Raw genomic sequence first — 72,089 nt, forward strand, 5'->3', positions numbered from 1 at the left:
AGGTGTGAACAAACCGGGCTTGTTAAAATAATAAATTGGCTCGAAACAAAAACAGCACAAGCTAATCAAGTGGTTAATTTGGCATGTCGCTATTGATTTCGCTTGGCGGGCAAATTAAGTGAGCAGGTTTTTGCACTAACCGCATTCATACGATACATTGATATTAAAGCGACTGTGACGTGACATCAACAGTAGTATTTTTCATGATAGAAAATTTAAACACTAAATACAATTTGTAGACTTCCAAATGCAGAACAAGTTTTAAAGATGTTGTAAACAGATTTCAACAGAATTGTCATCCGAGTTTTCTGTGCGTTGTGTACGGTTTTAATAAAAATAAGTAAAAAAAAATCTGCTGGGAAATCATTATGGCGCTCTGTTGAGAGATAAAATGGAGCAAGTGTTGTGATATTTTATTGTGATAATTTAGCCATAAAAAAGAGTTTCCAAAATCCAAACAAATGAGCGATTGCAAATTTATGGTGAAAGATTCCATGCTACTTCCATAACATTCACTCGCTTAGTAAAGATCGTTTAATAAGTTTAATAAGTTAAAGATAGACATGATTTCTTTTTCCAATTATCTGGAAACGTAAAATTGGCTTTGTAAAAAATAAATTGTAAGTTTTGTTTAAGCATAGCCCCTATAATTTTCTGCCTTATAAGTATTTGTATTTGTATTTATTATTAGTCCATCTGACTTTAAAGCCTTAATGAAACACTTAAAGCTAAAAGTGGTCATACATTAAAATTGCCCGACATTAAGCGATTACGAAATCTGGATGAAGTGATGCCAAAATCGAATTGGTCGGATATCACGTTGAATTGACGAACCATGGCGACAAGAGAGCTGTTAGCTGCATAATTGGTATTGTGCGCTTCCTCGTGTAGCAAAGCTCTCGGACGGAGTGTATGGACAGGTGCATATACATTAATCTTAGCCAGTAACTCCGGCACATCATATTCAGCAAGCAAAACTTTGGCAACGAAGACAGCCTGCGATGCGTTTCTCCGCTCAACAAGAGTATCCAAGCGATCAGCATACGGTGGTAGATTAAGCGGGTCGCTCCAAGGAAGATAACGCAATGCGTATCTGACGAATCTACGTTGGACAGCTTCGAATCGTGCAATCCATACTGCCTGGTAGGGACTCCAGACAACACACGCAAACTCAAGCAATGAGCGCAGCAATGAGCAGTAAAGAGCTTTAAAACACAAAAAATCCCGGAATTCGTTTAAGATTTTGAACATGAATCCTAGTTGACGGTTCGCTTTGTCGATTGTGGCTGAGAAGTGCCGAGTGTAAGTAAGCCTATCATCCAACACGACACCAAGGTCTTTAACGTGATCAACACGTTGGAGTACAGTGTCAGCAACATTATAATCGAACAAAATAACATTTCTAGTTCGGTGGAAGCTAATCACACAACACTTTGAGACGCACAGGAGCATAAAATTACGCACACACCAATCATGAAAGATCTCCAGAAGCTTTTGTAATTCTAAGCAATCAGCTTGGTTGCGAACAACAATGTAAATTTTCAGGTCATCAGCAAAAAACAATTTACCTCCGCTAGGCAGGATAAACGTTGCATCGTTCACAAATAGAGAGAAGAGCAGTGGTCCCAGTATGCTTCGCTGTGGAACTCCAGAACTGTTCGAGAAGCAGTAAGATGAGTAGTTTCCAATGCAGACAGTAACTTGCCGTTGTACGATCTCAGCCAACTGCAGAAGGGAGCAGAACATCCAATTTTGTCCAGTTTTGCTAGTAGAATGACGCGCACAACTTTATCAAACGCAGCTTTAAGATCTGTGTAGATGGCATCCACTTGGAGTTTCTTAGATACATTTTCCATGCAGCTGACGAGATTCGTTTCGACGGAGCGGCCAGGAAAGAAGCCATGTTGGCAGGTGCCTAATGTAGTTTTTGCAGGAACCAAACAGCGACTCGAACACTTTAGATTCAACCCCGCGCGAGGTAATCCCACGGTAGTTTTCCACATTGCATTTGTCTCCTTTCTTGAAAACAGGGAACATAGTAGAGCATTTCCAAAGCGTGGGAAACTTACGCTGTTGGAACGATAGATTAAAAAGCAGGCTAAGATATCACAGCATTTAGTTTAGTTTTCCTTATCGCAGAGAGAACCATTTCAACATCCACAGTAAAAACATCCATGTTTACGACATCGGTTGGCACATCGCGGACTGCTAGATTGATTTCAGCTTGCGATGGTGAGTCGTTCGAGAAAACGCTCGAGAAGTGCCTTGCAGAAAGCCTGCATTTATCCTCAGTTGTCAATGCTACGTCGTTGCCCAGAAACACCTTCGACGGGAGACCAGTTTCCTTTCTTTTATAGCGAATTCGTTTATTATCGGGGTTGGAACCAGTTCCAACCCAGTGCGAAACCGAACTTTTTGCCAGTGCGAACCTCAACCTGAGCTAGGTTTTAAAAACAAACGAACAAACTGACGTTTGTCAGAAAACAAGCAGACCCAATCTTGATACCCGATCCAGGTTGGAACTGAATAATAAACGAATTCGCTATTAGTATTTACGAACGACCAGAATCCCCTAGGATTGCTTCGCAGATTGCGTTCAGTGCGAATTACATACCGCTGATAGAGAAGCTTGTTGTAGCGGCGATAGTTGTTACTGGCAATTGAAAAACTCCGTTTGGTCAAGAAACACCGTCGATGAATAAGGGCACGAAGTGTTCTAGCACTTGCTCTTTTCAGGTTGCGGAGAGTAGCGTTAGTCCATGGCGGTTTTCTAGGAGGTAGGCATTTTGGCACTGAAGCAGAAATACAGTCGCGCAGAAAGCAATTATAGCGATCGACAGCTATGTCGATCTCCAGGTCATTCAACACGTTCCAGTCTATCTCGGACAAGGAACGTCGCAGCAAACGTAAATCAGTCTTCCAGAAGTTGAGACGATAGACAATCGAAGTTTCATCAAAGTGAAGTTGAGATCTATTTGCGATAGAAATATCCAAAGCAGGATGGAAGTTGTCAAGAGGAACGTACAGTCAAGAAGTGAATTTTCACTAACGAACACCAAGTCTAGGAAATGAGACAGAAAGTTGGGAACTAGATTTATCTGCCTCAATCCATGAAAACCAGTACCGTCCACAAGCAAGCGGCTGGCCGGAGTAGTAACAGATGCTATTGGATCTGGATATGCAAATCCCTGACCTGAGTGCGACCAGATAAGCCCAGGCTGATTGAAATCACCGAGCATAAAAATCATGTCCGAATAATTAGCCATAAAAGAAGCAAATTCTACAGCATCCATATGAAGTTGCATTATGCTACAGTCGAGACGTCGTTCAGGGGGAACGTACAGCGCTCCAATAAAAATGCTCCGTGAAGCGAGGAGCTCAATCGAAGTAAATTGTTCATAGGCGATCTGGCAAGAGGCAAATGCGTTGGAAACAGCTACGAGAACACCACCTTCACGAATACGAACACTGTTGGCAAGATTACGGTCCAATCGGTAGACACTAAAGAAGTCGCCGAACAGTTGCACAGAATTGATCCTCCCATCAAGCCATGTCTCCGTGAAGACATAAACGTCGAACTCCTCGTCAAGCGCAGCAAGATAAACATCGTCCAATTTAGTCTTGAGTCCTCTGGTGTTTTGATAGTACACACGTAAACCGCGTTGAGATACAGCGTGTGTCCCGCAAGAAGGTAAACTGCAACTCGAAGAGGTATCAGAACTTGACAAATATTCATCTATGCAACTGTACTTGCCTGTAGTCACAGGTTGGAAGACCCCGTCTCCGTTTCCGAACTCAGGACCGGGACGACTATGACGGCGGGATCCAGCAAGCTCGACTGAGTCGGAGGGATTAGGGGCTTCCAATGTTCTGAGTGCAGTGCGGCCCGGTGAAGAAGTAAACGATGATGAAGGAAGATAACGTTGAGGTACTCGTTGCTGCTCTAGGTGAGCCATCCTGGTGTTTGGTTCGGAATTGAGAAGTTTGTTTTCGGTAGAGTCAGGCCGTAACGATGTCCTGGAAGCCAAAGAACTATCAACCAACGAATTGCTGATACGTGAGGAATAATTGTCTGTAAGAGGGTTCTGGAAGACCCCGACACCAACCTCGACCACAGGTTCAGAACTACTGTGAAGGCAGGAACAAACAGCAAGCACGACTGGGTCGGGAGGACTAGGGGCTTCCACAATGCTACAGGCAGTGCGTTCTGGGTTGATTTCAGCAAGCAGCGGTGAATTGATTGATTCCAATGTAGAATACTATTGGCCACCGGTATCCGCTGGTTGTTTCGCACAAATACTGATGACTTGACGGTTTTTTGAGCGATTATCAAATTCACGGAAATACACGTTCTCAGGCCATGTTTCTTCTGACAATGCAACGTCCTTCAGATCCTTACTAACGCCCACTTTGAAAGTCACAAAGCTAAGTGTGGCAGGGTCTTTGTCCTTAGGCACCAACCTGATAACCTTAGGTTTCACATCGGGGCCCAGATTCATGCAGGTAATGGCTAGTGATGCGATGTCATCATCTGGAATGTTGGGATCAAAAGCTGACAGATAAATCCATAGCAGATCCTCACGCTGTGGCACTGTTTTCAACGTATTAAAGGCCGATTTAGTCCCACGAGTGACCGGAGCTTTCGCCGACGACAGGTTCTCATCACGCTTCCGTTTCGGAGTGTTGGGAACAGGATTCGACCCAAAGATTTTCGGCCATGAAGGATTCAAAACGGGAGCTGGAGGTTTGGCATCCACCTTTGCAGAAAGAACATTTACCATGTCCTTCAGCCCAGCTATGTCGTCCTTTAGCGAATTCACTGAAGCTTCATCAGGTAAATTTTCAGCAGTGCACCGTGACGTAATTTTCCTAAAGTGGTCGCTGGAAAACACATCTACGCAACCATCGCACATCCAGAAAAGATTCCGGAAATGGGTTCCCAACGCCTCGGGTAGCGAATAATCCACCTTTGCACAGATCAAGTGAAACAAATGACCGCAGTAGCCGCGGCAAAAAATTTTCTCCGAATCCGATACAACTGGTGCATGCCATCCTTACTGATGATCGATCGAAAGTGATATCGCCAGCAAATATGCTTCACGACCGACAGCACTGGTTCCTTTTTATTTCAGGAGATGCCGCTTAACGCGAAAAAAAATTGCGTTGGTAGGTGGTTGCTAATCAGTGACAACACAATACCAAACAAAGCACAGCACTCGCGACACGTTTTACACGGTTGGCACTAGAAATGCTCTGAACTTTACCGATGAAGGGTGGAGAATGAAATAAACAAACGGACACGCAACATAAAACGAATTAAAAAGCACTAAGGATCACGAAAATTAGTCTTAGAAAATCGTAATGAATACAGTTAACACAACAACAGACAGTGCTGCCTATTTACTTATACTTATACTTTATTGCATGAAGAAACCACTAATCATGTGAATTTTTATTCTATATTTGGTTAATATTTAACGATCATATTTATTTTAGCGATTGAAAACCCCATCACACTACCTAGAATAACATGTGGGAATATAACAAAATAACGTTGTATAAATTGGGACTGCATAATTTTTAATAGCATAAAATTACGCTGTCTAATCACTCTCTCAGGTGCGTTATCAAAAAGCTGCCGAAGTAATTCGGGAGAATCAATCTCGCTGGTAATGCTTGAGCGTTTCGACTTCTTTGTCCCAAGGTGTCAATTCCAAGCAGACGACAGCGACCCACGTAAGACGGCAAGTTAGCCGTGTCACGCCAAGGCAGACGACGAAGCGCGTAGCGAACAAACTTTCTCTGTACACTCTCAAATCTGGCTATCCAGCATGCTTGGTATGGGCACCAGACGACAGCACTATACTCTAAGATTGAACGTACTAACGAACAATACAGCGCCCGCAGACAAAGCGGATCGCGAAAGTCTTCAGATATTTTGAACATAAATCCAAGCTGCCTGTTAGCTTTAGTCAGGATATCATTGTAGTGCGGTTTGAAGGTCAATTCACAGTCGAGTGTTACTCCCAAATCTTTGACCTGGCTAATCCTCTCTAATGGTTGCCCGGAAATGGAATAATCAAATATTATCGGGTTTTGTTTGCGGTGAAATTATATCACATTGCACTTGTTGATGCTGAGCGTCAAGAAATTACAGGAGCACCAACTCTGCATACGATCCACAATCTGCTGCAACTCCTCACAATCAGCGATGCATTTGATAACCACATACATTTTGACATCGTCAGCGTAGAAAAGCCGGCATCCAGGTGGCAGTAGACACGAAAAGTCGTTGACGAAAACAAAAAGGGTCCCAGATTACTTCCCTGGGGAACGCCGGAGCGTTCGTGAACACTTCAGTACGAGAAGCTAAAATCTTAACGCAAAGCGAAGGTAAGATATGAACCAAAAGATGAAGGATCCAGACAGAGTTTCTCAACCTTGCTCAAAAGAATCAGTGTAAACCGCTTCGATTTGTCCGCCAGAGTCCATTGTCCGAACGCAGAGCGACACGAATCCCATATCAAGATAGAGCTGGAATTAGGGTGCAACAGCTTTTGTAAACAATGACTTATTTCAATGATGTCTTGAAAGTCAAGCCCCGCCCACGCAAATCAACATACCATAGGGTAAGACTAAAGTTGGTTTGCGGGGGCGTGCCTCGAATTCACAAAAATCATCGAGAGAAATCATTGTTTACAAAAGCTGTTGCACCTTAATTCCAGCTCTATCTTGATATGGGAACTGACATCCGATTGATGACTGAGTAATGCTGAGCTATTAGGTTGTTAAACACTTAAGGCTAGTGAGCTTTATGTTTGGAATGAGGGTGACGCGCTTGACATAGATGGCCCAAAGCGACTCACGAAGAGCGACTGATTCCGATCAATAGCGGTGCGGCTTCTTCGTCCTTCTATGGATGCTCACGTGGGCTACAGCTCGCTGCTTGCAGGCAACCTTTCGTTTTGAACTGGAGAACAATGTTCAACGCCACGCGCCGAAAGCACTGCTGCTGCTGCTGATGCCGACGACCGGACACTACCACACACGGTGATTGGAACTGAATCCGATCAGCGATTAAAGCCAGCTTTGGCAGCTAGCTGCTTGCGGGGAGCCTTTCGTTAAGTACTGGAGAACACCACCACTCACTACGCGGTGATTGACTAAACACCATCTGGTGAGACCGTATGGAATTCAACTTTGAAATCTGTGTTCGGGAAATCGCGTTTTGCAGGCAAACGGTGATAATTTTAAGTATCAAAGCAACAGTTGCACATTCTTGCAATTTTCAATAGTAACATTTTGAAAAATGATAAAGTCTTAAATTTAACAGATGCATAGAAATATTTCTAATCGATTAACGATAAAATTATTGAAATTGGTCCAGGGCAGCTGAGTTATTAACGTTCAAAATCTTTCATGATTTGTTACATGTTCCATTTTCGGTTTTCACAAAGTGTACCCGCATATAGAAATTACATTACGTCAAAACATTAAATTTGCAACAAAAACACGCATAATGCTTAAATTGCTCAGTGTTGCTATTTTTGAGATATTCATAACTTAAAAATTGCTAATCATGTAATTTGGGAAATTAACGAGATAACAAATTATGAATAAGAGGCCGTATGGGAAAAGTGCATTTTATTTTTGGGCGCAAATGACTAGCTAGTACCAAAATGAACCCACACTGGACTAAAAACCATCATAAGAAGTGCTTTATAACCTTATTGTATTATTTCAACCATATAGAATATGATTTAACCGTTTGTAATATCGTTCACAGTACTATATTCATTGTTAGGGCATTCATTTTATAAATAAAAATGTATTCAATAAAGCAGTGTTATACTAGGTGTTAAATTGATCAATGTTACATAATTATTTTAGAAATATAGCAATCATTTCTTAATCCTTCTTAAAATCTATCTCAACAGACAAAAAACCTTTGCATCAGGATCTGGATAGTTTGAGAACTATTTTGTTTCATTTTATTTTCCAATACAGGAATACATAAATGAATGAAATTTTTGCGTTCCATGAATTGATTCTTCAGATGTTACAAAGCAAGTTGATCGTCTTGTCAATTTTTTCTCCTTTCGGTTATTTGCCCAGTTATAATGTTCATTAGCATTTCTAAAAGGATGTTCGCGTTCTCTTGCTCGTGTGGCTTTGTGTTTTATCGTACCTCCAATAGCATCACATGGTCCTTTGCCATAGGACGTTGCAAAGAAATGCCATTCTGCTGCAATTTCATTCTAATACTTGAATTGGCAGCGGCTAGAAAAATTCTTACCGTTTTTGTATTGTGATGCAGCTCCATCTGACATAACATAAATCTTCTTAACGGTTCTTAACGTAAAAAATATATCATTTTAGAAATAATCAAGAAACTAAAATGAAACACTTACGAGCATTCTTCATATGATATAATGAATGATAGTAGCCTGTTGTACATTCCAATGATGATTTTGTACTTCATCCTGCAGTACAAAGGAATAATTTTCAGAAAAATCACAAATCACTAAAAATTCACCGCCTTTCAAATTGTTTCTCATTGTTTTAAACATTTGGATTGTTTTGTTTTACTGAAGTCATGTGGTATCAATTTGAGTACTTTTCAATGAAACAAAATCTTAAGGTTCTGGTATCGAAATAGCTGAAAATAATGAAAGTAACGATTTGATTAATCCAAGATGTTAGGTACATCCAGTGTTCGGAAAATCGATTCAATTACAATCTTATTGTGCTCTCATATGCGCAAAACTCATGCATTAATTTTAACACCAAAACTCCTATGAATATTGTATTCCATCTACAAATGAATCTGTGAGCTGAAACAGGTAGTGTAAATCTCACAATTGGTTTTGGTGAACCATTATTCCACCAACTCTCTCACGAATGAGAGAGAAAGAAAACGGTTTGGTTCATTATGGAGGTGAGTTAAGTTCATAAGCGAAGCAGATTGTTCAGTTTCATCCTCACTTTGATTATTCATTGAATTTGGACAAAACGTTGTCAAACATATAACTATTTTAGTAGTAGCTGCATTTCCTAAAATGGATCAGAACACGCAGAAAGAAAAGGTAGAAATAGTGATGCAGGCAACTACAAATGGTCAGTTTAAGTACATCGTGGAATTTAACTGTAGAAATGTTCAGATCGGAAAAGTGAATCATGGTAACTTTCTCAGGCATGTTAAATCCAAACATTCACAGAAGCTGGAAGCTATTGGCCTACCTTCCACTCAGATTAAAATTGCGGAAGCTGATGAACCTCACAGTCCACCGGCGAAAAACAAACCTGAAAAATTATTGGTGAATACGAACCGAGAGACGGCAATTCTTGCGACCATGCAGCTAGCGACGGTAAACTCACTACTCACTATTCAGAATGGCTAGGTTTTCAAACATATATTAAACCTCTGTGGGATGCTCTCAACTTAAACGTGTGCAAAAAAAAACTGTCGGAGGTTTTGTCATAAGCAGCGGCTCTTGCGCGGCAAGCGATACCATGTCATATGTGGGAAAAATTATAAATGTAAAATTGGACAGTACTTCTCGTTGAAATCATCATTCCTTCGGGGTAACAGCGCAATATTACCACAAGAAAAGATTGTTTGTCGTTGTCTAGGTAGGCCACAAAGTTTTTGTTTAAAATACTTTTATACCTATATATTTTACTACGTATCGCAGGTTGAATCTAGCAGAAACTTATGAAGTGTTGAACGATACAGACGATGAAGAAGACGAGGTCTGTATCTGCGAGGAATTTGAAGGAGAACCCGAGGATACTGAATCTGACCATGAAGACGAAACTGAAGGTGAGCTGCAGGAGCTCACTTTTAAAGGGACACGATGTGCGATATCACAGGTACAAAAGCACAGTTCTTTACTTGATATTTGATTACTTACCATACGCAATGTCTTCACAGTTTGATGAATTATTTTCTTTAGCGGCAGACCAGATTCTTTCAGCGTTAGTTATTACACAGTCGGTAATCGAAAATTTATGACAGCAATGAAAAGTATGATTCCACTGCGTCCTAGCAAGAAGTACGGTCGACTTAGTTCGCGCTCCGCTATTTTGGAAGTTTTCTCGCTATTCGCTTGATTTAAATTGTCAGTTTTTTCTCGTTTAGAGTTCCCAGCTAAATAATTAACTAAAAGTGAGTTTTTTTCTGAGAAGAAAGTGTGTTTTCGGCATCATCGGAAGGAAAATTGTTTTTACGATTGCCAATTCGCCAACCATTTTGCGCACCATCGGTGCGTGGTAACGCATACCTGCACACGGATCATCGTCATCGAGTGTCAGCATCTGCCTCCGCATTTACACCGCTCATCTATCATCGTGTGTTCAGCTGAGTGCCGACCCTCACATAAGCACACACCAACGAAGACCGCCCGCACACGCTGATCGAAAATCATCCACGCTGCGCGTCGCTCCGCTGCTGCCGTTTAAACGCTCGGTGGTAGTAGTATAGGATTATCAGATAAGTTTTTGTTCTTGTTTCTCTCTTTCGCCAACAGTTAAATTTTAAGTTTGTGTTCTGTGTTTGTAGTTTTTTTTTTTTTGTGTATTGTGTCCGAGTGATTATCGTTTCAGTGGTAGAGCGTTTTTCGGTCCCACTAGTACGGCAAAATGGACATTTTGTCGCAAGACGAAATGGACGTTTTGTCGGAAGATGACACCACTTTGCCACGCGATGGCAAGAAGGGTCGAAAACGTACGTCATCTCAAAAGAAAGATGATGTCATCCCTGGTTCATCGTCTCAGTCTGGCAAAGGACAGGCTCAGATAAACCCCCGATCGCGAGCCTATCCAGATGACTCGACTGGCCCATGGGTTGTCTACTTTCAGCCCAGAAACAAACCTTTGAATGTAATGCAAATTACTAATGATCTGACGAAGCGATACTCGGCCGTGACTGAAATCACGAAGGTTAGGCACAGCTCTTCACGCTCGAGTACAGAGTTTACATCCCAGCTCGTGATGTGGAGATCGAAGGTGTGGTCACCGAAGCGAGTCTGACCCCCGAGATCTTGGAGAAGCAGGCGGTTGGCCGTTTCAAGAACCGTTTGCTTCCTCCGGTGAAGATACTGGATGTCCAAAAACTGGGCTCAGTATCTATCAGCGAGGGTAAAAAGAGTTTTACCCCCACAGACTCGTTCCGTGTGACCTTTTCTGGTTCAGCCCTTCCTCACTACATCGAGCTGGGAAAACTTCGACTACCTGTGCGTTTGTTCGTTCCCCGGGTCATGAACTGCCAAAACTGTAAGCAGTTGGGACATACGGCCTCCCACTGTGGCAGCAAGACACGCTGTTCCAAATGCGGAGAGAAGCATGGGGATGACACCTGTGCAGCTACCGCACCAAAATGCGTGTACTGTAAGGGAACTCCTCATGCTATCTCGTCATGCCCGGTGTACAAACAACGCGGGGAGAAATTACAACGCTCACTTAAGGAACGTTCCCGGCAGTCTTTTGCAGAAATGCTTAAGACGGCCACGCCATCGACCAACGACAAAAATCGGGGATTTGATCACTATTCTACAGTGGAATTGTCGAAGTCTTATTCCTAAATTAGACTCTTTTAAGTTTTTAGTTCACAATAATGATTGTGATGCATTTTCTCTTTGTGAAACTTGGCTCTCTTCAGATATAGATCTTCCCTTTTATGATTTTAACATTATTCGACTGGATCGTGAGGATTCGCGTGGAGGAGGGGTACTTTTGGGGATCAAAAAGTGCCATTCTTTCTATAGAGTGAATCTTCCACAATTTACAGGTATTGAAGTTGTCGCATGTCAGGCTATTATTAAAGGTAAGAGCCTTTGTATTGCTTCTGTTTATATTCCTCCTAGAGCCGTTGTTAATCGAAAACAACTTTCAGATATATGTTCAGTACTTCCTGCTCCACGGTTGATTATGGGAGATTTTAATTCCCACGGTACAGGCTGGGGGGAACTGTATGATGACAACCGTTCTACTTTTATATATGACCTCTGTGATAACTTCAATATGACAATTCTTAACAATGGAGAAGTAACACGTTTGGCTGGACCATCTTTGAATGGAAGTAAATTAGACCTCACACTTTGCTCTAACTCATTATCGTTGGATTACACGTGGAATGTGATCCAGGATCCCCACGGTAGTGATCACTTGCCGATCAAAATTTCGATTGCCAGTGGGTTCAATCCGTCAGAATCCGTTAACGTCGCGTACGACCTCACCCGTAATATCGATTGGACAACGTTCAAGACCGCGATAGAGGAAGCCGTGTCGTCGGTAGAAGGGCTTCCACCGTTGGAGGAATATAACTTCCTCTCCAATCTGATCTTGGACAGCGCGCTTCGAGCTCAAACTCGGCCGGTTCCAGGAACGTCTTTGCGTAGGAAACCTCCTTCCCCTTGGTGGGACCACCAATGCACTGAGGTTTATCGTAAAAAGTCCGACGCGCTTAAGCTTTTCCGGAAACGTGGAACACCCGTGTATTTCGAAGCGTACTCGGCTCTTGAACGCAAACTCAAGAGCCTCATCAAAGCCAAGAAACGCGGATACTGGCGGCAATTCGTGGACGGATTATCGCGCGAAACGACGATGAATACGCTTTGGAACGCGGCGCGAAGGATGCGTAACCGGTCTTCGAACAACGAGAGCGAGGAGTACTCAGATCGTTGGATTCTTAAGTTCGCGCGAAAAGTATGTCCTGATTCCGTCCCGGCACAGATGATTCCTCGCGAAACGACGAATTCTGTAGACGAGATCAGCCAGCCTTTTTCAATGCTGGAACTCTCACTCGCGCTCCTTTCGTGTGGCAATTCGGCTCCGGGGGCTGATAGAATCAAGTTCAACTTGTTGAAGAACCTCCCAGACGTCGCTAAGAGGCGCATGTTGAACTTGTTTTGTCAGTTCCTGGAGCTCAATATTGTTCCGGATGATTGGAGGCAAGTGAGAGTTATAGCCATTAAAAAGCCTGGAAAACCCGCTTCAGATCATAACCCGTATCGTCCCATCGCGATGTTATCGTGCATTCGAAAATTGTTGGAGAAAATGATCCTTTTTCGCTTGGACAAATGGGTTGAGACGAACCACCTACTCTCAGATACTGCGTTGCTTTCCACAGAAATTCAGTTGGCTTTTGCTAAAAAAGAGCAAATGGCTTCTGTATTCTTGGATATCAAGGGGGCTTTTGATTCAGTATCCGTTGAAGTCCTTTCAGACAAACTCCACGCTTGTGGCCTTTCTCCATTAATAAATAACTTTTTGTACAATTTGCTGTCAGAGAAACATATGAGCTTTTCTCATGGAAACTCTACAGCTTCTCGATTTAGTTACATGGGTCTCCCCCAGGACTCATGTTTAAGCCCCCTTTTGTATAATTTCTACGTCAGAGAAATTGACAATTGTCTAAGTGACAACTGCACGTTGAGACAACTTGCAGATGACGGCGTAGTGTCTATGACAGGGCCCAAAGGGGTCGACCTGCAAGGACCCTTACAGGATACCTTAGACAATTTGTCTACTTGGGCTATTCAGCTAGGTATCGAATTCTCCACGGAGAAAACTGAGTTGGTCGTTTTTTCTAGGAAGCATAGCCCAGCACAACCAAAGCTTCAACTTCTGGGTAAACCGATCACTCATTCTATGTCCTTCAAATATCTTGGGGTCTGGTTCGATTCAAAATGCACCTGGAGATCCCACATTGAGTATCTGAGACGAAAATGCCAACAAAGGATCAATTTTCTCCGAACAATTACCGGAACGTGGTGGGGAGCCCATCCGCAAGATCTTCTAACGTTGTACCGGACAACGATTTTATCGGTTTTAGAATACGGTAGTTTTTGTTTCCAGTCGGCGGCTAAAACTCACATCATCAAACTGGAACGTATCCAGTATCGTTGTCTTCGTATCGCGTTAGGATGCATGCACTCGACTCATACGATGAGTCTAGAAGTGTTGGCGGGCATGTTGCCACTATCGGATCGGTTCTCGGAATTGTCCCTCAGGCTCCTCACCCGTTGCGAAGTTATGAACCCACTGGTAATCGAAAACTTTGAAAAGCTTCTTGAGATGAACCCTCAAACTCGTTTTATGTCATTGTACTACGTGTACATAACACAGGATGTCAGCCCTTCACAGCATAATCCTCATCGTGTATGCTTCTCCGACTTCGGCAATTCAGTTAGTTTTGATTTATCTATGACGCGGGAGATTCGTGGAATCCCAGAACATCATCGTTCCATGATTGTTCCGTCAATTTACGCTGCAAAGTTTGGCCAAGTTGATTCCGCAAGATCGTTCTTCACAGATGGATCACTAATAGAGTCGTCCGCTGGTTTTGGTATTTTTAACGAATTTCATAGCGCCTCTCGAATGCTTCAAGCTCCTTGTTCCGTATATGCTGAGCTAGCGGCAATACATTATACGCTAGAAACGATCGCCTCACTTGCACCAGATCATTATTTTATTTTTACGGATAGTCTCAGTTCTGTCGAGGCTATTCGCTCTATGAGGCCGGTAAAGCACTCCTCGTATTTTCTCATGAAAATACGAGAGTTTTTAAGTGCTTTATCTTTAAGATCTTTTGTCATCACCTTTGCATGGGTCCCATCTCATTGCTCGATTCCGGGCAATGAGATGGCTGACTCACTTGCTAAGGTGGGCGCTATGGAAGGCGATATTTACGATCGACAAATCGCCTACGATGAATTTTTCTTCATTTATCGTCAACAGTCACTCGTCAGCTGGCAGAATAAGTGGAGTGAAGGAAGTTTGGGACGATGGCTATATTCGATCATCCCTAAGGTGTCGAAGAGTTCTTGGTTCAAGGGGTTGGATGTGGGTCGAGACTTCATTCGTATGATGTCTCGCCTCATGTCCAATCACTATTCGTTAAACGCTCACTTGTTCCGTGTTGGGCTGAAGGACAGCAATCTCTGTGAATGTGGACAAGGTTACCAGGACGCAGATCACATTATTTGGTCTTGTGCTGAGCATCGCGGAGTCAGATCTGAACTGTACGATTCCCTTCGGGCTCGAGGTAGACAACCTAATGTTCCAGTTCGGGATATTTTGGCTAGACGCGATCTGGAGTTTATGAAACTCATATATGTTTACTTTAAGAATATTAACATTAGATTGTAAGTTTTATTAACCTTGTGTTTAGTTTGTATTTTGTACGTGTGGGTTTTTTTTTTATGTTTGTTTTCAAGATGAATAGAAATTAGTTCATGTTTTAGGATTAATTAAATATTTGTATCGTAAACCACATTTCAAACCTCCCTCTCCCTTTTCCCATCCAAAAAAATTGTAAATCCCCACTAACCTCGAGACAACCGCGAGTATCCGGTCCAGCTCCTTTAACTTTAAATATAAGAAATCAATAATGTATAACAAAAATGATAACTCGGCTCTGTAAAGTTTATTCGATTGAGCCTGTACAAATAAAGTAATTAATAAAAAAAAAAATGAAAAGTATATTTGCGTGGGTTCCATGTTTAGTCCAACAGGGATGTACGATCGAAATATGTCGTCTCTTTCACTTCATGCTTTTCAAATCAATAATTAGTTTTATTTCACTACGGTTGCTACGTATAAAGAATGATAGAAAGAAAAAGATGAAAAATTCGCATTATCAAACCTGCGTTTAACACTGTATATATTGACACTTTATGTTGAGGAGAAAAGGCACTTTGTTCTCATGTTCATTCTGCATTTATTTACGAATGAATTCATTGCATTTCAACAATTGCAAGCAAACTATCTACTAACGAGTGTTCGTCATAGAGGAAAGTGAGAATGATTTCAGTAATGAATAAATGCGAGGTTGGAAAACAAGTGGAATGAGTTTTGCTCATCTCACTTTAGAGGAAAAAAAAATCACATGTGAGTTTCGCTGCATGTTATTTTGGACAGCGAAACTCGTGCACTCCTAAACTCATGCATGAGTTTTGAGATTTTGATTTTTTCTCATCACTGGGTACATCCTGCACCTTTCGACTCGATAGCTTTAATGGCATATTTTTTTTTAATAGTATTTATTGTTATCATTACTCCATGAATTGTAGTGTGGAAAGCATAACCATCAGGCGTGAACCTTTCATATGTAATAGAGAAAGAACATAGATAAAGCCTAAATGTATGCTCCGGTGGCTTTTTTTTTTTTTTTTATAATCCATTTATTTGTCAAGGCTCAAATGCGTTAGCTTTGCGGAGCCGAATATTTTACATAATTGTGTGTGAATATCATTTTCTTACAACTAATGTTAGTAGAACGGGGGCCGATTACTCGCGGTTTACTCGAGATTAGGGATTACATTTATTTATCATTTGGAGGGAGGACAAGGGAAAGCATTTTGAACTAATTTAAAACTTAAACGTAAAGGATGACTAAAACACAAAACACTAAACACATAAATCAACAGCTTTAAGAAAGTCGTAAATAAGCTTCATAAAGTCGATATCACGGCAAGCCAAGACGTCTCTAATTGGCTTAAAGGGTTGTTTTCCTCGGACCCTAAGGGAATCACACAGAACGGATCTCGCCTCATGATGCAAGGAGCAGGACCAAACAACATGCTCGATGTCGTGATAACCGTTTCCACAGGTACATAGGTTGCTATCGGCGAGCGTAATACGGAAGAGGTGGGCGTTTAACGAACAGTGATTGGACATGAGCCTGGACATTACACGAATAAAATCACGACTCATATCCAACCCTTTGAACCAGGGTTTGATCGACACCTGTGGGACAATAGAATGTAGCCATCTTCCCAGATCACCATCATTCCACTTTTGTTGCCAGTTGGCGAGGACTTGCTGACGAGAAATCGTGAAAAATTCGTGGTAGGCGATTTGTCGCTCGTAAATATCGCCTTCCATAGCGCCCACCTTGGCCAGCGAGTCCGCTTTCTCATTGCCCGGGATAGAGCAATGAGAAGGGACCCATACCAAGGTGATGACATGTGAGCTGTTTGATAAAGCACTCAATGACGATCGTATTTCCTGGAGGAAATACGCCGAGTGCTTCATCGGCCTCATTGAACGCATAGCCTCCAGGGAGCTTAGGCTATCCGTAAAAATGAAATATTGGTCAGGTGGAAGTGAGACAATACGCTCTAACGTGTACAATATAGCTGCTAGTTCAGCAACGTATACCGAACACGGCTTTTGAAGCTTGTATGAGGCGCTATGAAGATCGTGGAATACTCCAAAACCAGTGGACGCATTTATCACCGACCCATCTGTGAAAAATCTCTTCTCGGTGGGGACGTGGCGGTATTTGTTCGCAAAAATAGTTGGGACAATCAGGGCACGGTGAGGCTCTGGAATTCCTTGAATCTCCTGCCTCATTGTGAGATCGAATCTCACGGAAGAACCACTGAAATGATGGGAGACAGCGCGATTGGGGTTGAACGAGGAGGGGCCGATGTCCAGAGTCATGTACTCGTAGTACAAGCTCATGAATCGCGTTTGAGGATTCCGCTCTAGCAGCTTCTCAAAGTTTTCGATCACCAGCGGGTTCATGACTTCACAGCGGATGAGGAACCGGAACGATAAATCCGCAAAACGATTTGTTAAGGGGAGGACGCCCGCAAGAACTTCAAGACTCATGGTATGCGTCGATTGCATACAACCTAGCGCGATTCGAATGCAACGATATTGAATCCTTTGGAGCTTCAATATGTGCGTCCCCGCCGCCGATTGAAAGCAAAAGCTACCGTACTCCAAAATCGAGAGAATGGTGGTCTTGTAGAGTCTTATCAGATCTTCCGGATGGGCTCCCCATGAAGTGCCGGTAATGGAACGAAGGAAATTGATTCGCTGTTGGCATCTCTGCCTCAGATACGCTATGTGTTTTCCCCAAGTGCACTTGGAATCGAACCAGACACCTAAATACTTAAACGACATGCTGTGAGTGATTGTTCTACCCATAAGTTGAAGCTGAAACTGTGCTGGATAAAGCTTCCTAGAAAAAACAACCATCTCTGTTTTCTCCGGAGAGAATTCGATACCCAGATTCATTGCCCAAGTAGACAAATTATCCAAGGTATCTTGCAATGGTCCTTGCAGGTCCGGTGCTGTTGGTCCAACCATGGAAACCACGCCGTCATCTGCAAGCTGCCTTAGCGTGCAATTTTCGGCCAGACATTCATCAATGTCTTTGACATAGAAGTTGTACAGGAGGGGACTTAAACATGAGCCTTGTGGAAGACCCATGTAGCTGATTCGTGCAATTTCCGTGTTGCCATGAGAGAAGCTCATTCGTTTCTCGGACAACAAATTAAACAGGAAATTGTTGATAATCGGAGAAAGCCCACTCGCATGGAGTTTGTCCGAAAGGATGTCGATGCAAACAGAATCAAACGCCCCTTTAATGTCCAAGAAAACTGAACCCATCTGCTGTTTTTCAGCATAGGCTAATTGGATTTCAGTTGAAAGCAACGCAATGCAGTCGTTCGTCCCTTTGCCCCTACGGAATCCAAATTGCGTATCTGAGAGTAAGCCATTCGCCTCGACCCACTTGTCCAGACGAAGAAGAATCATTTTTTCTAACAGCTTCCGAATACACGACAGCATCGCGATGGGACGGTACGAATTATGATCCGAAGCGGGTTTACCGGGCTTCTGGATGGCGATAACTCTCACTTGTCTCCAATCATCCGGAACAACGTTGAGCTCAAGGAATCGATTGAACAAGTTCAACAATCGCCTCTTTGTGACTTCTGGGAGGTTCTTGAGCAGGTTGAACTTGATTCGATCAATTCCCGGAGCTGAGTTATTGCATGAAAGAAGAGCAATTGAGAATTCTACCATCGAAAACGGGGAGTCCATGTCATCGTTTTCCAGCGGCGGATCGCGAGTGTTGCATCGGACCGGAACCGAATCGGGACAAACCTTACGCGCGAAGTCGAAAATCCACTTGTTAGAGTACTCCTTGCCCTCGTTGACCGACGATGCCGCGTTACGCATTCTCCTGCCGACATTCCAGAGCGTTTGCATGGAAGTCTCTCGCGATAGCCCTTCGACGAACCGACGCCAGTAACCGCGTTTTTTGGCCCTGACCAAGCTCTTAAACTTTTCCTCTAGCTCCGTATACCGCTCAAAGTATTCGCGGGAACCGTATTTACGAAACTGTTTAAACGCGGTAGACTTCTCTTTATTCACGTCGGTGCATTCCTGGTCCCACCACACAGTGGGAGGACGTTTGCGAATGGTAGTGCCAGGAACAGGCTTCGTTTGTGCTTGAAGCGCGCAATCCACTATGAGCCGCGATAGGAAGGAGTACTCATCCAACGGAGAGAGAACGTCGACCGATTCTGAACCGTCACGGACCGCGTTCGCGTATTCTTCCCAATTGATGTTTCTCGTGAGATCGTACGCGATGTTGATTGGACACTGTGAAGATGAACCGTTGGAAATCGAAATTTTGATGGGCAAATGATCACTACCATAGGGGTCTTGGATTACCTCCCACATGCAATCCAATGATAGTGAGTTCGAACAGAGTGACAAGTCTAGTCTGCTCTCTCTTGCTGGAGGTTTGGCTATTCGAGTTACTTCACCGGTGTTTAGAATGGTCATATTGAAATCGTCGCATAGGTCATAGATGATGGTTGAGCGGTTGTCATCGTACAGCTCTCCCCAGCCTGTACCGTGGGAATTAAAATCCCCTAAGATCAACCGCGGCTCAGGTAGCACTGAGCAGATGTCAGATAGCGCTCGCCGAGAAACAGCCGTTCTCGGAGGGATGTATAACGAGGTAATACTGAAGGTTTTACCTCTAATATTCACCTGACATGCGACAATTTCAATACCTGACACTGGAGGAAGGTCGATTCTGTAGAATGAGTGTTGTTTGTTGACCCCTAGGAGCACCCCACCGTACGAATCTGCACGATCGAGACGGATAATGTTGTAGTCGTGAAGAGAAAGGTTAACATCTGGAGAGAGCCATGTTTCGCAGAGAGCAAACGCATCACAGTGTATGTTATGCAGTAAAAATTTGAATATGTCTAGTTTTGGTAAAATGCTTCTACAATTCCATTGAAGGAGAGATACCTTATCATTTTTTGGAAAATTATCCATCGAAGGATACGAATGAAGCAAGGAGGGGCCACTTGGAAGCAAATTGCTTCAGAAAAGGTTTCACGATTGGAAGCATCATGTTAATGATGCTCCGAAGAGGGTCAGTGATGTTGAACAGATCGAGAATGCTGTCCACAATTCCAGAAAGCGTGAACATGGCGTTCTGCTGTTCTGGTTGCAAAACTGGGACATCTGGGGTTTTAGATGTTCCCGGAAGCCCCGGAAATTCTTTGTCATAATCGACAGGCTTAAAACCCGGTGGATTGGGTTTCGGTTTATTTCCGTGACCTCTTGATTTATCCAAGTGGGCTTGGGAGTCAGTTTTTTTAGTTTTCTGCGAGTCATTCTTGGATCGCTTCCTTGAAGGACCTTTGAAAACAAAAGGACTTCCGTCATTGCCCTCTGAGTCAGTGTCGTCCTCGTCAACTGGGAGAAGATTGAACGGATTATTGTTTTCTTTTTCCGGAGTGATTTTGGGAGGAGGATTGAAAGTCTTCAAGATCTCCGCAAAGGAACGCTGAGAGCGCGCCTTCAGAGACCGTTCAAGTTTTTTTCCTTGCTGTTTATACTTCGGGCAATCTGCGAGAGGATGCGGAGGTGCCAAACAATAAACACATTTAGGAGGAGCACCACAAGCACCCTCCGCATGCTTCTCGCCGCACTGATCGCATCGTGGCTTGTTGCCGCAGAAGGCGGCGGTGTGGCCTAATTGTTTGCACTTGGTGCAGTTCATCACCCTTGGTATAAACAACCGCACAGGAAGTCGAACCCTCCCAATTCGGACGTAATCTGGCAGAGTCGATCCGGAGAAAGTCACTCGAAACGAGTCAGTCAGCGAATAGATTTTTTTTTGTCCCGTCGAGGGATGCTGACTGCATTTGGGTGCAGTCAAGAATCTTGACTTCTGGAAGAACGGGGTTCTTGAAGACACCAACCCCCCTCTTCAAGAAGTCATCGCAGGTCAAACTCGCTTCGGTGACCACTCCTTCGATTTCCACGTCACGACTGGGAATGTAAACGCGGTACTCTAACGTAAAAAGCTCGCAGGCAACAATCTCATTCGCCTGCTTGCGGTTACCAACAGTGACGCGCAGTTTGTCTGGCCTCACCTTCAAAATGTCGGTCACTGACGAGAAACGTTTGAATAGATCTTTTTCGATCTGGTTAACGTTAAGCGGTTTTTGTTTGGGTCGGAAAAAAACAACCCATGGGCCTGTCGAGGCGTCTGGGTATGACTTATGGCGGGGGGCAGTTTTTGTTTTCTTGGCGGGGTTAGGCGGAGTAGGGGGAGACGGTTTTGGCGGTGTGGGGGGAGAGGGATTAGGTGGGGTAGGGGGAAACGGGTTTGGTGGTGCGGGGGGTGACGGTGCTGGTGGTGTTGGTGGCGATGGATTAGGCGGGGTAGGAGGAGATGGGGTAGGCGGTACGGGCTCCGGTGCTCGTTTTCGCCTGGGCCGCTTCGGGATGGTTCCGGTGTACTTCTTCACCGTGGCTGACGTTTCCACGTCGGACAGTTCGTCTTCAGTGGGAAGGGCAGGAAGGGTATTCCCCCCGCCATCACTATTACCATCCATTGCGGGGCAACTGCCACCGCAATAGATACAAAACAACTACACACAGGGAACACACAGGGACAAGAGAAAAAAGAAGAAGAAGAAGAAAATATTTGCGTGGGATGGGAGAAAGGGGAAACTTAAACAAAGGGGCAATAAATAAAACTTATTCGCTACTTAACTACACCGCCACAAAGCGTGTGTGTGGAAACGCTGTTATCACGTGGTGCGTTGGTGTTGGTCCACGCTGCTATCCGGTGGTGATGGTTGGTGTTGGTGGGTTGGCAAGCTGGTGATACGACACGCTTCACTATCACTTGCACACCCTCGCGACGGCGTGAAAAAATGATGGACTTGACGACGCCGTTAACTCCGGTGATGGATTACCGGGATGAATTAAAGCTGGATGGTAACTCCAAGGGGCTCGGCCGATGGAATTCCACTTCCTCTGTTGGACACTGGTCACTTGGGGGCACCCAATGGGGGGTGAAAAAAACCGCTCGGGCGGAAAAAACACCGAAAAAAACTAGATGCCGCGCAACTGAAACCGGGACGTTGTTAACCGACTGAATGCTCAACTAGGAATGCTCCGGTGGCTTGAAATCAGTATGCGCATTTTACCCCGCAGTATTTCGATTTTATTGGCCTTTTTCAAATTTACAAATTAAAACAAGAATTTGGCAATTTTCTTTAAGCATATCAATTGTAATTTCTTGCCAATTGCCTAATCCAACATATAGATAGCATTACACTTAAATATTTCACTTTGTGGATTAAACCCCATCTCACCTCCTGAATTATTGTCTTGTGTTTTTCTTAGACCCTTATGTGAACTGTTTTTAAATATGTTTGCATACGTGTAAGATGTACTGCTTAAATTTAGATTCCCATACACCGACACATCTAATGCAATTAAATTTGTATTACCAGCAACTCATGTTGCAATATGTGAGCAAGTTGTAGTAGATATTTAAGCTGCAACACGCAATCAGAGCGGTAGGCCTGTTTATGTCGAGAAGGCGGTCCCCACGAGAGGCTGGTTAGCGCATCCAACAACATGACAGCTGTTTAAAACGTTTGACAGGTTTCTCTTCTACTGGAGCAGTCCTACGCTAGGAGTGCGTGTGCGTTGCGTCTAGCATGATAACTTGAGGCAAAATTGTAACACGTTGTAAGGACAGTGCTACTCACATCTGAGCCATGAAATGGAGAAATGCCTCTTCATAAAGAAGTAATAATTGATAGCATGCTATTAACACTTTGGTGCAATAAATTGATTGATGGGTTTCGGACTGTACAACTGACCGCGAAAGGGAATGGATGGAAGGAAAATCTGCGCAACGAGAACATTAGCATTTTGATTTGCGCGTCTTTCTCCGTTTGGTACACATGTTTGCTCTGTGAACCTGAGGGAGGTACAGTAATTTTAGGTCCAATGAGATGAAAATGAAACCGTTCCGTTGAATATTTGCTCATTATCAGCTGTGCACGTTTCACTTTTTCTTCTCTGATGTTTTCATGAGATAGCTTTGCAATTATCTCATTATTTGGTTTAATCAACCAAAACGTTCATTTTTTAAAGCTGTTATCACTGTTATCTAGATGGAGGAGAATACGAAATATGTTCATAAAAGAATAGTCATGCTGGTAGTCAAACAAAATTTAGCAAATGTCAACTGCTATTCTAATCTATTTAGTTTCAAGCAACAACGTACATTTTCAATGCGAACAATTTTCAATTTACTTTCTCTAGTCCAGATTCCCTAGTAGTAATTTCAAGCAGTCGTTGTCAGGCGTGAAAGCTATTTGCAAGAATTTTTCTACATCGTCATTCAATTTAGCAACCTCTTGGCGAAATGTGGTGACTACTGCGGCACAGCGTGGCAAATGTACCAGGTTGCTCCTATTTCCCTACGCCACTATGCAACGAATGGTTCCTATGGTGCCATGGTACCTGTAAAACAGCGTCACTCGACATACGGTGGCAGAAGGAACCAATTTTCTCCTGTACAACCACCACCGGGCTCATGATTGCAGCTTGGTGGCAAATTAGAAAATGCTGCATTCACCATTCATTCCATGCATCGGTATGGTCTTCGATAAGGAAAATTGAGGCTAAATGTAGAGCAGTCAGTAATGAAAGTCTACAAATAAGTGCCAAATAAGGTAAGCAAATTAACTGTGCATAGTTTGCACCTTGTTGCTGGAATTATTTGCCAAGTGGGTGCAATGGTGGCCTATGCCTGGCATGAACGCTACCATGCAGAGGCGATCGAATGCTCTGTGTAGACACGTGACAGGGTCTAGTTAAGGAGGCAGTTTATGAAACGCTCTCTTTCCCCCAGGAGTAAACTATCCCTGGTCCATAAAAACTTGAGATAAAATGGATAGCTCAGAGCACGGGTCAAATTTAAGAAGCAGAAACGCGAGTTGTCATCATCTGGTGACAGAAAATAAAACGATACGCTACGGACGTTAGGTATGAAGGATTGAGGCGAAAAGTCTCGTGTAGCATGTGAAATGGTCCTTGCTTCGTCGATTACTTCTCTTTTTATTAGCAAGGCAATATTAGTTTTGAGTGGAAGCAGATTAGAAAACCAAATTTGGACCGTGGCAAATATATTACTCTTTTTTTTTTTTTTTTAATTAATTTATTTGATAAGGCTCAACCGAATTAACTTTACAGAGCCAAGGATTCTTGTTCACTATACAATACATCTTAAAACTATAGTCAAAAGGTACAACACAATAAACATTTTATCTTCCGCTGTCCAATAAGCCTCCTCCACCAGAACGGGAGCCGCTTCCAGTGGTTTCATTCTATGGCAGATTCGCCAACGAGGGTCAAAGCGCTTCCATTGTAGCAATGGACGCAAAACGTGGTCAGCACTCACACACTCAACACGAAACGGTTGCTTTCCAAAGTCGACGACGCATCGACTGAAATAACTGCCGATGAAGAACAATGAGGATGACCACACAATGGTTGTTGCCGAGTAAACAGGCGATCGCATGACACACATTGAGAGTGATCTGCTTCTGTCGACAGCCGAGTGAACACTCAAATATATTACTCTTATTTCATCGCTAATGAAATGTTTTCATGGTTTGATGATGTACAAGCTAACATTCAATACATTACTTTTCGCAACCAGAAAACATACACATACACATGCAAATATCTCCACTCAACCGGAAAATGTGAGATTGTATTACGGATTTAAATAACAGGAATGCAGACCATGAAATGTTTCACCACATGAACAGATTCCGTAATGTAGTCGTTGAAAGGTTTTTCAAATAATTTTGTAATTTACATGTTAGCTAAATTTTCGAATAAAGTTCATTTCCCCAAATAAACTACGGGTGGGAAATCATCTTGTGAAAGATTTACACTAAAATATTTAAACAGCTACAAAAACCTTTCCATCACACACAACTCAGCACATCACCGCCATCAGCAACAGAAGCAACAAAAATATTAACGGACTCCTTAGAAGACAAGTTTACAGGTCCGTACGTAATTCAGTTTGTGTATTGTACGGATAAGGCATAATATGAGCATTTTGCCCGTTAACAGGCAATACGAATATTTTGATAAATTTACATAAAATATGTTTTATCTTCGAAACCCATTTTTACGAAATTAGTGTACAAGCATTACGAAACATTATTACTACCATTTAATCTTTCTTCACCGATGTTGATGGAACAACATACAATCGATTAGCATTGCATTCTAGTTTTGATCTCTGCAAAAAAAAATAATTCATAAAAATGGTATACATATTAAAAACATTAAAATAGTATACATGGAGCGTTTTCATGACAGTGCAAGTTAGCGCAACTGAAACCACCTCCTAAAGTTGCAACTATGTTTAGACTTTATTACTTTATAAATAGTTTAGAGGAACTAAGAGCACCTTTTTATTTACGAATACTTTAGCGAAAACAATTCACAATTTCTATGTTCATTCTCATGTGACATCAAGTATACAGTGGTATGTATGTCTGTATGTATGTATATACAATCCAACTTCAACTGTCCGGTAGTGTTTTTATATTGGTATATATTGGTACTGCGTGTACACTTCCCTCATCAAAGCAATTCCTGCTTTGTAGATGGCATGTATTTAGTAAGATGCATTTCATATTTTTATATCTAGTTGTAATCAGTTAGATCTCACCGCTTATGTATTTTGTCCTTGCTGCTGAATCTTTGTCATCTCGATTCTCGTTGAGTCCTGCTGAATAATCGGCATCTGTAGTGGAATACTTTTCTCTCTTTTTCTCTATCACTTTTCGATGTTTTTCGTATCTCTTCTTGAATCCCCGTATTCGATGTCAGTTCATTAAAATTGTTTCAAAAATTGTATAGAAATCCAAATGGAAAAGTCTCACCAGACTCCACCAGTTGCTCAATATTATCCAAAGCCGTCACCAAACTTCCTTCTCTCATTCTTTGCAAGTATGCGCTATTTTCACTCTTCGTCTAAAATTTCTTAAGGCTCTTCACCCAGGTTTTTCAAGCACTCTAGAGCACCCGTTTTGCCCGCGAATCGGTTCCAGAAGATTCCCTCAGAGAAATAACGTTTTCTCCTCGACAAACATAAGCAGCATGCTTTAAAAAATTAATTTTTCGGAACGGGTTCCCCTCGACAAGGACACATTTCAAAAGATTTTTGTTTTGTTACGAGATTACAAGAATGGAACGATTTTCTGATTTTTTTTTATTTTGATTGACTTTCTTTTCGCTTCGAAAAGATCGATTCAAATCGGCTTGGAATCGAAGCAGCAATATTTTGGCAAAATCTCGACTTTTCGATGCTTATGGAGAGGTTTGCTTGACGTAACCTCTCTGCGATGGTGCGCAGCAACCTAAAATGTTCTTCTAAGGTATTTGACGTTACGACGATGTCGTCTAAATACACGAACACTTGGGGTTCAAGGTCATATCCCAAGACTCGATTCATGACCTTGGTTTGGGTCATTGGGGCTCCGGTCAAGCCGGATATCATAACCTTGAATTCGAAGATCTTCTGAAAATTCCACCGGTCCGATAAGGCTACACTTCAATTCCGTGTAATGTAAATAATTAAACCACATAATTTCTAGACAGTTTTCGATATTATCGCGACGAACCACCACCACTCGACATTTTGATTCGCGACGGAAGACTGACTGACAGTATAATGCGTAGTAGGAAATTGAGAGAGAACAGGTATGTAGTGGTGAGGCTAGTAGTAGAAAAAGTACCGTAGTGAATGGATTACCGGATCACCTCCAGGGGGGTTATATCAAATTTAAGTAGGAGTAATTTATGGATGGGAACGTCGAAGATAAGCGTTCGATCTGGCCCTTATTATGGGTGTCACTTCACGGTGAAAACAAAGTGAAGTGAACACAACCCTATTACGGGAGTCACCCTAGCGACAGAATGTGAAAGAGTTCATCCGAAGTGACAACTTGGATGAACTCGGTGTTATTATGATTACCACGTCACCGAGATTTCGGTGAAAAAAGTGACGCTTCCCGTGGATTTTTTTCACCATAGTTTTCAAAGGTGAAAAGCAGTCACGCAAGATGGAGTAAGTTCAAGTTTTGAATATTTTTATTTATTTCATTAATGTTTTGAATCTTTTTATACATTTTAGGAAGAAAAAGACAAACACGCGACAATTCGCTTGCATTGTGGCCTTTATGGAGGAAAATCCCGACATTGCGAAAGGAAATAAGGTGACAAGTTCACGGGAATCGGTTACTTCCTTATGGTGGACGCTTACGGATTCACTGAACAGTTTGGGTCCTCCCACTCATTCTGTTGCAGCCTGGCAAAAGGTAAGTTGAATCGTGTGTTTCAAACGACAAGAAATACTTCCTATGCAAAACCTCTCTGCTTTCTGCTTTGGACCGACAAAAAGCTGCAGATAAAGCACAAGCTGCAGCATAACAAGAAAGAGTTGAGGGCCACTGGAGGTGGGCCAAATACTCTGAAGTCGTTCAACGATCTGGAAGAAACCATCATTCGCCTCCTTTCATTGGAAACAGCGGTCAATCACAATGGTAAAATGGTAATCTACTGAAAAATTTGCTAGCATAATCAACATCCTCCTTTCGTGAATTCTGTTCTGTTTTTGGAACGCAATCCTCGTTTAGGGCAGCCGCAACTGAAGAACACCAAGCAACAGTCCCCTGCGTCGAGGAACCGAGAGTCACGGAAAAGGAACCTATGCATGATGATGCAGCCCGTGCGGATGAAACTGAAGGAGGTCAACCAGCAGTGCCTGGCCGTGGACGAGCGACCAAGCGAAATTACCGTCAAGTCCTCTTCGAGAAGCAGACTGATGATCTCAGTAAGATGAACCGACATGTATCGGATTGTGCCCGATATTCGCGTAAATCATACGCGCTTCACGAAAAGCGGCTGGCGATTGAAACCAAGCGTTTCCATCTGGAAGAGGAAAAATTCCGCTTCAAAAAGGAAATGCTGCTGGAAAAGCAGAAACAACAAAGTCAGCAATTGGAATATCAATTGCAGCTGCTTCAATACAAGAAGCAGAAGCTTGATTTTGAGATGGGATGGACAACAGCTGGTAGTACTGATGCGCAAGATGATCACGGAGAGACGGACCTGGACGATAGTGACGAGTAATTCATCACTATTCTTTTTCATTCCTCATCAATAATTTAAATAACGTCATTGTTTTGAAGAGACAGAAGTCTAGAATGAAAAGGTTAACTTTTCATGTAAGTTGGAAACAATTTCCATTGTTCTGAATAAATTATTTAAAGTTGAAGTTTTATATTTTTTATTGCAACGATACATAAAAGAACTTCGCTTTTCACAAAATATTGCGCATGATTTCTTCCCTGAATCTAATTGCATCAGCTTGATTGTCCTCAACACCACGCAACTCTGCATCTCCTTCTCCGTCGGGTAATTCCGGTTCGTCGTAAGCCATTTTGTGCTTCATGCGGAGATTATGCAGGGCAACACAATCGTTAATTATCTGCGTAGCTTTTTCAAGCTTGTAATACAGCTGTCTTGCTCCTCGTTGATCCGAGTTGTGGAATGTATTTCGTTGAACCTCGTCTGCCGTCCAGTAGTTTTTGTCACCGTGCGAAATGGAGTGATAAGAAATTGTGTCAAAGGGTAACCGGCATCTCCTGTAATGGTTAAAAAACGTGATATTCACCCCGATTGTGTATTCCGTTGAAAACGGATTTCCCATATGATCTGATCATATCATCATGATCATGAAGTTTGATATGTCGCATGTTATATTTTGATGATAAAAAATTGCCCCAAAGAGGCCCTGACGGAATCTGTTCTAGATGTTCCGGAGAGGCCACATAAGTTTGTACGGTGTTCAGTCTATGTCTGCTGGCTTGCTCTTTGAATATCATGTAGTTTGATATGTCGCACGGCATATTTTGGCCTGTATTTTGGTGATAAAAATGAATTGTCTTGAAAGAGGCCCTGCTGGAACCTGTTCCGGGTGTTCCGAAATGACCAGCTCTACCCGGACTCGGCACGAACCACCTTCTGATATGAAACTTGTACCAAATTGTGATCTTTTGGAAGTTATTTCGAAAAAAATGAATGTAATGTGATGAAATGGTAAAAATTTGAATTAGGGGAGTCGAGGGTCGGAAACGTAAAGGTTAATAACCGTACTGAATTCTTGACTTTGGTCCCCCAATAACTCAGTCAGGAAATAGGAAGCGACAAATCCATACCATGTTGGAGGTGGCAGTTCAGATTGTCAGATTCAGGCTATTTTCGAGTTGGAAGTTTGCTCGACACGCCATACAGTATCACTGTTATACTGGTAATGCTTTAAGAAGGAATATTGACTGCATTTCAATACGTTCAATAACTTTATTCTTACCGAGTAACCAGGAGTTCCTCTCCCCGTTGTCGTATCTTTGTGTTAATAATTGATTCAGCGAACTGCCGTTCCACACAAAAGAGTTGTGGGAGGCGCCCGGGTGATTGGCATCAAGATATCGAATCATTAAATTATGATCACAAACCTATAATTGTAATAAATTTGCATGAGTAAAATAAAAGAGAAAACCTCTTACCTTATCAACTTTACCAACATAACATTTAGGCTGTAAAAGCCTTTACGGTTGTAGTACAAGTGTTTAGCGTGTGCCGGAGGGATGATGCTTATGTGGGTTCCATTTACGCATCCGATTACTCCCGGAAATCCCGTTTTTGCGTAGAAACCCAGTTTGATCGAGTTCTTTTCTCCTTCCTCGGTTGGAAACTGGATTACGGCTGGACAGACTTCAGTTTCGATTATGTCCAAAACTATTTGCAGCACTTTTGACATCGTTGGTTGAGCCAATCCGATAAAACGATCGTTACCTACGTTACCTTCCGTAAAAAATCTCAAGGATGCTGCTTGCATGATCATGGGAGGAACCGATGTGGAGAGCTGCACTGGGTTGATTTTTTCTTTTGGTTTGTTTTTTTCCGTCGATCTTGTTTTCCGTGCTGAGCACCAATGCTACCGACGTGCCAGGAAGGCAGCTCCCACACCTGGACCCTACCTATCGACCCATCAACTCATGAACCGGGGACCAACGGCTTTACTTCCCATCCGAAGGAAGGCGTGATCAGAGATGTGAGAGGTAATCACGCTTACCACTACACCACCGGCGCCGTTGATTTTCGCATTTTTTATATCCAGCAGGTACACACAAAAAATTATCGTTAATTAAATTGAAAAAACCATTGGTATAATTAAAAGTTTGCGTTGGTTCTTTTTGGTAGAAAGTCTTTAGCATTCAAAACAAAAGTCAGCCAACTTTCAATTCAAAAGTAACTCGTTTTTTACTTTTAAAAGTATAAACTTTCAAATCGAATTGTAGAACTGTCAATATAAAAACCCATGTTTTTTAAATAGACTCACGAAAGGACTTAATTTAAAAGATGGGCATTTTTATCGCAACGATGTATGTTTTCATCTCAAATATGAATTATTTTTAATTTGACTGCTATATGCTTTGAAAAAAAAAATAACAATAGAAATATTTTATTTAATATATTTTCGCTTATTTATATATTTCGACATTTTTGATAATGACTGAAAGGGCACTGCATTGTGGAATCATGGGAAGCATTTTACGCAAATGATACAGTTGGTGATGGTGATGGTGGGAGTAGCCTTCCTTTCCGGCAAGACTGCTCAAAACACATAAATTAGTAACATCGGAAACAAGATCGAAAGTATTCGAAAATTTCATCAACCTACCTCCAAATCCCGTACCTGGAATATCCTTCCGATCCTTCCAACCGATAGCGTCAGAAATGAAACAAGTGCGCCGGCGGATGAAAATGTGGGAAACTTGAAGAAACTGCTGCTGCTCATGTTAGCTGCTGGTTTCGTTTTTTTTTTTTCACATGTCCAATTTGGCGGGAAACGGTGGTCCAGTACTGTCAAAAACTTTGCAATGAAGAGGTTTTTGACAGTTTTTCGACTTTTATTCTAAAAAATACACTTTTAAAATTACAAGCTGAAAGTGAAAGAAACACTTTTAAACCAAAAAAATATGTTTTATTTTGAAAATGTTCATAGTTAAAACTACGAAATTTGGGAAACTTTTAATTTGATCATGCATTATTTTTATAGCAACAATTTTTGTTCTTTGTGTGTACTTGAAGATCTCCTCCTCACATGACGAACTTCAGCTGATATGCCCGGAATTGTTGCTTTTGTCCATACAGTAGCTGACCGAAGCTCCTCCCATTTGGTGGTGTCGTTGGCATCTAATGTTTCGTTCGATGTCCAGTGCCGTATTATTTATATAATCGCATTCGGGTATGTACTTGGTAACAAACTGTTTGTTACCTTCAGCTCACCTACAACATCAGAACCGGTTGAATAGCTGATTGAAGCTACAGAAACGGCTCTTTTCAGGGCCACCAATTTATCTTCAAGAGATGCTACTCAGAGTTGTTTCAATGTACCGAGTAACTCGATTTACATACCTCAAAATATGATCGATGGGTCAGAAATTCGAAGCTAGAAACCACCTGTTTATAATGACAATACTTACTGACATTGTCTGCAAATATGACCGAAAAAGGACAAATATTTTCTACGGCAACCACAGGAAAAGGCGCAGTGTAAGAGGATGTTGATCACCATGAATTGCTCAGACGTCTGCGTTGATTTAGATAGTTGAAGGAGCTACAGAAGTAATCGAAGAATGAGATCCGTAACAGACCAGTTCCAATAAACCACTGCGCGAAACCAAAACTACATTTCCACGCACTCACTCTTCACAATAAAATTTGACATTTCTGCTGGGTTTGTTTTGCTCTTGTTCGTTACTGCACATCTCTTTCACTCACGTGAAGAATGGCGAATAAAAGTACAAGTAAATTGAGGTTAGCTTTCACGTGCAGTGGTCTATAGGTTCCAATTGAAAGTGACCATGGCTCGCCGATGTGGAACGGTGAGTTGACGTTAACCATTTTCATTGCAGCCTGCTGCAGTTGACAAATAACATTTATTGGGCCTTATTACGAGTGTCACTTCACGGTGAATACGAAGTGAAGTAAAGACTTTTCGTTCACGGTGAAGTGAAGGTGAAGTTCTCGGTCAAGGTCATTGTGGCTTGTTACATACTCCACAATATATGTGTCGACGAAAACGACGTAATGGAAGCTGAACCTATTATTGAAGAGACGGAGCAAGCTGCTCACAATAGAACAGAACGGAACGAGAGTGGTAAACCACCTGGAAGAGACACTGGAGAGGGGATCGCCTTCCGTCAGACTCTTTTACAACAGCTGCTGAACCAAATTAACTGAATGCATTGCATACATTACCGACTCAAAATAACTTCAGGATTACATTAAAGTAACCATAAAATACATTACATTACCCTAATAAACAAATACCATGAACAAACTGTACTCCGAACACGTCGTCTTTTATGATTATTTTTATTAGGGTATTTTTATGACCAAACTTAATATAAATCTGGTATTCAGAGTCATAAGGGCTTAGCTACAATTATCGATTATTTTCATTGGTTTTCTTCTTTGTTAATAACTCAGCTGGATGCTGGTGTTTCCTTTTGCTTTTTGCTAGCTGGTTGTTTTGTTTTTTACAGCACTGTCTTGAACTATATATATTTGGTTCTGTTCATCGATCTTCTCTATGAATTAATCTGAACGACACTTCGTTCCATTTCGCTTTACTCTATTTTATGTCCTAAATGACGTTTGAGCAATTTTTAGTTGGCACGGTGTGCAGATAAGTAGGGTTCAACCTAAAAGGTGTTCAGATTGAGAACGGTCAGATTACCGGGAGTCCACTGTAGAAAGATGAACTAATTTTCCGATGTTTTCTACTACAGTGACATTGAAGATTGTATTGGCTAGGAAAAGCAACAGCATGTGTATATATCTAGCGCTCAGAATCATAAAGGCCTACCTGCAATGATCGATTATCTTCATCGAATTTCTATTTTGTTAACAACTCGGCTGGATTACCATTCCTCGGTGCGTTTGCTGTTGCTCTTGTTAACAAATACAACCTAGGTCTAAATAGTATTAAATTGATACAATTTTGGGAATTTATTTAACTTCACTGCTGTAATTCAAAGAGAATCGATCATTGCAATTAAGCCCTTATGACTCTGAAAACTACATATTGTTGCTGCCATACTAACAAAACCAAATGCATCCTCGTTTTAAGAAAATTAACATTATTTTAGATGCTCTATCTACCAGATCTTTTGTTAATCTCTAAAACTTCTCATACTATTGGTTAGGTTAAAATGCATTTATTAACATTTTAGATATAAACACAATTTACGTTTAAAAATCCATTTCAGATTCTGAAGAACTTGAACTGAAGTTCAGAACATCGATGTTTTGGGATTTTGCAACGCATTTTATCATACTTAAAAACTGTTTCCCTTCTTTCTTCTTCCTTTTCGGTTCTCGAACAAAATGCTCGAACATATCTTGCTGAGAAAATCGTTTTCTTCGCCTGTTTCCTCCTCCAGCTTGCACTGCAAAAGCATCAGGGGGGGCTCGAAGGTCCTGCTTCCGGGCTGGATATTATTGGCCCTGACTCAGCGCTAGAAAAATTAACATCGGGATCTGACCATGATGGCCCAGCTTCATACATTTCGTCATGATGGGTACCTCCAGCTTCATTGGGTATATTGTGAGAATTTTGCACCACAATCCCGCAACTGTTTACCACTAACAGCGGGTTAATTGCGTTGCCATAAAATCATGAAGTTAGTTGAAGTGTTCCCAATCGTCTGGGGTTTGTTCCCCGAGTACCTGAAAATGGAAATTGTCAACATTTTCATTATTATTCAAAGCATTCCTCACATACCTTGTATTTTGTTGTCAAGTTGGCCCACTTGGTTTTAATCTGCTGGACGGTGAATTCTCCCAGTCCTGCTTTTTCTTTTATTGTGCTGTAAGAAAATTAAAAAAAAATAATGAGAGTCCAAGTTTTAGCCATAAAAGAGGAAAGTAATACACATAACTGATCATTTAAAAGTGAAATAAATGGCAATTCTCAAAATCAAATTCCATTAAAGATTCAAAGAAGAACCTCATATTGCTTTAGAATATCCAAAATAATTCCGGAATGGATTCTGAAATATTGGAGACGCAATCCCTGGAAAAATACCCGAAAAATCCTCTGAGAAAATCTAAGAATGCTTAACAACCTGTAAATTTCCCAAATACCATGATTGTTATTGTTGTGAACCATGAATTTCGTTGTAATTTTATTGTACAGCAACAAAACAGTGGAAACTTTTACCTACAAACTAATAAGAACTGCGGAGTCGACTCAGAGTCGGAGCGTCGGAGGCCTTTCCGTAGTATCTGGTGTCAAAAACAGATAAATTTATTTTATTCCACCGGTAAAAACACCACTTTCAGTGACTAAAGGCCAGATCCTACAAAAACTGCCTCCGACTCCGCAGCCCTTAAATTAACACAAGCGCAAGAGTGAATAAGATTACTCCTGGCTACCATCCGGAAGTTTGGCCTTTCCTTTTTCAGAGATTGTGTGTCACGAAACTGATGCCTATTATTGCCGTGACTGCAGCAGTGAAATAATTATTTTGAATTTGAAAGAATAATTTACGCCCACGCTGCTTTCCTGTCGAAAAATTTGGTGGGGAAAAAATGATTACACTCCACCCGGGCGGCAATCAAGCGTCTCACCTGCTCATCAGACATTGCAATGTAAAAATTCAGAATAAATAACAAGATTTCGTTATTTGTTAGGTTTACTTACTTTTTCTGCTTCTTGAGTTACCCTCCATCGTAGACAAAAAGGTGATTGGTGCTTGGATTGGTGATAAAATCCACGGAATATGCTAGAATATTCACCGACCGAAATCGAAAATAGCGCGCGATCTTTGCCAGCAACCAACACAGACAACAACAGAAGCTATAAAATTTCCCATATGTCAAAAATAAGTCTCCTCTGCACGCTGTTTCGCGAAAACCCATTAATGGGTATAAAAACACCCATTTCAGCTAAAAGTGCCCCTCCTCATTTAATGGGTAAACTATGGTTTACTCATTAATGGGTCAATAGGAGATCTGTCAATAAATGGGTGTTTTTTTACCCATCTTCTTGAATTGTGTTTTTCGTAAAATGGGTTAAAAAAATACCCATTTCTTCAAATGGAGGATGCTGGTATAAAAAACTTACTAATATTTACATTGAAAATAAATGCATGTGTAGCGAAAAAAAAATATTACACGAGAAGGTATAAAATCATATTGGATAAAACTGTATGGACTTATCCGTAAGCCTCTCCAATGTTTCGGAATCTAACCTTTTCCGGAGATCGTCCATTATTGCTAAAAATAAAAGCGGGCAGAAACTGATTGCATTCCCAATGGTCGGTGACGGAATGATACGATAAAATTTCCAAGTGTTTTTTCACCCATTAGTGGGTAAAAAATATACCCATTATGCATTCGTGAACTGATTCTTTAAATGGGTATTTTTTCACCCATTTTATGATTTCAAAATTTCCCCATTTTTTGACAGCTGCATACATGGTTTGATAATGGGTATTTTATTACCCATAAATGGGTTTTCACGAAACACCGTGTGGAGCAGACTTATTTTTGACAGATTGAAATTTGAGGGGGACAAAATTCTCATATGTCAAGTTTGAGTGAAAAGTCGTCACTCGCGTTTGAAAATTGCATAAAATCATAATAAACTTTATTCTAAAAATACGGCTGCAAAAACAAAACACGTCAAACTTTCACCGCGGCCTGCCACGATCCTCACATCAAGTATACAGTGGTGGCCATTAAAATAGGTCAATAGGCCGATGTTCATACAAACTAGCCAAATTCGTCATGTTGCAGCTATGTTTTGTGATGATCAATTGAGCTGAAATGTTGACACAGAACTACAAATATGCTGAATTTTGCGTGTACGTAATAGGGGAAATGGCTCTAATGTTGGCCTATGGATCCAGGTTTGGGCCCATCGCTAAAAATCTGCTATTTATCAATTTTATCTAAATGAACGCGTCATTGGGATGGTACTAATCGATGTTTTGGTCGCTATTGAAAATTTAGTCGATTGCTGAATTTATGTATGGGCCAAAATTAGGGGCCATCAGTTTCCCCTATCAAATTATTGGAAACGCTTGCCAGAAATTGACGGGCTGGTTGAAAGTGGCCAATAAAATAGCACATTTATAATTCGAAATGTCCGAAGTCTATTATTTCGGAAATTTTTAACCATATCGCAAAGAACTTTCTTAAGCACGCCGTCGTTTATTGGCAATATGGTTGAACATTTTAAAACTATAACTTTTCGGAAACTTCGAATTATAAATGTGCTATTTTATTGGCCATTTTCAACCAGTCGATTTCCGGCAAGCGCTTCCAATAATTTGATATTACGTACACGCAAAATTCAGCATATTTGTAGTTCTGTGTCAAAATTTCAGCTCAATTGATCATAACAAAACATAGTTGCAACATACTAAAGTTGACTAGTTTGTATGGAAATCGGCCTATTGTCCTATTTCAATGGCCACCAATGTATATGCCTGGTGTATTATTTCATTCTCAACATTGAAAAACGGAGGTTTCAAGCTAAATAACGGTTTACTGAAATATTTATAAGGAACTGAATACGATACGGAAAGTACTAGTTGAAAAATATGCTTTTTATTCATATTTCAGTTTTTTGATAACTTGCATTTTCTGTTAGTCATCAAATTATACAGCTATATCTCAGTTAGCGTAGGTATCAGTATTTGATATGGAGAAAGTAAGTCTTCTTCTTATTGGCCATCTGAATCCACATAATGTAAGGCACGGTGTCTTCGGAAGGAATAAATAAATAAAAATATACAGTATAGCTGAAACTTTCAATCGAATGCTTTAGGTCACCCTTTTCATATAAGACTGGTATGAAAATGTACTATCAGGGGGTCAAGATTGAGGATTTTTTTGTATCTTTCAGTAAAAATAATGTCCAAAAATAAACTCTCATGAAGCCCAAAATATGTTTGGAAAAATTACCCTCGATAAATCATTTTGAAACTAACCTCTAACGAAAGAGAGACACTTACGGGGAAGTTCTCCCCTTCAAAAAAAAAAAATACGTTTTGATTTTTTCGAAAATATTGGAAAAAGATATCAAAAATCAAAAAACAAATTTATTTTTTTCAAATTTTTCAAAGAAAATTCACGTGCGAAAACATTTTTTAAAAGTCATCATAACATAAAGTTGGACCCAAAAAAAACCACAAAACATCGACCTTTTGGCTTTGCTGAGGGTACAATTTTTTTTACATGATGAGAAAAAAAAATTAACATTTAATTTTTTTCAGGAATCTAAGAAAAAACAGATTTTTTTTTTATTCATCATGTTTGCAAGCAACAGAAGATTTGACGCTATCTGCGTTTGATTTTTTCTCCCGATCCAGAAATTTGTGGCATCGTGAGTGATAATTTAAATTTAAGTTCATTTGCGCGGTTATGATGTTGGTTCACGCGCAACTATTTTTGAAAAAAAAAATAGTGTTTTCGTACGAAAGTTTACCATAAGTGATTCTGAACGTGTTTCGCAGTTGAGTGTGGTGAAATTCGTGCATTCCTGTTTGATTTTGGAAATCCGTATCACAAAATTGCCCACCGATTCCTTTTTTTGTGCCGTTCGACGACGACGGGTGTGCATTCGCAAGAATGACGTTTATTGGATCCGTTTCTTTGCACGGGTGTGTTTTTTTTGTAACTAGCGTAAGTGTGCCTGCGATTTGCATCGAGTGACGGACATGGTGAGTAAGCTGAAGGATGTCTCGCTGGATACGCCCAAGACTGGACGGGCGGTAGCTGTTGGCCGTGCACGGTTCCTGGGGAAAGCACTAGATGCGAACTCCTCCCAGATCACCATGGTAATACAGGAAGTATTACAACAAAGGTACTTGCTATTAGATATTTTGCAAACAGTGACAGATAGCGGACATGAAGAACCAGTGGAGGTGCCGGGCAAAGGTGTTTATCCTAGACAAATGGTAAGTTACAAATTCGCTGTTGTCGTTGTCGTAGGCGCCGTCGTAGTCGCTGTCGTAATCGCCGTCGTAGCCGTAGGCAGTACCGTTAGTATACTTAAAATTAAACATCAACCGCTGAAAATATGAATTATCGCGTATTTCTGTTGTGCATTACATTCCAAGTGAAATTCGAGAACCTAATTTCATTTGAATAAAGGGTGATACGGTCAAAATTTGGTCAAGGGAAAACGCGTGTAAATCGGTGAAATCGTTTATTTAAAAAATCAAATTAAATTTCTTTTTCAAGTTCAATTAGTATAAAATTCAGGAAAAATATTCAGTTAGGCTTCCGCTTTTCCAAATCCGAATTGCCGGGCCTTACGCTTGACCCCTGCCATCAGATTTTGTACAGCCACCTTGTCCACCTTCTTCGCCGCAGAAAGCCAGTTTGCCTTGAACTGCTGCTCGCCCTTAGCAGTTTTTTTGGTCTTCTTTAGGTTCCGCTTGACAATAGCCCAGTATTTCTCAATTGGGCGGAGCTCTGGCGTGTTGGGAGGGTTCTTGTCCTTGGGAACCACCTGCACGTTGTTGGCGGCGTACCACTCCATGGCCTTTTTACCGTAATGGCAAGATGCCAAATCCGGCCAAAACAGTACGGAACAACCGTGTTTCTTCAGGAAAGGCAGCAGACGTTTATTCAAACACTCTTTCACGTAAATTTCTTGGTTGACAGTCCCGGAAGCTATGAAAATGCTGCTTTTCAAGCCACAGGTACAGATGGCTTGCCAAACCAGATATTTCTTTGTGAACTTTGACAGTTTCATGTGCTTGAAAACATCTGCTACCTTTCCCCTTCCTTTTGCCGTATAAAACTCCTGTCCCGGAAGCTGCTTGTAGTCGGCTTTGACGTAGGTTTCGTCGTCCATTACCACGCAGTCAAACTTCGTCAGCATCGTCGTGTACAGCCTCCGAGATCGCGCTTTGGCCGTCGTATTTTGTTTATCATCGCGATTTGGAGTCACTACCTTCTTGTAAATCGATAGTCCGGCTCGTTTTTTGGCTCGATGCACGGTTGTAGACGATACACCCAGCTTATTTGCGGCATCTCGGAGAGAGAGGTTAGGGTTTCGCTTGAAACTACCGGCAACTCTCTTTGTCGTCTCAGCGGCTTCCGGTTTTCGATTTCCCCCCGATCCAGACTTCCTGGCTGTCGACAAACGTTCCCCAAACACTTTAATTACATTTGTAACGGTTGATTTGGCAACTTTTAGCGATTTTGCCAACTTTGCGTGCGAGTAGCTCGGATTTTCGCGATGCGCGAGCAAAATTTTGATACGCTGCTCTTCTTGCTTGGACGGCATTTTGACAACTGAAGAGTGAATTCCAAAATCAAAATAGGAGCAACATTCTACACACACACACCTTCAAAATGAGGGGTGTTCAGGTTTTTTAAATGCAAAATTGAAAGAAATACGTCAAGTTGATATTGACCAAATTTTTACCGTATCACCCTTTAGCTTGTTTAACCAGGTCTTAAACAATCGTCACGTCGGTCATAGCTTGTTATGATTGTCTGAACCATGCGTAAAGAGAAAATCGAAACATTGAACGTCGCGTGAAAGTGGATCTAAATGAAGGTCTAAGTTGCTTATTGAGCAGAACATCATGAGTCTAATCTCAAGCCCATCCACATTCAAGATTCGTCAATGATTAAAAAGGAGCTCGTCAGCCTAGTGGCAGACGTTTTTGCTTACTGAGCAGAAGACCGTGGGTTCAATCCCAAGCTCCTTCGCGTTATACGATCGTTAGGACATCAATTCAGCTTATCGTTTACCAAAACGAACCCTGCTGCTAACCCAACCCTCTTACCCAACATCCCTGTGATTCCTCGTGGAAGTGCAGAGGACTCCTCGGCTTCCATCAAAGCGAGTGTCACGTCAACACATTCCTACCCATTCTTTTCTTGACCTGTGTTCAGGCGCGGCTGGCGCTGGTATTGCCTAATTCGAGATCACCAGTTTTTACACATTGAGGATGATTGCTAGTCCCAAGCATCGTCTATTGGTTCTCTGTGTAATTACAGCTGGTCTAGCAATAACAGAGTAGTAACCGTGGGCGGTCAATCATGCTCATGCTCATACTCAATCTAAGGAAAAAACTAATTTTCGTGGATTTTTGATAATATTTCCCAATATTTTTAGGAAAATAAAAACGTGCCGCAATTTATTTATTTTTATTTTCGGAGCGGTAAACTTCCCCTTAAGGCACCGTTTGGTGAGTGTTTCAGCGATACTGATTTTTTTATTATAATGTTATCCTACCAAAGACACCGTGAAGGCAGTGCATGTAAAGATTATAAATTTTGACATTCAATTAAACGATGATAATGTTACGATCACTTCCTTGCATTCCACAGATATTACTTGTTGCCTAGCGGTTCACGATTTAACGGTGGCGCAACAAGAACCACATCAACTACGAAGATGACGACTACGCTAGCATCAGAAGCCACGGAAGCCCACCGATAAACTGTTATTAGCGGCAATAATATGCTTCGTTTTTGACATATATGAGTGGTTTTTCCTACGCGTCCCAGAAGCCAGAAGCCTATACTGACTGAGCTCGCTTGCCTGCGCTAAAGACCCGCTATCATGGCGTTAAAGGGGGCGGATCCTGCCGAGATTCCACCACTCTAGCATTGCATGGGTGGTTAATTTACATGGCTTTGCGGTATATTCGAACGAAACAGCTCTCACTGATGCTCGGAACGGATAACCTCTCGAATGTGATTAAGGTAAATCGTTTAGCATTGTGCGTGTGTGCTGACGATAATCAGCGGAAAATAGTGTGTCAACAAATTTATTTAAAAACCTGGTTGCGAGAAGTCGTGTCATAAATCTCGTTGAAACATAGTTCCAGCGAAGTTCAGGTGGTTCTTTTAAATGGGCGCGGAAATCATTGTTCTTCTATTGCTGCACGTTAGATTCATGTCGATGTCCATTGATTGAGATTGTTTTTATATTTCTTGACACCGATCGCCTTCCCTTAATTCATTCCCGTTCGTAAAAATGTTACAACTTACAATGCCTTTAGATGTAAACGGGTTGTACTTATCCTAATTAGGCATTTAATGCCACTTCTTCCCGGCTGACCTACTTCCGAATGTCTAAAACTATCAATAGCGTACATGGGAAGGGTCATGAGAAAAGGGAGGGCATGTCAGGTTTTAAGTTTAATTCTTGTCCTTCATTTGCCTCTTTTAATATTATAAGCTAAATTTTCCACAAATTCCGTTGCATTAATGTTCGATTCTGTAATGACTCCCATTTCCAAAACCTTTGCTACACTTCTGGGAGAGATGCGTTTAACAGTCGGCGTTGTGCATTCCAGATAAGAGGCGAAACAAGCAAACTAACTTTTATGACACGTGCGATGAGCGCCCGTCACATCTTAACTCAATTTTGTCATTTCAAACAAACGTGCATAGGAGTCCTCTATGCTGCTGCATCTCACTCGCGGCTTGTTATCGGCCAAGGCAGGTGTCTCTGCGGAGCATAATACTTTTAATTACACCCTTTGAACGGCACATTATGTCCAGGTACCGTTGCACTCTACCACCAACTGTCGTGTATTCTGGAATAGGTCACTGTCAATGTATAAATCAGCGTGGTTGCTGGCTTTGACTTTTTAGATAAACTTCTGGTTAGGTGTATAACGTCTGTAGTAAAAGTGAACGCTCTTTTTTATTGAGATGTGATTCTTAAAATTAGAAATACATTGAACAATGTGTATATTTCACAAGTTCTAGGGGTATGTGGGACATCACCAACTTAAGTCTTAAGATTAACTTATATTGTCTAAGCAGTGTCGATACAAATCATTTCACAGTATTATTCATCATTTCATATCACGTTGGACAAGGTTACCAAGACGCAGATCACATCATTTGGTTTTGTGCTGAGCATCGTGGAGTCAGCTCTGAGCTGTACGATTCCCATCGGGCTCGAGGTAGACAACCTAATGTTCCAGTTCGGGATGTTTTGGCTAGACGCGATCTGGAGTTTATGAAACTCATATATGTTTTCCTGAAGAATATTAACCTTAGATTGTAATTTTGATTAACTTTGTATTTAGTTTGTATTTTGTGTGTTCGTTTTTTTTTTAAATTTTTGTTTTTGTAATAGTTGTAAAATTATACAGCTGATAACAAGTTGAATAGAAATAAGTTCATGTTTTAGAAATAGTGAAATCTCTTCCTGCCTCTCCCCATCCAAAAAATTGTAAATCTCTACTAACCTCGAGACGACCGCGAGTAATTGGTTCAATCCCTGTAGCTCTAGATTTAAGATTAGGATTAAGTATGTATAACAAAAATGATAACTTGGCTCTGTAAAGTTTATTCAATTGAGCCTGTACAAATAAATCAATTCATAAAAAAATATCACGTTGGAAAAACATTCACTAGTGTTTATTTATTTAAAACATAATGTATCCACCTTTGCTGAGCTCTGACCATTTTTAATATTGAAATTCTAACAAAAATGCTCAAGTCCGAATTCACGGAGGAGAAGTAAGGTAAATTGGGATCGATTCTCGGTCTGCCGTAGACAAACGTTCGGGCTGGAAATTTATTCACATTAGTACACATTGCAAAAATTTCGCGAGTACGGTGGGCTGAGCACGTCATTAGAATGCCGGAAGACGACTCAGTAAAAATGGTTTGCAAACATTATCGTAGCTAGAGAATTTTGCTGAAGGGGGCCTAGGGGAGCCTGTGGCATTTTTTTTTTGTTTTTTTTTTTTTAACTACGGTTAAATATAAAATCTGAAACTGCCATTTAATCAAAAGGCGTCCAGGCTATTTGTTATTTTATTTTCCTGTTGGATACATTTTCACTTCGTCCAATAGTACAACCTATTATGGCAAAGCTTACTATTATTTTAAAGGTGAAGAGGGAAGCTTTAACAGCTACGCCCTTATTCCAGCTCTATCTCGAATTATACTATTAAAATGCCTGAAAAATATTCGACCACATTTTTTTTTTTCAATATAGAAAAATATCAAACAACCGAATGTATCGAGATCATAGACCAGTTTTGAATCTCCCGGACTTCAAAATAAAATCATAATTGGAGATCTTGGAAAATTTCTTCTAGATTAGAGACTAACATCATTTTTCGAAAGAAAATTCTTTGAGATAAGAATAACAACAAAATCAAGATTTTAAAACTTCGAAAATCAGATTATTATTTAAAATAAATTCAGATTTTTAAGATAGGGGAAATGTAGGTAATGTCGGCCTACATGTCCCTAATTTGTCCCCGGGAGAGATGGAAAATTCTGGTTATAGTCAGTTCTGCGGAAACCAGGTGGAGTTGAAACTTCCTTTTTTCCATCACTCCTTGATTTGGGCAAGCTGATTTGGGGTTCCTTATCTGCAACTTTCCGCGAACGGATGCGTTTTCGTTTCCGTGCAGAACCTTCCGGAAAACTGACTCAGCCAAGTCAGAGTCAGACTCGTCATCAGACAAAACAGCAAAGGGATTTTTGTCGTTGGTTGATGGTGTGGCTGTTTTTAGCATTGCTGCAAAAGACTGCCTGGAACGCTCCTTAAGAGAGCGTTCTAGTTTCTCCCCGCGTTGTTTGTACGCCGGGCACGATGAGAGACCATGAGGAGTTCCCTTACAGTACACGCATTTTGGTGCAGTGACTGTGCAGGCGCCATCCTCGTGCTTCTCCCCGCATTTGGAACAGCGTGCCTTGCTGCCACAGTGAGAGGCCGTATGTCCCAACTGTTTGCAGTTTTGGCAGTTCATGACCCGAGGAACAAACAAACGCACAGGTAGCCGAAGTTTTCCCAACTCGATGTAGTGAGGAAGGGCTGAACCAGAAAAGGTCACCCGAAACGAGTCTGTGGGGGTAAAGCTCTTTTTACATTCGCTGAAAGATACTGAGTTCAGCTTCTGGACTTCCAGTATCTCAACCGTGGGAAGCAAGGGGTTCTTGAAACGGCCAACCGCTTGCTTCGCCAAGATCTCGGGGGTCAGACTCGCTTCGGTCACCACACCTTCGATCTCCACATTACGAGCTGGGATGTACACTCTATACTCGAGTGTAAAGAGCTGGGAGGCAGCAATCTCGTTAGCTTGTTTCAGGTTAGAGACGACAACGCGAAGTTTATTGTACCTCACCTTTGATATTTCGGTCACGGCCGAGAACCGCTTCGTCAGATCATTAGTAATTTGCATTACATTCAAAGGTTTCTTTTTGGGCTGAAAGTAAACAACCCATGGGCCAGTCGAGTCTTCTGGGTAGGCTCGCGATTGGGGGCTTATCTGTCCCTGTCCATTACCAGACTGAGATGACGAACCAGGGATGACATCATCTGATTTCTGGGATGACAGACGTTTTCGACCCTTCTTGCTATCGCGTGGCAAAGTGGTGTCATCTTCCGACAAAACGTCCATTTCGTCTTCCGAAAAAATGTCCATTTTGCCGTACTAGTGGGAGCGAAAAACGCTCTACCACTGCAACGATAATCAAAATTACTCGGACACAACACACGAAAAAAAAATACTAACACAGAAACACAAACTTAAAATTTAAGTGATGGGAGAAAGAAAGAAACAAGAACAAAAACTTATCTGATAATCCTATACTACTACCACCGAGCGTTTACACAGCAGCAGCGGAGCGACGCGCAGCTTGGATGATCTTCGATCCGCGTGTGCGGGCGGTCTTCGTTGGTGTGTGCTTGTATGAAGCTCGGCACTCAGCTGAACACACGATGATGGATGAGCGGTTTAAATGTGGAGGCAGATGCTGACACTCGATGCCAATGATCCGTGTGCAGGTATGCGTGACCACGCACCGATGGTGCGCAAAATGATTGGCGTATTGCCAATCGCAAAAACAATTTTCGATGATGCCGAAAACACACTTTCTTTCAGAAAAAACTCACTTTTTGATAAATTCATCGGGAATTATGCCAGGAATCACTAAGCGAGAAAAAACTGATTATTTACGTCAGATAATAGCGAGAAAACTTCCAAATTAACGGAGCGCGAAACAAGTCGGCCGTACTTCTTGCTAGGACGCAGTGGTGTGTTAAAGTAGGTTTGATTGAGCTGAATTTTGCGTCCAATATGACTTAATTTTGTGTCAAAATTGACGCTCGTATATGTCAGTCTCAGAGCACCTAAATTTACATGAATTTTTCTAAGTGTGTGGAATTTGATACGGGATCGACGGTAAACATGCACACTAAGAAATAATTACTTTTACACGAGACGTAATCCATATTGGATGTAAATCAAGAAACGTAAACAAATATGTCATGTAAAATTACGTGTTCTCAAACCGAAACATAAGCAACTCGACGAAGAAAACGTTTGATTGTATTGATTTTCTCGTTTCTTTCAACTGATTCTTATGTCAAAAGGGCCGCTTACATGTGTCGGTCTCAGGGAACCGAAATTTACATGTCTTTTTCGAAGTGTGTGCTCTCGTCGGTGAACAGGATTACCGGATTTTTTTCGCTTAAGGAAGTTCAAGATTTTCTTGCATCGTTTGACTCGTAGCTCCCGGATGCGGATGCTTCGCCCCGCAATCTTCCTTTACGATCTTCTGTGCCGTAAAGTCACTGATCCCGTGTTCCTTAGCCATTTTCCTTATTGAACGCACTGGTTTCACCTTGGGTACTGCGAACACAGCCGTTTTTGTTTTGCAAGTCAGCAGGAAACAACTTGAAAATTTTCCGATATCACAAATTGTTTTACTAATGCACTGCTCACAATTTGCATATACATGCTGTCGAAAGTTCACCCTTTGCTCCATAAATAACGTGTACATGGTGTTGGGAGTGCACCTACCCATATGACTCTTATAAAGTTTGTTTGCATTCTTCCTTGAGCAGTTCGTGCAGGTTCGTTCGTTCGTTACATTGTTTACATCCGAGTATTTCAGCAAGTTTTTTGTTGAAGAATATTAGTAAAAAAATGCCGAAATGACTATATTTTCAACATTGACCACAATACTTTCTCTGTCGACGGGGATTGTATGAGAAAAGTATCACTTTTAGCAGCTCTAGATCGTTGGATTCTTTTTGACAGCACCAGTTGGATTCTTTTTGACAACCATTTCGTGTTTCTCCGCACCACTCAGGTTTCACCCAAATCTTCTTTTTGATGGCAGCGATAGCCCTCGGAACCCGAGCTGACCTCGGACGACCTGTGGCCACCTTCGCGGATAGTTGTCCTTTCTTTTCTCGGTCTAAAACCCTTTTGTCCACCGGGACACTCCCACGGCGATTGAAATGTCTTTTTGCGACATTTGCGCGTGGGACAAATCACGAATACGCTGCCACGTCGTCATGGTGCAACGGTCTAACTAAGTAAATCATTTTCTTTTATACACAGTCTACTACGGTATGAGCTATAGGTTACGTGCATGCAGTGAAAACCAAGGCATTGTATGCACAGGTGAAACGGGAACCTTATGTGTACGATGGTGCAAACATTATCAGGCATACGGTACAAACCTGCTGTAATGCTACTAAAGATATATATATATTTTTTTCTACAGTGATTCAACAATTTCCGAGCTAAATCCAATCTTTTCAAAATTGGTTTAGAATGGAGACCAAATCAGAAACGAATCAGGTCATTCCTAAAGGGTGTCCACGATGAAATTGCCACACTATGAAATTGCTCTAACTTTTTAACCGTTGGGTAGAATTTAATGAAAATTTGGGTGGATTTAGTTCATAGTGCATTATTTACATCCTGCAAGTTTTAAAGTCCTGTGATCAAAACTCGCGGAAATGGAGTCGAAAGAACAGCTCGTGCGTGATAAAATCTTGCGCATTCATCACGAGAACAAGGATCTCTCGCATCGTTCCATCGCTAAAACGTTGGGAATTGCGAATTCCACGGTGTCGCGAGTGATTAAGCGGTTCGAGGAACGGTTGACCACCGATCGGAAGCCCAGAAGTGAAGGAAAAAGTATTCCGTACAACACCAAAAATCACAACCGCGTAGTTGGGGCCTTCAACCGAAATCCGAACGCCTCCGTTAGGGATGTGGCTAAGAAGCTGCACCTAAGCCGAAGTTTTGTCCAGAAGACCAAAACTAAGGCTGGGCTTCGAACGTTCAAGGTACAAAAGGCCCCTAATCGCGACGAGAAGCAGAACAAGTCCGCCAAAACCCGTGCCAGGAAGTTGTACCTCAACATGCTGACGAAAGTTGAATGCTGCATCATGGACGACGAAACATATGTGAAGGCCGACTTCAAACAGATCCCCGGCAACCTGTTTTTCACGGCCAAGGATAAGTTCAGCGTTCCGGAGCATGTCCGCACTCAGAAGATGTCCAAATTTGCGAAGAAATTCCTGGTTTGGCAAGCCATCTGCACGTGCGGGAAGCGGAGTGCACCTTTCGTGACCCAGGACACGATGAACGGACAGGTGTACATAAAAGAGTGCCTCCAGAAGCGGCTGCTTCCTCTCCTGAAGGCCCACAACGTCCCAACAATCTTCTGGCCGGATTTGGCCTCATGCCACTACTCCAAGGACGTGCTGAAGTGGTATGCGGACAATAAGGTCAATTTCGTGCCGAAAATGTTCAACTCTCTCAACACTCCGGAGCTCCGCCCCATCGAGAAGTACTGGGCGATTATGAAGCAGCACCTTCTTAAACGACCTAAGGTAGTGAAGACAGTCGAGGAACTGAAGAAAGTATGGGTTTACATGCAAAAAACGGTTGATTCACAGGTTGTGCAGAATCTTATGGCCGGGGTTAAGGCCAAGGTGCGGGCATTTGCGTCTGGACTGTAAATAAAATACGAGTAAAATGGTAAAATGAAGTTTAATAGTTATTTCTCAATCCCTGAAAATTTGTTGGCAATCGGATGAAAACTCGAATTTTGCGAATCAATTTTGTGTGTGGCAATTTCATCGTGGACACCCTTTTATTAAGGTAACACTTTTCAAAGCATATTCAAAATTGAGTCTGAACTTTGTTTGAAGTGAGTTCAAACTTTCGAATAAGTTATCAACATTATTCTGTCAAAGTCTAAATATTTCTGTTATGTTATTCAATCCTTTTTAAGTTGTCAAAGCTTTCCTGAAGCGATCAAACATATCCCGAACCCAAGCTTTAAATAATTGGTTTAGCTAATTTAATCCCTTTCAACTTTTTCCAAACTGAAACCAAACTTGTCAGAACGGGTTTAAAATTTTCCCAAGATTTTTGTTAACTAGCTTTCCAAAAAGTGTTGAAAGTTTTCCGAAGTGAACCAACACTTTTTTACCTTAAAATTTCCAAACAGAGTCCAACTTTTTCTGAAGTGGTTCAATACCTTCCTTAGGAAGTCCAAACTTTACTGTTGAGTGATTGAATTATATTTAATTTTAGTCTGAGCTTTCCTGAAGTGATTTAACTAGCTTTTAACTCAACGCTCCCCTAGACCCTTTCCTCGTTCTTATGAGATTCACATCCTTTGAAAATTAGGCTGATATTTTAAAGAATGGACCTTCGTGTGTTCATACCTGATGGTAGATTTTGTTTTAAGCAAGCACAATTCTTGAGGTTTACATCCTTTTTTTTTCCTTTGGTTTGTTTTTTTTCCGTGCTGAGCACCAATGCTACCGACGTGCCAGGAAGGCAGCTCCCACACCTGGACCCTACCTATCGACCCATCAACTCATGAACCGGGGACCAACGGCTTTACTTCCCATCCGAAGGAAGGCGTGATCAGAGATGTTATGCCTCAGAACATCCCGGCGACGCCAACTGGGATTGAACCCAGGCCTGCTGGGGTGAGAGGTAATCACGCTTACCACTACACCACCGGCGCCGTTGAGGCTTACATCCTCAAGAGTACGTATTTTTATAAAAAATTGGGTTTCTTGATCAGCCAAGTTGGATTTTGGCTCCGTCCTCTGAAAAACAGACTTGGATTTTATAGAATAGACCTTTGTGAGTTCATACGTGATGGTAGATTTTTTTGAAGGCAGGTTGGATTTGTGCTTGTATTTTATAGAATGGAAATTGCTGAATCCATACGTGAAGGACGAACCTGGTTAATATTCACAAAAGTAGGTTCGGTTAGATTTTCTTTATTAAGGAGGCTTTCAGCCTGGGGCTGCTTCGCCTCCAGTTTCACAAAAGTAGGTATTTTCATAGAAATTTGATTTTTCTGTTTTGTCGAACTGAATTTCGGTTCCGATCTTTGAAAAATAGGCTTGGATTTTATAGAATGAACCTTGATGAATCCATACGTAATGATACATTTTTTTAAGCATGCATATTTTTTTAAGAAAACTGGGCTTAAATTGTCAAAAGTCCATATTTTTATAGAAATTTGGGTTTCTTGTTCAGCCAAGTTGATTATCGATTCCTTCTTTTGAAAAATAGGCGTGGATTTTAAGATTTGCTGAAACCCTACCTTTTTTTTTGTAGAAATTTAATTTTGCTGTTTTGTCGAACTGAATTTCGGCTCCTATCTTTGAAAAATAGGCTTGTATCTCATATAATGGACCTTGCTGAATCCATACGTAAAGGTTGAACCGGGTTTGTAAGTATGTTTTTTAGAAATTTGGGTCTCCTTTTCTGCTAGGTTGGATTTTGATACTGTCCTTTGGAATTTATGTTTGGATTTTATAGAATGGACCTTGCTGAACAAAGCCAGGTTTAAATTAATAAAGTACGTATTTTTATTAAAATTTGTTTTTTAATTTCAGTATTGGCTCCTTCCGTTGAATGTTAGGCTTGGATTTTGTTGAATAGACCTTCCTGAATCCATACGTCTTGTTAGATTTTTTGCAGCACGCACAATAGTTGAGAAAACTGGGTTTACATTTACAAAGTAGGTATTTTCATATCAATTTTGGTTTCCTGAATAAGGAGGAATAATCGAAAACAGAACGTTTTTTTATAAGAACTAATACGTTTGTTGTATTTCGCTTGATGATTTACCCGGAATTTATCAAAACCCAAAAATCAGTTGCCGACCTAAATTATTATGAAATATTCTTCCTTGAAAGAATACAAAAACTTGCGAAATGTCTTGTTGATAACCCGAGTTTTACACATAATAAAGTCAACATTTGTGGCTCCTGTTATGCATTAGTTTAAAAAAAACACGGTTTTAAAAAATTATAAGGCTAAAGCGAAGGCTAAGAAAAAATGTAAACGTTTGAAATTTACGGTTTTGCTGTGTTGTAAAATAAATTTTGATTGTTTTTTTTGGGTTTTTTTTTATCCCCCCCCCCCTACCCCCTCGACTGTTGCGAGCATCGAGTGACATAAGAAAAACTTTAAATGATTTGTTCCGGCCTTATTGAAAAAAAAAAATCATCACCTGGCTTTTAACTGTTTTTCTTTGAAAGTTTCCTCCACCGTGAAAATTTTCGTGCAAAACATTATTCAGTTTATATTTTTTAGGGATTACTGGGGTTCTTTCCTTATGATTTACTATACAAAAAAAATCTACAATTGTTTCATGACTTATGAATTTTCACAGTACCTGAATAATCAAAATATTTGTACCAAGATGTTCGTTAGCTTTCTGGCCATAATTCAAAACCGGTAAAAGATACTCTCATTACTCTGACAATGGTTTTCATGATTTTTCTAGCAATTCTACTCCACCGTGAAAAATTTCGTTGTATTTTTTTTTATAATATCACAGTACGAGCTACTCGAGAAAATTCGAAACGTCAAATAAAGTTTTCCGGAAAAATTAAGGGGGAAGTACACTTTGTTTTTTTAAAAAAATGCATTTTTTTTTGGCTTAAAATATTTTTTTTTTTCGGTTTAAAATGTTCCTTGGGATGTATACTTTAATTTAGAAAAGACTCCAAGTCCGCCAGAATATTCCTTACCGCTTTACGAAGCGATTTCCTAAAACATGTACCGGCGCGCTGAGAGAGCATTTTTATCTTTAAACGCGTTTATCTCGAAATGGGGTTTTTCAAAAACTCTAACCAGTTATCATCAAATTTGGATATCGCCTAGGTTTTCTTGTTCAGAATTAAATTCTGATTTGAAATACGTATCCTCATTTTCCGATTTGGTCAAAACTGGATTTTTAATCCACGATTTTGTAAGCATTTTTAGGGTGAAAAATGGACTTTTTTTTCCTAAGACCACAACTTTTGAAAAAAATAATTTAAAAAAAAAATCAGAATACGTATTTCTATCTTAAATGTCATTACTAATCAGGATTTTTGTTCGATTTATGTTCCAGGATCACATGGAAAGGAGTATTTTACCACGCCGTTTTCCCACTTCCGCGCGAGGACGCCCGCGCGACCTGGTGCACCGGCCACGGGGAGACGCCAATCGAGTTAAAAAAAATACAAATTGTAGTTCGAAGGATGACTAATAAATGGGTTATAACAAATTTGCCCTCCCTGAGTGTTTTATTGCATAAAAAAATTAACGAAAATGCCTTACTTTTTGGACGTTCAAAGTGTACTACCCCCTTAAGCTCTGCAAATTTTTCATATTTTTTTTTGCATTCATATAATTTTAAACTCTACCCGTGGGCAACATTTCAAAAACTTCTTAGACAAGAGTCCAAACCTATCCGAGAGTATAATAAATCTTCTTGTATCTTTTACTGTTTTTTAATTATGACTAAAAGATTAGTGAATTTTAACAGTAATTTTCAGGAATAAATTTACCACCTCAAAATTTTGATTTTTTTTTTCGTTCATCTAAAAATAAACGCTACCTGTTCGCAATGGATCATAACATTCTTCGAAGCTTCGGCCCAAAACTGCCCGAAAATAAAAATCCACTAATATATTTTGTCTACCTGATCAATGCTCTATCTTTTCACGATGTCGAGTAAAATCAATCGCTTTTAAATTAATCTGCGCACTAGCGCCAACTGATTAGTGAACTCTGAACTGATCAGTTTATGATATAATAGGCTTTGTTCATCTAAACAACTTTGACGAAGACAAGAACCTTTGAGCAGGATCTCTAGATCTATAATGGTGCAACTAGACAATTTTCTTATTAACGCCATCTAGTGCGTAAATTCAGCAATACATTATCCGTTATTCTGAAGACCTTACATTCGAATATATTATTTATATTTGAACATCTTTACTGAAAGAAGTAATATCCAATATGGTGAGAATCTTGTATCTCTGGTATCGATAAATTTCATTTCATAGGTACATTTTTACAATAACCCCTGCAGACCCCAATGGCAGAAATTCAAAGCATATGCACAACCTGTTTACGTTATTTATTGACAATATTTTCCTACGTAATTATGCACTGATTTATTACATTTATTTAACACCATTTTTGAGTAAATAACTTAACGTCATGCAAATGTCAGTTAAGTTATTTTGAGTTAATTTGTACCAATACCGACTCTGTAATTATTCTAGATCTGACACCATGACATATTGTAATCATGCAGAGTCATGAAAGTCAACCCAGTTTAAAATTATCACGTGACACATATTTCACAACATTTCATTTTCGTTACCGGTGTACCAATCTTGATATTCGTGTTATGTTGCAATGCTAATCTTATGTTTAAGACTACCAAAAACCAACATGAAAATTTGCCTGACCCACGTAAAAAGATTTCTCTGAATTAGCACATTCCCACCATTATCATCAACCGAGCAGGAAAAGTGTAACATATATCTTTAAACCGGAGCGCCTAAAAGCAATAATTAATCCTCCGTAACCGATTCCCCATTGTCCGGGGTTTGATATTCTAATTGCGTTTCCTCTCTTTCGAGACAGTCAGCGGTGTGCGCGCTCGAGATCTAATGAAAGAAGTTGCCACCAACATGCTCCAGAGCAGTGGAAAGCGCGTGCCTCCAACCAACCAGTCTACGCAAAAAAAAAGCCAGGCGAAAAATTTACATTAGATGATATCACACATAAAATATAACGAAATTTAGTCAAATGAAATGGTGGGAGTCAGGAGGATTCCATCTCAGGTCTGAAAGATAAGTTACCGCCTTCACTTTACTGCGCCTTGTCGGTTAGAGGAAATTAGCGGGTCATGTAGAGATGTGCGAAAATCTGGATTAGTGCTCGTTCATTTGTTTGTTTTCCCGGAAACTCTTCTCCTCTTCCCAGGGCATTTGAAAAATTGTTGGTTCTTTGGTCAGCTATACTCGATTCTCTGGTGATGTATATCTTGCTTTATGAATTGAAGCTAGGTTTTTTAATTGAGTGGATTGCATTTTCAATTATATCACAATTATTTTGATCATTTGTCCCACAACCACTTGTGAAATGGAGTCGATGAGCTGAGAGCAATAAATCGATGTGTGAAGTCATTTTTAATTTTAAGATATCGAAATAGGCATTACTACCGTTATGCGCATAATAGTCCCATATTCATGCATTTAACTGTACTATAGTAAGCTGATTTTTTTATCATCAAAAAATATTTTCAAAATAAATTTTCTTAAGCAAACATGTGCGTTTATGATAGCCATTTCATATGTTCATTGCGGTTACCCTATTCTTTAAAAAATCAATGTTGAAAAGGACGGGGTACAATTCTAGATGATTCTTTGCTAAGGACGATAGCAGTCAAAATTGGTTGAGAACCACTGTATTGGTCGATAAGGGCTTCCTCCTATAATGTTTTTAAACATATGGGTGCACAATGTTTTAAAGACTACTGTGATTTGACTGTTGAAAATAACGATTGATCAATATTCGGAACAATTTACTTGACTCCATGCTCTGCATCCGATTTTCTGAGTAGATATTACAGCAAAAACAAACCTGCTCAGCGGCTTTGCAAAAGGTCATCGTCAGGGTTTTGAAAATACCGTTGCTTATAATTAATTCACCCGACTACCACCCGAGCCCACCGGTCTGTTAACATAGAGCACCTTTCGCCAGATCATAATTCATTCTCTCTAAAACGATATAATTAATTAAGTTCGCCTCCCCATCGGTAGTAGCGATCGCTACTAGCGAGGATTCTTGGAGAGCCTCTGTCCACCGCGGGATCAGTGTCTGCATATCAAGCATCTCGCATTTTTTTTTTTTCTATTTTGCTGACTCGTGGTCTCGAGCATTGCCATTGAGTTTTACGACCGGCAATTTGCGTAGAGTCCACACGCGGTGCGCAATTGCCGCACCACTGTAATAAAGAACCATAATATGCCCCTATTAAGCATTGTTTGCCTCTCCTGAATAAACTGGTCGCGGATTAACGGTACAGCTGTGAGCATTGAACGTCTCCTCTCTATTGGAACGTTTTTAAACGAGCAGAACGATGCGATAAGGTCAAATCTGGCCCCTTTTAAGTGATTTATTGGGTCTGCAGATAATTGAAGATAATCGAATGTGGGAAACCGGCGGGGTTTTGAAAAATGACGTCAAATTTATTCAATTAGTATTTACAAAGCATATACTGAATGGTGCAGTAGTTCCTGTGTGTCGTGTGTGGGACGCGCTTTACATCTTGGCCTGGAAATAGAGCATGGATTAAATCCTATGACAAAAGAAAACTAAATTGGACGGTGACTCACGTTGATGTGTATCGCTAGAACACCATCTTTGGCCGCAGCTGGAATATGAATCCTGGCAAGACCGGTTGATCCAACAGCGATACTTTTACCCGTACAGGTCCCGTTTATCAAACTACCGGAGATTACATCACAATACGTTCCAGTTGGTAGACATGTTTGCGTCTCTCGATTATAGTCGTAGCTATCCAGATTGAATGCAATAAATCCTCTCCCTCCGCGACAGAAAGATATCTGCTGGTTTCCGTTATCCCACCAATCATTTAACTGCGTTCCTACGACTGCATTCCGGAAACCAATCATGTTGTAAATCTGTCGCCAGCGGTGTTCGCAAATCCATCCGTTCCCACAGCTTTCGTCTTCGTTAATTGAAGGTGAAATAAGGTTCCCATTGGCATCCTGAGGAGGTCCCTGATCCGAAGAGTCGAATGCAAATGAGCTCATAACACGAGGTATTCCAAACGGATGGGCCAACATGAAAGCGGTTGCCATCTTGTAGTTTTTAGAATTTTTATATGTCAGAACGTCGCTTCCACCTGGACCATGCCCACGCTGATTATCGTGATTGTCGACAAATACAAGCGCCAAATGCGATGCCAGGAAACCCCAATCAGTGCCCCAGTTGTTCAACCATTTCAACTGTTTGGAACCATGAAATGCGCGCCCAATCTCCACCGAATACCGGAATTCAGTTACAGTTCCCAAATCAGTATACTCATTCCGCGAAATGCCTTCACCACCCAAATCGATTACTTCTTGAGCGATAAATGGTTTAGCACCAGATTTGAATCCATGAGATGCATTGAGCTTCCTGACACTTCCGTAAATCACTTTCAAATCTGCTGGCCACATGTGCTTCACAGCATCCACACGGAACCCTGCTACACCATAGCCAATAAATTTATTCATCAAACCGACAATTCTATCCCGCACCCATTCAGTTGTTTGATTAAGATCTGGCAATCCAACAAGCTGACAGTTTCGAACCTCCCAAGCGTTGTTGTAGTCATTGATCGAGCATGGCTCATGGAAATCGTTCCGTTCATATGGCACAGCCGGAAACTGCATTTTTCCAGCATTTCCAGTGGATCCACCCGTTCCTCCATTGTGAGTAGCTGCAGCCATATGGTTGATCACCAAATCTATATAGATTCTCACTCCAACATTATTGCAACGGCGAACCATATCAGCAAACTGCTGCTCCGTCCCAGAACGAGTCTCCAATTTGTAGGAAATCGGTTGGTATCTCTCCCACCAAGGTCGCTTTGGATCGTTTACGATCGAATTCTCCGTTGGTGGCGAAACTTGAACTCCTGCATAGCCCCTTGGTGCCAAAAATCGTTCACACTCATCCGCAATATCATTCCACTTCCATTCAAACAGGTGCACGATTCCACTACGATTTGCCCACTGGTTGGTGTCGAATTGGGCACGCACCAGTGTCACTAAGACCAGCACGAAGCAACTTATTAATCTCATCCTACAACCGTTCGAACTGCGTCTGTCGCAAAACCCGTTCGGTTCTTTTATACATAAGATTAGCTTCGAGATTCATTCTTTGCGCTGTAGCTAGGGTTCTGGTATCAGTAGAACCGTGACCAGTTTTACCGGTAATACCGGGTAATATTCTGGTACGGAAATAACAGTACTGGAAAGTAAAAAATTTGGTATTTTCGGTACTGGTCATTTGAAAAATGCTAAGACTTATTACAATTTTCGATGCTTAAGGGGAAGTTTGCCGTCCCGAAAAAATACTACGAATTGATTTTTTTTAAATATTGGAGAATAATATTTTTGAGGAATTTGTGTCAGCATAGGACTTGAATAAATGAACTTGAAAAACTGTAAAAATCAACCATTCGGTTTTGATTAGGGTTCAACTTTTTTCATGATGAAATTCTAAAGAGTTTATTTGATTTTTAATATCTCTTCCAATATTTCTAGAGAAATAAAAATGCATCCAAAAATAAAATTTAAATGTGCCAGAAAATTTAGTAGAATCAGAGAGAGCATTTTCTGTGCGTTGAAATTTCGTGACTGATATTCGTTCTCGTATGGGAGATGAAACGTTGAATGTACTCCGCGTATTGAAATTAAATAATAATAATCATGAAATATTCAGGAGGTATAATAAATTAAAAAATTCTTGTTTTCTCTTTAACATTAAAGAAGTGACCATTACCATATGAGAAATGGAAGAGGAACACTACTCCAGCAATGATTTTTCTTATTTTAGTCTATTGATATCCACTTCTAGTCATGGAATCCCTAGGTACGGTTAATTTACCGTTATAACCGGTAGTGAACCTCTCAGTACCGAAATACCGGTACCTGCAAAATGGGCTCGGTACTGACAACCCTAGCTGTAACCCAATAAACACAAGAATCTTCGTACGTATGTACATTTGCGAGCGAATCAGCTTATCGATTACACGAGCCATGATTCGAATGGGAGAATCCTAACGTTAACCGATGGCGCCGGGGTGGGATGAAGAAAGTACCACGAACATGCAACTGATAACGTTGAGATGACGACGATCGGAACTGAACTGGAAAGCATCATCAAAGAATCTCTTCCGTCATCTCGCAGCGCAAATTTTACTGGCAAGCCGTAATCAGAAGCGCCAAGAAACCTCTCAGTAGTGCTTGTTATTGTTGTGTATTTCATGATGGGAGAAAAGTATCAACAACTAACCAGTCACTGCCACTTAGTGGTGATCCATTTATTATGTCACGCTCTTGTTGAGGGGGGGGGGGGGGGTATGAGTCTGTGACAAGCAATGCTTATGTATGGGATAAAACGCATTCAAGGGGTGGACGAGGGTTTTTTTCAGCAATTTCATGTGACATGATTTATGCATGACCCCTTACAGAATCTTATGTGTTATCTGAGCAGTTAGGTAAACAAATACCTCGTAACACGCTTCACGCTCAATAACATCTCTATCTCAAAATTTGCTGGTCACAAGGAATGGTGAGAGATCACAGTACAAATGATTATTCAAATTATCTTTCAGCACAAAATGTACTTTTTTTTTTTCCTTTGGTTTGTTTTTTCCGTCGATCTTGTTTTCCGTGCTGAGCACCAATGCTACCGACGTACCAGGAAGGCAGCTCCCACACCTGGACCCTACCTATCGACCCATCAACTCATGAACCGAGGACCAACGGCTTTACTTCCCATCCGAAGGAAGGCGTGATCAGAGATGCCTCAGAACATCCCGGCGGCGCCGACTGGTATTGAACCCAGACCTGCTGGGGTGAGAGGTAATCATGCTTACCACTACACCACCGGCGCCGTTACACAAAATGTACTGATTTTTGCTCGAAAATGTGATGACATGTAATCGCCAGCGATTCAAATGAAGGATGTCTAGTGGATTCGAGATATATGATGTTTGTATTTATTAGGGGTTAAGTTTTGTGAAAGTTCAAAAACAATTTTTGTGATTTAATTCAACTTTAGAAACTTTAGTAGTTTTGTTAAAAATATTTGAGACACTACACTATAAACTATCATCATTAATTCTATCAATTACTTCTTCTTCTAGAATTTTAACGCGTCACAGCGAACTTTTTGACGGCTCTCAACTTATTATTCTAGATACACTTCCACAGTTATTAATTGAGAGCTGCGTATGCCAACCAATGCACCAAGGGTGTCCAAAAAGTTTCTAACCCGAAAGATTTGGGTGTTATTCGGTTTAGGACGGATTAAGTCTCATGGTTAGCGTTAGAGTTGTTATGATATACTTCGTAAATTGAATACTAGCGACACTCACGTCTCTTCTGAAATTCTCACTTAGACTACTTTCAGGAATAATGCTGGGGAGTAAACATTGGTTCCAATCCAAACAAGAGTAACAGAAGCATGACTGTCGCTATTCCCGGCCACGCCCATCTTTACCATAACTAGGGATAGGGAAGGAAATGTTGATGTAGTACTTACTTAACGAGAGGCCACCGACTTAGCGACACCCTCATAAGTGCTACGGAGTTGGAGGGTTGGGTAGGGTATTCGGTTAGGATTCACCCAAGTTAACGATGCAACCAAAAGTATGTTGTTTGTGATCATCAAGCCTTGCCCACACCAGACTACATCCCTGAACTACAGCAGATATACCTCGACCGAAGATGGATATGATCAAACACTACCTGCATCCGATCAACCTGATCAACCGAAGTGATAACGGCGATAAGAGAGTGAGTGCCTCGTCGATAGTGGATGATGACGGCAACAAGCGCCCGCCCGCGCTCTCTTGGATTCTGGAGCTGAGAGCAATTTTCAACTCTCGGCTAACCTGCCGAGCCAAACCTGCTGATCATCTTCCCTAGGAAGCGACAAAACGATAGATCGAAGGACAGTCGTAATTGGGTCACCGGCAAGAACCTACGCTATTTTAATTTGTTAATATTAAGAAGAAATATATGTATAAGTTTGCATGAAGTTTTCTGTGTTCCGCAAATAAATGTGCTTTTTATTGTAACTGGTGCATAGTTCGCGAGTGTTAAGAATCGAAGAATTCCAAGGAACATTTACTGGATAATGTCCCAGAACCCACGAGCTTCCACCAAGGAGATCCTTAACCGGTAATTGGTCGCCTATTGGTCCCCATTTTCCTCCAACCCATTGCTCAATGTCGAACTTGACTGCCTCCAGTGCGTCTACTGTCGAAGGTCAAGGAAGGTGAAACGGCCAGGTTCGTTCAGTATGTATTGTTTATTTGTTATTTATTTAATATCTCGAAAGCCGACTATCGAAAGAACATATTCATTTTGTTTAGTGATCATGAATTTTAAGAGTCATGACGGAGAGCTTGGGAATAAACCCATGATTTTCTGCTCAGTAAGCAAAAACGATCCCTCCAGGGTCATCGAGCATCTCATAATCCACAGCACTTCGCGTCAAAGTACGAATATATGGATGAACTATCTTTTATTGAATAACTATTATTTACGATTTTTACATGAAAGAAATAAAATATAAACTACAAACAAAACGTGACTACTAAAATCTCAAAAAGATATTCTCACAAATATATTTCACGCAACCAGGAATCTCAAAACCATTAGACGCTATAATGATACTCTGCACATGTTAGACACAATAGGAGGCTAAAAGCAAGCGTCCGACACTTGCCAAATCCACTTGCAGTCACAATCAACGATTCTCTCAAAGCGAAATTGACAGGCTCTATGCGTCAAACATCCGCCCTCCAAGCTCCTCCCGCGTCCAACAACACAAATCTTCATTACAACATCTAACGAATTCAAAACGCCGAAAATCACTCATCTATAGCAAGTGAGTGGAAGCAACCCTGAATGTAACAATTCTTCATGATACACTTTTTCTGCCTATCTTTCTATTAAACCTGTGGACGAGCGTTAGCTTCAAAACTTCTAACCAAACTGGGAAAATGATCAGATTACAAAATAAAAAACTTTTAAAGGTAATTACAAGTAAAATAAATATTGATTATTTTACGCAAAGACGAGCAAGTAATATTAAATCTCTTGTATCGTATGCTAATGTCAATTGACTGTAACAAAAATAATATGCTTAAGTAAAATAAAATATTAATAAAATTATATGCAAAATTTACTAGAAGATCATTACTTTATTGGTGAGAAGTTTCTAATAAGCCCTCCCAGTTCCTCTGTCTACAGAACAAATCTGATTCTATAATCAGAATTGCTCAGTCTGCATGAAGCAGCCGATTTCATCAAGGAAGTTCTATTAACAACCAAAAATTAATCGTTTGAGGCATACTGAAGCATTAAGAAGGTGATATGTGTCACTATAGGACATCATCTTAGTTGCAAATATAAAGAAATTAAACATAACCCTTTACTTCAGTACCGTTAACCTCCATGTCCATGGGGAGGGAGGACGGATTAAGTCTCATGGTCCACACAAACCGGACCGGTCAGAACCAGTTAATATATTCCAAAAATATTCTATAAGATCTTAGTACCTTCATTTGGTGGTTGTTGTTGGTCCTATTCCGTTCAATGGTTGTGGAGAAACACGTCTTAGTTCCCTAAATCCGTATTTTTCGGATGTTTTTTTTCCGTAGATATATCCGGAACAAGTCAACCGATTCCAAAGATATTCAAACATCATAACATCATGAAATCTTTCATTTGGTGATTGTTGCGTATAATTCGGATTAGTTGTTGCCGAGAAACACGGCTTGGTTCCCTAAATGCGTTTCCATATCTCCGGAACCAGTCGGAGCTTCCAGAAACAGTTTGAAACGTCCTATGAGACCATCCCAAGTAACATTGCAAGCTTTATAGAGGTTTTATAGCATTCTACAAGTCTAAATCATGGTCTACAGAACCCTCATAAAACCAAAATTGTTACTTGGGCATAGAACCTTTCAATTGGTGGTTGTTGCGTCCGATTTCGGTCAGTGGTTGCCGAAAAACACGTAATAGATTTTTTTTTTTCGTAATAAGCACATAGTCATTTTCCTGACTCGCTGACTGGATTGGTATATGACACTCAACCCTTCAGGCATCGGATCGAGAGTCAATTTTCCAAGTGATGTGGATAACCTTCTTTTTTAAGAAGGGTAAACATATTACTATAACTTGAGATATTGAGATTCGTCCTTTATGTGGTACCTTGGGTTTTAACTACCACCAGTTTAGTCTAGAAGATACTTATTAGGGTAGTTCAATTTTTTATCATTTATTTATTTATTTAATTTGTTTTTCTTCATCGGACTTAACGTGTCTAAGTGAAGCCTGATGGGGAAAAGCCTAGAAAAGGCGTAAAAACACCATATATTTTTGAAATACATGAATTTTTTTTTTATTATAAAAGTACGTTTATTTGTCGTTTGTATGTTTAGTAAAAATTATTCACATAATTAATAAACCTCGACTTCAAAATTAAATTTTAATGCATCAATATCTATCCTGCCATTACTGTTATCAATGAAGGTGATATAAACAAATAACAATTTCAATATCCGTGTTCTGTTATACGCTGCAATCCCCTCCAGTGAGGGCCGAAGGAGATCATCGAAACGAAGAGAGCGTCGACTGCCAGTCACAACCAACAGCCTTTGTTGAAGTACATCGTAAGCAGCCCGTACTCTAGGGCAGCCAAAAAATTTGTGTTGAATGGTTTCAACGGTTTGCACAGCACAGTGTATGCATTGTTCACCATCCGCACGCCTTATCGTAAACAGCAGCCGTCGGTGAGAGATTTTTTGGTTTACCCACAAGTATAGATAGCTGCGCTGCGTAGGTAGCAGACCACGGGCAGCGATATTTTTCCACACTCGGGGCCAGTTGATCTCGGGGTTTGTTGTTTCCACTTTCGGTTTGTCGGTGCGTTCTACGAAGAAGCGATGGATGAGATCGGCGGAAGGGTGTTGGCGTATTTGGAAAGGGAAGTTTGAATAATTGTTTAGGATTAGCTTTAGGCAGGGAAGATCTGTAAGGGAATTTGGTTGTGGTGGATTTACTTGGATGAGAAGGGAATTGTAATAAGGAAGGGAAACGATCTCGTGTAAATGCCGATTGATGAGCAGCGCCTTGCATTTCATTGCTGGAAGATGTAGGTTGAGGCCACCATCCTCCCGTCTGCGTGCCAGCTGCTGCATGGGTACGGATGCACATATTCCACGGAAAAGATATTTCCGCATGTTGGTTGTCAGTTTCGCCACGTGTGCTGCCGTCGGGTGTAAATTTGCCGCCATATACCACATTTTCGACGACAGGAAGGTGTTCAAGAGTGTCACTTTCTGGTGTAACGACAAACTGCGCAGCGAGTGTAGCCATATTTGCCGAGCAAAGTTTGTCACGAGTGCGTCCCAGTTCAGCTTAACCATTAATCGAACTGGATTAGCGAAAACTACACCAAGAATTTTGATTGTGGTTTCAGTTCGAAGCCAGGGCACAGTCACAGGGTTATTGATTTGGCCGACGTCAATTGCCGTTGTTTTGGTTTCATTCAGGCGTGCTCCGGCTATTCGTTCAAAGCGCCTGAACAAATCTCGCATTGCATCCAACTGCTGGGCACCGGTTACGATAGCACTGATATCATCTGCGTATGCGACGATCAGATCTGTCCCACAAACTTGCTCCAAGCGCCGCAAGAGAGGGTGCAAATAAATCACAAATAAGTGCATCGAAAGAGGATCCCCTTGGCGCACCGATCGCTGTATCGGGAAGGAAGCAGAGAGGTGTCCATTGATCAGTAGGCGAGACGAGGAAGCCACTGCTATTTGGGAAAGTAAGTCCACAAATGCCGTGTTGAAGCCCAGACCTCGCATTGTTTTGAACAAAAAACTTTGGTCGACACGGTCAAACGCATGGTCGAGATCGAAAGAGACCAATTTCCCTCTCTGTCTGTTTGCTTTTAACTGTGCGATTCTGTCCTTCACTGCGAGTGTGGCTTGAAATATATTTCTTCCATAATTTGAGCACTTTTGAGAGTCAGTTAATACACCGTGGGTACGTAGCACATTTTCAAGCCGTTGCTTAAGGATTCGCGAAAGAATTTTATAGTCCACATTGACCAGGCTGATTGGCCTGTATGAGCGTGCACTTTCCCCAGTACCACGTTTTTTCACTAAAACAATCACCCCATCGACAAATTGCGCTGGAAAGTTTGATCTGATGGCATCATTCAAGACCAGATTCAGCTCACGGTGAATCACGTCGAATGTTCGCAAATAAAACTCTTTAGGTAGCCCGTCGGGGCCCGGTGATTTTTTGGATGCACTTGTCCGGATGGCAGAAAGGATTTCAGTCGTTGTTATTTCGTTCATGGTGGCTTCATTCACGGCATCTTGTTCGGGGATAGCTCTCCCACAGTGGAAAGGGCCGCATTCTTCTTCTTCATCTACGTTCCCACGAGCGTACAGGTTGGTGAAATATTGGACCATATGATCCCGAATAGCAGTTGAATCGTCGATTATCTCATCTCTCTCGTTCCTCAGACGCTCGATGGTGGTTCTTCGTCGGGTTCGCTCACCCAGTTGAAAGGTTGATAGAGGCTCACCAGCAACGTACGTCTCGTTTATCCGAACGAAAATTTCGGAAAATCGCCGCTGATGTAAAAGCATTTCAGCCTTTATTCGGTTGATGGTGGTGAGCGTGGAACGGTTGTTTTGGTAGTTGTCGTACGCATTTCGCAGTAAATCGAAGAGACGCTGCTGTTCGTGGTTGAAACCGTCGTATGCGAGTTTCGATTTCCATCGGAAGAAAGATTTTATTTTCGGCTTTGCGCACGACAACCACCATTCCATCCACGACGGGTAATACCGGCGTTGACGAGTCCAGTATTGCCACCGTATTTGGAACTCGTCGATATTTTCTGCTGTTAGGAGATGGGGACGGAGAGACCAGAAACCACGACCGTGCGCTCTGTCGGGGAGAGGGAGGCAAATTCTCGCAGTGACGGCTTTGTGGTCCGAGAAGCAACACACATGGACAGCTGTCGATCTCAGCTGTTCTCGCAGACCAGCACTTACATACAGCCGATCGAGCCTGGACGAGGAGTTGTGTGAGATGTAGGTGTACTCCATCTCTCGTGGACGGAGCTGCAGCCACACATCATGCAAGTGTAATTGGGATACGGTGGCTTGAAGAGCGGGACTCATGTTTTGTCCCGTTGCATCGCATTGTCGAATCACGCAGTTGAAGTCGCCTCCAAAGATGATGTGATCGGTGCGATGACGAAGGTAATAGGCGATGGTGTTGTTGAAGAACCGCTCTCGTTCGGCACGAAGAGCGGAACCCGATGGGGCATACACATTGCAGAGCGTAGTGTTGTGTATCTGTAGGGCGAGCAATCTCCCGTCCAGGCTCTTTTCTACGTGCGAGAATTTGATATGTTCCTTGAGGGCAATCGCCGTTCCTCTCCTCGCGTGGTCGACATTGCAGACAACGTTGTAGCCGGGCAAAGCAAGTTGCTCGTTCTCAACCTCCTGCAGAAATACGATGTCGAGATCCATCGTGTGGACGAACGTGCGAAGGGCGTTTAGCTTGGTTGGGTTGGTTATCGTGTTGATATTGACAGTTCCGATGTTACAGCTGATGTACTCCATCATTGTTGCATGTCTTCATCGGAAATCTGTCCGTGTCCGTGTTCGGCAGTGGTAGTGGTGTTTTCTCCGGAGTGCCGCATCTTCTTACCCGGCGGTCGGCGAGAACTGCGTCGGCTGCTGTTTGAGAGCTGCGATGCTTGTGAGCTGTCCGTTTCGTTGCCATCGGTCCTGCGATTCAATACGATAGGGCCGATCGGGATGGAAATCGGCGATAGTTCAACGACAGCTTGCGCTGTGGTGGATTTTTGTTGCGCGGCAACGGGAGCAGCGGGGGGCAGCATCGTGCTCTTCTGCTGTGCAGCTACAGCGCGTGTCTCACTTGTTGCAGTGAGGTTTTGAGGCAGACCCGATGGGCCTGGTTTAACGATCGGCGGTTTTCGCAGATCCGATGGGTTCGGTGAAGGCTTGTGTGGAGGTTTGGTCGGTGTAGGCTTGGTCGGTGTTGGCTTGGTTGGTGTAGGTTTGGTCGGTGTTGGTTTGCCTTTCGTAACGTTCGCGTACGATTGGTCTGCTTCGAGCTTCTGTACCAGCAGTTTTTTGTTTTGCACACATGGAATGCCAATGTGTGCAAACTCACGGCAGTGCAAGCAGGTTTGCCGCTGCCCCTTGTACCCCACCGCAGTTTCTTCGCCCTGGATGGTTACGAGAGAAGGAATGTTCTTCGTTACCACCATGCGAGCCACACGAACACCGGTTTTGACACCGCCGAAATCGCTATAACGGTCGTCCCACAGTAAGTCACGAACACTGATAACCTCTCCGTAATCGGCGAGGAAAGCTGCGACCTGGTCGTTGGAGATGCCTTCGGGGAGCTCCAAGAACTTCACCTCCACCGCTCCGTCCTCCATCGTAATGCGTAGCTTGTACGACTTTCCATCAAACACGAACTCGTGCTTGTCATCGTGTTGTTCCACGATCTTCTCGGCTAGTTCGAGGCTGTTGACCTTCACGAAGGTACATCCCAACCGCCTGCTTGGCTGGAGTTGAAGTACATTTTCGCGCGAAAGACCGAGTTCTTTTCCGACGAACTTATGGATTTCGTCGTGAGTGAGAAGCTTCGGAAACTGCGAATAATCGACGCGAAACGTATTTTCGCGACGCGACATCGTGGCGCTTGAAGTCGCGGTGAACCCCGAACACAAAACTTATTGCGACGGTCGAGAAAAACTGACAAAAACGTACTATATAGTCCGTGATCGACTCCCGAAATTGCTCGTCCGAAAACATCGACTGATCGGCTCGGAAGTTGAGCGCTGAGGAACCTTTCAAATTGGTGGTTGTTGCGTCCGATTTCGGTCAGTGGTTGCCGAAAAACACGTAATAGATTTTTTTTTTTCGTAATAAGCACATAGTCATTTTCCTGACTCGCTGACTGGATTGGTATATGACACTCAACCCTTCAGGCATCGGATCGAGAGTCAATTTTCCAAGTGATGTGGATAACCTTCTTTTTTAAGAAGGGTAAACATATTACTATAACTTGAGATATTGAGATTCGTCCTTTATGTGGTACCTTGGGTTTTAACTACCACCAGTTTAGTCTAGAAGATACTTATTAGGGTAGTTCAATTTTTTATCATTTATTTATTTATTTAATTTGTTTTTCTTCATCGGACTTAACGTGTCTAAGTGAAGCCTGATGGGGAAAAGCCTAGAAAAGGCGTAAAAACACCATATATTTTTGAAATACATGAATCACAATAATACAATACAATTACAACGAACATTAATCAAGTCTATAGCATAAAAAAAGTTATCCTCCTATGGCAAAGAGTTTTCCATGAATCAAAAAATAAACAGGTAGCACAATCCTGCACGTGACAGCTACTCACCTTCTCTGGAGTCTGCGTTTAATACGGTGACGAGTGAAGCTACGAGCAATCACATAGATCTTCACATCATCCGCGTAGAACGATCGGCAACCAGTTGGGAGGATCAGTCCGGAGCTAGGTCGTTTTGTTCTAGTCGAGAGAACACGGTACCAATCGAACTGATGTGGTTTGCAATGCTGCTGGAATCAGATTTCCGGTCTGGAGGTAGATACATAGCGCCATCGCAGTTAAAAGAGTTTTCGAAAAAAAACCACGGTTTTGTCACAGTTTCATCGATGATCCATTTTTACGGATGATCAGGATCTTCTGGAGGACGTTCCAATGGCCATCCAGGTTCATGTTTATGTCACAAGCCTAAACTATCATCACAGTTCCTCATGTTTATAAAAAAAAAACGCGGGCTCCGGATCTTCCGGAGGACGGTCCCATGGCCATCTGGGTCCATGACCCAAATTCATTCTTATATCACAGATCCAAATGTTAAAAAAAACGCGTAGCTCTAGGATCAGTTTCATGGATTGTCCACTTTAACGGATGTTCCGGATCTTCCGGAGGACGGTTCCATGGCCATCCAGGTACATGTTTATGTCACGACCCCAAATATTTGTTTATATCACAGTTCCTAATGTTTTCCAGAAAAACCGCAGAGCTCTAGGATCAGGTTCATGGATTGACCATTTTTACGGATGTTCCGGATTTTTCGAGGACCGTTCGGTTGTCTCCAGGATCCATATATAGGAACCATGACTGTATTCTGGCTAATTGTGAACATTTGTGCCCATTAATCTAAATTACAGTTCTTGCGCCACTTGCAAAACCCTACAGCCACACCTTTCAAAAAAACGTGTAACAACTCTTTTCGCTTTTTAAAAAAGTAGACGAGTCTATTTTCAAGTTTTTTGCAATCAAAATCATCTAGAAACCCTAGGAATTCTAAAGGTACCACAGTTTTTGAAATTCATTAAGAAATGGCTAAGTTGTGCCATTGCAAACTTGCCGTTATACGTTTTTCGAAGGCATCGTATTCGGAGTGTTAATAAATGTATTAAAGTGTCTACAGGGTGTCAAATGTTCACTACTTCTACCCAACAACAAACGAAAGTACACACGACTGATGTAGGGTAGGATGGTGCAAAACGCACCGTTTTAGCAAAATCGTCAATTGCTGGCGTATGGAAGCTAAAATCAAGAAGAAAGTAATGGTGTTTGGTTCATTACCATGTTTTCTACGAAGATCAAGTGATTTCGAACTATAAAGGGTGATACGGTCAAAATTTGGTCAAGGGAAAACGCGTGTAAATCGGTGAAATCGTTTATTTAAAAAATCAAATTAAATTTCTTTTTCAAGTTCAATTAGTATAAAATTCAGGAAAAATATTCAGTTAGGCTTCCGCTTTTCCAAATCCGAATTTCCGGGCCTTACGCTTGACCCCTGCCATCAGATTTTGTACAGCCACCTTGTCCACCTTCTTCGCCGCAGAAAGCCAGTTTGCCTTGAACTGCTGCTCGCCCTTAGCAGTTTTTTTGGTCTTCTTTAGGTTCCGCTTGACAATAGCCCAGTATTTCTCAATTGGGCGGAGCTCTGGTGTGTTGGGAGGGTTCTTGTCCTTGGGAACCACCTGCACGTTGTTGGCGGCGTACCACTCCATGGCCTTTTTACCGTAATGGCAAGATGCCAAATCCGGCCAAAACAGTACGGAACAACCGTGTTTCTTCAGGAAAGGCAGCAGACGTTTATTCAAACACTCTTTCACGTAAATTTCTTGGTTGACAGTCCCGGAAGCTATGAAAATGCTGCTTTTCAAGCCACAGGTACAGATGGCTTGCCAAACCAGATATTTCTTTGCGAACTTTGACAGTTTCATGTGCTTGAAAACATCTGCTAACTTTCCCCTTCCTTTTGCCGTATAAAACTCCTGTCCCGGAAGCTGCTTGTAGTCGCCTTTGACGTAGGTTTCGTCGTCCATTACCACGCAGTCAAATTTCGTCAGCATCGTCGTGTACAGCCTCCGGGATCGCGCTTTGGCCGTCGTATTTTGTTTATCATCGCGATTTGGAGTCACTACCTTCTTGTAAGTCAATAGTCCGGCTCGTTTTTTGGCTCGATGCACGGTTGTAGACGATACACCCAGCTTATTTGCGGCATCTCGGAGAGAGAGGTTAGGGTTTGCTTGAAACTACCGGCAACTCTCTTTGTCGTCTCAGCGGCTTCCGGTTTTCGATTTCCCCCCGATCCAGACTTCCTGGCTGTCGACAAACGTTCCCCAAACACTTTAATTACATTTGTAACGGTTGATTTGGCAACTTTTAGCGATTTTGCCAACTTTGCGTGCGAGTAGCTCGGATTTTCGCGATGCGCGAGCAAAATTTTGATACGCTGCTCTTCTTGCTTGGACGGCATTTTGACAACTGAAGAGTGAATTCCAAAATCAAAATAGGAGCAACATTCTACACACACACACCTTCAAAATGAGGGGTGTTCAGGTTTTTTAAATGCAAAATTGAAAAAAATACGTCAAGTTGATATTGACCAAATTTTGACCGTATCACCCTTTAGAACGATGCATTTTCATGATTTTCAAGGTATTTTATAAATTGGTTCCAATATGATAGCGGGGCAAAACGCCTGATTCATGGTGATCTGACGCCTGATGATTATTCTTTTATGTTACATCAGAAATAAGGTCGCAATAGAGTGTTAAGCTGTGATTCATTAAGTAAAACATCTAAAAAAATACGAAAAGTGAATTAGTTCAATTTTTTTCGATATATGCTGTTAAAAGCTTAATTTTAAGTCGACGATTTTAACAACTGTATCATATTTTGCACAAAATGCTATTTTCTAAGGGAATCAGTAGGTCAAAATATGATTTTATGATCAAGAATCAATTGTGAAACCTCTAGTTGAAAACAAACACAATCCGTTACCCGGAAAATGCATCTGAGGAAAAGTTATCGCTGTTTTTCTATAAGTGGGCATTTTACCCCAGGGGTGCATTATGGGCTGTTATCCCTTACAGTTCTACACAACGATATGTGCCAGCTTGAATTATACACAACAAGGTTTCGGAGGAGAAAAATAAATGTTGCGCCGGCAATATGAGAGAGGCAGACTGTTTTGAGAATATATCGATGACACACATGCATGTTGCAACACGCATGTTAGTAGGTATGTAGCAGCAACAAAAAAATGCTTTATCATTATTACAAGTCACTAATGAGCGCAACAAAGCTTTGTCAGATACATAAAATAAAATGACAAACAGTGATCATTGCTAGAAGGTAATTCTGCGAGTTGCTGTTGCTGTTTTAGAAGCCCGGCAAACCCATTTCCTCTACCATCTTCGATTTGGATAAAACTTGGCATACATTTTCAGTATGATAGACCCAGTATTTTCCTCACGAGAGAAGACCAGTATGAGTGTAATTTTTGAAAATGGCATTTATGCTTTGTACACATAGGAGAAATGCAGGTAATGTCGGCCTAAGTGTCCCTAATTTGGGCCTATACATAAATTCAGTAATCGACTCAATTTTCAATAGCAACCAAAAATATCCATTAATAACGTCCCAATAACGCGTTCATCTAGATGAAATTAATAAATAGCAGATTTTTAGCGATGGGCCCAATCTTAGATCCATAGGCCAACATTAGAGACATTTCCCCTATTCAGCAATTCCTCGAAAAAAGACGTATCGGGAAAAAAAATTACTCAGATTCCATTCAAACGTTGTGCCCTTGTTCCTAATTAAAAATATTATACCCGAACTTTTATTTTTTTTTTTGCCATTAGGGTGCACCTTCGTGAGTAAGGGTGAATCGAAAAAAATGTCATTTTCGACCATACAGCCAACTTTAAAAATTCACAACTCTTTAACTACTGGCCGATTTTAGATCTTTCTTCATCAAAATATATTTATTAGATTGCGCTATTCACAAAAATACGAACGGGACGTTCATACAAGTTACAATGTACCAAAACAAAAAGTAAATTTGTTTTTTGTGGTGTTTACGGTGTTGAGAACAAAGAACCTCCCTTTTTATATTTTTGTTGGAAATGTCATATTTTTTTCCATTTTATACCAGCATATTAATACCATTCTTTTTAATTTTTTTAGATATAATTTTTTAAACATCATGTCACATCGGGATATTATGTTTATGCATTTAAAGTACAATGCATCTCCATTGAATCATGTGTTTTTATTAATTTCATTAATAAATTAATGACTGACCTAGATCGCTATTTTCAATATGAAAGTAGTACGTGACTTTCAGCTATGTTAGTAAAGTCATGATGTGTATTCCTGCCACGAATCTAAAAACTTATTCTACCTATGCATTTCACGGTCCCTTTCATCAAATGAATACCCTTCGTAGGTGTTTTTGGTTATACTGCCCCGTCGGAAGAGTTGACGTATAGCGCTTTTTCAAGCACATTAAAAATCAGATATGTCCCATTTTTTAATTACGCGATTAACAACTAAAGGATTATTTTTCGTTCGCTGTACAGTTTATTTTCCACCCATGAGAGTGCATAACATGTTTGAAACAATGGGCGATGATCCTCTGGATAAGAAATTACTTACCTACCAAGCATGATATAACCAATTTCAAATATATTACTTTTCGGTTCGTTAATCGATTATTCGAATAAAAATCGGACATCACTAGATGAATGTAAAACGTCATTTTAAATATAAGGGCCGTTCATAAATAATGCGACAAGTGGCGCCGTGGTGTAGTGGTGTAGTGATAAGCGTGGTTACCTCTCACCCCAGCAGGCCTGGGTTCAATCCCAGTCTGCGCCGCCGGAGTGTTCTGAAACATAACATTTCTGATCACGCCTTCCTTCGGAAGGGTAGTAAAGCCGTTGGTCCCCAGTTCATGAGTTGATGGCTCTATAGGTAGGGCCCAGGTGTGGGAGCTGCCTCTCTGGCTTCGGTAGCATTGGTGCTCAGCACAGAAAACACAATGATATTTTTGGGCGAGAACTTACAGTTGGTGCCCAAACTGCACTTAAATGCACCATCTTCCAACACGAATACCGAACGAACTTTTTCGGATACGTTTGATTTTTCGTCTCTGAACGACGCACTCATGGTTTTACAATGTCTACACTCACGAACAGTATATAAGCAACTGAAATAGGGAGCAAAGGAAAAGCAGGCTGCGACTCGACTCGATAAAACAAAACTGATAGTAGTAGGAGAATGAAAAGTGACACATCAAAGGGGGAATAACTAATAGCGAATTCGTTTATTATCGGGGTTAACACCAGTTCCAACCCAGTGCGAAACCGAACTTTTTGTCAGTGTGAACCTCAATCTGAGCTAGGTTTTAAAAACAAACGAGCAAACTGACGTTTGTCAGAAAACAAGCAGACCCAATCTTGATACCCGATCCAGGTTGGAACTGAATAATAAACGAATTCGCTATAAATAACTTCTCTTTTCGGCAAGAGC

At 41.3% G+C, this 72,089-nt stretch overlaps 1 protein-coding gene and 2 pseudogenes across 1 annotated transcript; all 3 read right to left on the reverse strand.

Annotated features, from left to right (window-relative positions):
* Positions 1 to 28,489: 28,489 nt before the first annotated feature.
* LOC135704947 (putative nuclease HARBI1) lies at positions 28,490 to 30,034 on the reverse strand (annotated as a pseudogene).
* A 3,458-nt stretch (positions 30,035 to 33,492) lies between these two features.
* Positions 33,493 to 34,887, reverse strand: LOC135704949 (uncharacterized; annotated as a pseudogene).
* Positions 34,888 to 54,540: 19,653 nt separating this feature from the next.
* On the reverse strand, positions 54,541 to 56,224 carry LOC135704916 (alpha-amylase 2-like). The gene is made up of 2 exons (XM_065226454.1): positions 54,725 to 56,224; positions 54,541 to 54,662 (listed from the first exon to the last, which is right to left on the reverse strand). The coding sequence occupies exons 1-2, from the start codon at positions 56,198 to 56,200 to the stop codon at positions 54,651 to 54,653; spliced, it is 1,488 nt and encodes a 495-aa protein (XP_065082526.1). The 5' UTR covers positions 56,201 to 56,224; the 3' UTR covers positions 54,541 to 54,650.
* Between the last annotated feature and the right edge of the window lie 15,865 nt (positions 56,225 to 72,089).

Source organism: Ochlerotatus camptorhynchus, unplaced genomic scaffold (genome assembly GCF_037179485.1).
Source record: "Ochlerotatus camptorhynchus isolate MF236.1 unplaced genomic scaffold, CSIRO-AGI_Acam_v1.1 ptg000251l, whole genome shotgun sequence".
In the NCBI taxonomy this organism is placed as follows: domain Eukaryota; kingdom Metazoa; phylum Arthropoda; class Insecta; order Diptera; family Culicidae; genus Ochlerotatus; species Ochlerotatus camptorhynchus.

Excerpts from the sequence above, each read along its gene's own strand:
- LOC135704916 (XM_065226454.1), bottom strand. The coding sequence starts at position 56,200 with ATGAGATTAATAAGTTGCTTCGTGCTGGTCTTAGTGACACTGGTGCGT.